At 44.0% G+C, this 72,089-nt stretch overlaps 3 protein-coding genes across 8 annotated transcripts in view; 2 read left to right on the plus strand and 1 right to left on the minus strand.

Moving 5' to 3' along the window:
* LOC106569802 (cysteine/serine-rich nuclear protein 1) overlaps nucleotides 1-1,330 on the minus strand; it is a 14,125-nt gene extending 12,795 nt beyond the window's left edge. Inside the window, exon 1 of the mRNA XM_014141426.3 lies at nucleotides 1,148-1,330. The gene's annotated coding sequence lies outside the window, so the exon portion shown is untranslated. The remainder of the gene's footprint in view (nucleotides 1-1,147) is intronic.
* Nucleotides 1,331-31,078: 29,748 nt separating this feature from the next.
* xirp1 (xin actin binding repeat containing 1) lies at nucleotides 31,079-59,077 on the plus strand. Of its 6 annotated transcripts, none has more exons than XM_014141428.3 (9): nucleotides 31,079-31,504; nucleotides 35,451-35,698; nucleotides 36,032-36,095; nucleotides 36,277-36,657; nucleotides 36,774-36,855; nucleotides 44,487-44,638; nucleotides 45,071-45,112; nucleotides 45,653-50,188; nucleotides 50,688-50,970. In XM_014141428.3, the coding sequence occupies exons 2-9, from the start codon at nucleotides 35,562-35,564 to the stop codon at nucleotides 50,688-50,690; spliced, it is 5,397 nt and encodes a 1,798-aa protein (XP_013996903.1). In that variant the 5' UTR covers nucleotides 31,079-31,504; nucleotides 35,451-35,561; the 3' UTR covers nucleotides 50,691-50,970. The 6 variants fall into 6 exon arrangements, with proteins under 6 accessions (XP_013996903.1, XP_013996902.1, XP_013996904.1 ...); XM_014141427.3 differs by having other exon boundaries at nucleotides 35,472-35,698; XM_014141429.3 differs by having other exon boundaries at nucleotides 35,527-35,698.
* LOC106569804 (xin actin-binding repeat-containing protein 1) lies at nucleotides 50,969-53,228 on the plus strand. Its single transcript, XM_014141431.3, has one exon. The coding sequence runs from the start codon at nucleotides 50,969-50,971 to the stop codon at nucleotides 52,925-52,927; it is 1,959 nt and encodes a 652-aa protein (XP_013996906.1). The 3' UTR covers nucleotides 52,928-53,228.
* Nucleotides 59,078-72,089: the final 13,012 nt, after the last annotated feature.

Genomic DNA, 72,089 nt, shown 5'->3' on the forward strand with positions numbered 1-72,089 from the left:
TGGTAACCAGTTTACAATAGCAATAAGGCACCTCTGGGGTGGTGGTATCTGACCAATATACCATGGCTAAGGGCTGTATCCAGGCACACCGCGTTGCATTGTGCATAAGAACCATCCTTAGCTGTGGTATATTTGCCATATACCACACCTCCTCGGGCCTTATTGCTTAAATACAATGTGTGTGTTGTTTCAGAATAAGTTATGGTTTTCTTCTGCAATTTTATGAAAATGTCTCCAAGAGACATTCTGTTCCTTGACATCCCCTCTCACTCAGGTCAAATTTAATGGTGAGTGTACAGGGGGGGGGGGGTGTGTGTGTGTGTGTGTGTGTGTGTGTGTGTGTGTGTGTGTGTGTGTGTGTGTGTGTGTGTGTGTGTGTGTGTGTATGTGTGTATATGTGTGTGTGTGTGGGGGGGGGGGGGGGTGACTAATATAAATAATTCAATGACTCACAGCAGCAGAAATACCTGAATTGCAGTGTTGCATAGCACTGTGCAACACACACACACACACACACACACACACACACACACACACACACACACACACACACACACACACACACACACACCAACCAATATTTGACTCAAATTGCCACTACTACTAAGTACCCACTGCCTCACTATTTGGCTTCCATCCCGTTATAAACGCGACCCAACTTCCGCCGCTGACCTCGTCACTCCGCGAACTTCATGTGGTCGGTAATTAGGCCTTTACAATGAAAACATTGTGCTGGTCAACCCAGCAGCTAGTCTCACTCAGCTGTTGCTGTTTGGGGTCTCTATTACAAGACCCAACTAGGCTACAGCAAGCAAAACAACTACTGGAGAACACTATCAAAAGGTTTTTTGTCGATATAAATAGCTTTCATACAACCAAAACCAAACTTAAAGCCTAAAAACAATATATTATTCTGCTTATCTTTTTTGACATTCGTGTAGTCTAATAAAATATATATATAAAAACATGAAATAGTTGTCCGCTTTTTGTTACTTCTTATATAACTTTAAGACAACTTTCCCTCACACAAAGAGGCTTATCAAACACTCAGCATTAATGACTGGTTACAAAACCGCTGATGTTGAAATATGTTTTCGCTTTGCCACTAAACAGATCAAAAGACGAGGTCATTAGTTAGTCTACTCACCAAGAATATGAGATCACCATCTTCTAAATTCAATAGATCAGTTATTAACTTGACCGTTTTATAAAAGCTTGAAGGTTTTGTTTCTCCGTGGCACTGGCTCGCTGACGGTGTCCTCTCGTTCCTCCTCTATCCGTCTCTCTGGACTAGCCTACTGTAGCGTAGTGCGCACATCAACCGTGTATTCGTCAGCGGAAAACTCCCACTGCGCGACGCTGACGCAGGCGGTCACACAGGAAAGGGGAGCGACACACAATTCTTCCTGCTGCTGTTCACGTTCTGCTACTGCCTACAGCTTCCTGCATTACCTTATCGGTCCAGATAGATTATAATGGACTATTCTGCCACTGCCTATGTCTTCATGCCTTGCCAATGACACACAGAGAGATATAATAAGTAGCCTACTGTTCTGTTTAATGATGTGTGTGTTACCTTCTCAGATGTAGACGTTGTGATTTCAAAGCTCCATATTCAGCTCATTGTGGACTGGTCATAGAGCAGAAAACAGTTGTGGTAGCTAATGGATTGGGTTAGAGAAAGCCATGGGGTACACTCTACCCCAAACCCATAGTGTGGAAAAAGGTACAACACAAAATGTCTCTCTCTCTCTCTCTCTCATTGTCATGATATTAAATAAACTCATACTATTACAATGTAAGTGATACATGTTATTATGAAACCATTGCCCAAGATTATGTTGACAGTGTGGTTGATTAGTCAGCTTGTTGCTAGGTCGTTTTTCTACTCCCATACTCTGCAGACAGTCCTCTCCTGAGGGGTAAGGAGGGGAGGGGTCTGCTGTCTCTGAGTTCAAAGGTCACTAACCCTGTGCCTCAGCATGTTTACAAACCAGTTTCAGCTGGTGCTGTCAGCATATTGCCTTGAGAAAGAGAGAGAGAGATTTGTGACCTGTTGCCACAAGAAAAGGGCAACCAGTGAAGAACAAACACCATTGTAAATACAATCCATATTTATGTCTATTTATTTTCCCTTTTGTACTTTAACCATTTGCACATTGCTACAACACTGTATATATACATATTATGACATTTGAAATGTCTTTATTCTTTTGGAACTTCTGTGAGTGTAATGTTTACTGTTCATTTTTATTGTTCATTTCACTTTTGTTTATTACCTACTTCACTTAAAGCCTAAAAACAATATATTATTCTGCTTATCTTTTTGACATTCGTGTAGTCTAATAATATTTAAAAAAAACATGAAATAGTTGTCCCCTTCTACTGCCGGTACGGGGCACGGAACCCCGCCGATCTTCTACGACTGGAATACCGACATAATCTGCCCGAGGATTCCAACAGGCCCCTCTGGCGCGGCGTCCGCTGAAGGCCCATTCTGCTAACCGCGGCCTACTAGCTACCTAGAGCTACTTGGAACCCTACTAATTCCACGACTGGTCTATCGACGTCACCGCACGAAGAGGCAAAAACAGACTTACCCCCATCGCGACGTCCCCCAAAGGCTAACTTGCTAGCCCCGGTCTGTTAACTGCTAGCTTGCTTGCCCCGGTCTGCTAACTGCTAGCTTACCTGCCCCAGTCTGCTAACTGCTAGCCCCGGTCTGCCAACTGCTTGCTTGCTAACCCGGTCTGCTAACTGCTAGCTTGCCAGCCCCGGTCTGCTAACTGCTAGCTTGTTTAGCCCCGGCCTACTAACTGTTAGCTTGTTAGCATCGGCCTGCTAACTGTCTGAATCGCCGTGTCCCCAGTCAGCTCAACCACTCACTGGACCCATATGTTCACTTGGCTACGCATGCCTCTCTTTAATATCAATATGCCTCGTCCATTACTATCCTGGTTAGTGATTACTGTCTTATTTCACTGTAGAGCCTCTAGCCCTGCTCAATATGCCTTAACCAACCATGTTGTTCCACCTCCTACATATGCAATGACATCACCTGGTTTAAATGTCTCTAGAAACTATATCTCTCTCATCATTACTCAATGCCTAGGTTTACCTCCAATGTACTCACATCCTACCTGACCTTTGTCTGTGCACTATGCCTTGAATCTATGCTATCGTGCCCAGAAACCTGCTCCTTTTACTCTTTCTTCCGGACGTCATAGACGGCCAGTTCGTATAGCCTTTAGCCGTACCCTTATCCTACTTCTCCTCTGTTCCTCTGGTGATGTGGAGGTTAATCCAGGTCCTGCAGTGCCTAGCTCCACTCCCACTCCCCAGGTGCTCTCAAATGTATAAGAAAAAAGTGATTGAGAAAGTGAAACTATCTCAGAAAGTGGTGGATATAACCAAAACGTCACCACAATGTTTTAGTCTACCACTGTGTAATGAAGCTATTGTACACAAACAAGCTAAACTAAGTACATAACCAAAGTTGTCCATAACAGACATGACAATGGAGTAAAAATTAGATCATGGAAAATTAAGTAAAACTGTTTTCTGTAGAACTACAAACGGAAACTATAACAGGATTTCCATTTGTCAGTCCCCTGTCTTTCTGCCTCTCTGCCTCCCTCTCTGCCTCTCTGCCTCCCTCTCGGTCTCCCTGCCTCTCTGCCTTCCTCTCGTTCTCCCTGCCTCTCTGCCTCCCTCTCGGTCTCTGTGCCTCTCTGCCTCCCTCTCGTTCTCCCTGCCTCTCTGCCTCCCTCCCTCCCTCCCTCCCTGACTCCCTCTCTCCCTGCCTCTCTGCCTCCCTCCCCCCTGCCTCCCTCCCTGCCTCTCTGCATCCTTCCCTGTCTCCCTCCCTGCCTCTCGTCCTCCCTCTCTCTCTGCCTCCCTCCCTGCCTCTCTGCCTACCTCCCTCTCTCTCTGCCTCCCTCCCTGCCTCTCTGCCTACCTCTCTCCCTCTCTGCCTACCTCCCTGCCTCTCTTTCTCCGTCCCTGCCTCTCATCCTCCCTCTCTGCCTCCCTCCCTGCCTCTCTGCCTACCTACCTCCCTCCCTCTCTGCCTACCTCCCTGCCTCTCTTTCTCCCTCCCTGCCTCTCATCCTCCCGCTCTGCCTCACTCTCTCTCTGCCTCTCCCTCCCTCCCTGCCTCCCTCCCTGCCTCTCTGCATCCTTCCCTGTCTCCCTCCCTGCCTCTCGTCCTCCCTCTCTCTCTGCCTACCTCCCTCTCTGCCTCACCCTTTCTCTGCCTACCTCCCTCTCTCTCTGCCTCCCTCCCTGCCTCTCTGCCAACCTCCCTCCCTCTCTGCCTACCTCCCTGCCTCTCTTTCTCCCTCCCTGCCTCTCATCCTCCCTCTCTGCCTCCCTCCCTGCCTCTCTGCCTACCTCCCTCCCTCTCTGCCTACCTCCCTGCCTCTCTTTCTCCCTCCCTGCCTCTCATCCTCCCTCTCTGCCTCACTCTCTCTCTCTGCCTCTCTCTCCCTCCCTGCCTCTCGTCCTCCCTCTCTGCCTCCCTCCCTCTCTCCCTCTCTGCCTACCTCCCTCTCTGCCTACCTCCCTCTCTGCCTACCTCCCTCCCTCCCTCCCTCCCTGCTCACTGAGCTTTTTAAGGATAATCGTACAACATGTTCCTGTTTTGACTGCAGAGAGGAGTGAGCTGAGCCCCATGTCCAAGCAGCCGACCATAGAGGTCACATGTAAGGCAGAGATACAAAGACAGAGGATGCCTCCCAAATGGTAGCCTATTAAGTATATAGTGCACTACTTTTGACTAGAGCCCTATGAGCCTATGGACCCTGGTCAAAAGTAATGCACTATATAGGGAATAGGGTGCAATTTGGTACGCTGGAATAGAATGTTCCTCCAGCTGCTTGACAAAGTAACAGCTCACGCTGCTCACGAGGATTGCAGGCGTGATATTATGACATCATCAACTTTACTAAAAGGTGTGATTATAAACTGCTTACCTACCTGGTGGGGAGAGAGAGGGAGGGAAAGAAAGGAGGGAGAGAGAGAGGGGGCGGGAGAGAGAGAAGATGGGAAAGAGAGAAGGTGGGAGAGAGAGAGAGAGGGTGGGAGAGAGAAAAGGTGGGAAAGAGAGAAAGTGGGAGAGAGATAGAGGGTGGGAGAGAGAGAGGGTGGGAAAGAGAGAAGGTGGGAGAGAGAGAGGGTGGGAAAGCGAGAAGGTGGGAGAGAGAGATGGTGAGGAGAGAGAGGGAGAGAGGGTGGGGAGAGAGAGAGGGTGGGAAAGTGAGAGGGGGAAAGAGAGAAGGTGGGAAAGAGAGAGAGGGTGGGAGAGAGAGTGTGGAGAGAGAGAGGGTGGGAGAGAGAGAAGGAGAGAAAGAGGGTGGAAAAGACAGGGTGGGAGAGAGAGAGGGTGGGAAAGAGAGAAGGTGGGAGAGAGAGAGGGTGGGAAAGAGAGCATGTGGGAGAGAGAGAGAGGGTGGGAGAGAGAGGGAGGGAGAGAGAGAGGGTGGGGGAGAGAGGGTGGGAAAGAGAGAAGGTGGGAAAGAGAGCAGGTGGGAGAGAGAGAGAGGGTGGGAGAGAGAGGGAGGGAGAGAGAGAGGGTGGGAGAGAGAGAGGGTGGGAGAGAGAGAGGGTGGGAGAGAGAGACGGTGGGAAAGAGAAAGGGTGGGAGAGAGAGACGGTGGGAGAGAGAGACTGTGGGAGAGAGAGGGTGGGAGAGAGAGAGGGTGGGAAAGAGAGAAGGTGGGAGAGAGAGGGAGAGAGAGAGGGTGGGGGAGAGAGAGAGGGTGGGAAAGAGAGAAGGTGGGAAAGTGAGAGGGGGAAAGAGAGAAGGTGGGAAAGAGAGAGAGGGTGGGAGAGAGAGTGTGGAGAGAGAGAGGGTGGGAGAGAGAGAAGGAGAGAAAGAGGGTGGAAAAGACAGGGTGGGAGAGAGAGAGGGTGGGAAAGAGAGAAGGTGGGAGAGAGAGAGGGTGGGAAAGAGAGAAGGTGGGAAAGAGAGCATGTGGGAGAGAGAGAGAGGGTGGGAGAGAGAGGGAGGGAGAGAGAGAGGGTGGGAGAGAGAGAGGGTGGGAGAGAGAGAGGGAGGGAGAGAGAGAGGGTGGGAAAGAGAAAGGGTGGGAGAGAGAGACGGTGGGAGAGAGAGACGGTGTGAGAGAGAGGGTGGGAGAGAGAGAGGGTGGGAAAGAGAGGTTGGGAAAGAGGGATGGTGGGAGAGAGAGAGGGTTGGAGTGAGTGAGAGAGGGTGGGAAAGAGAGGTTGGGAAAGAGGGATGGTGGGAGAGAGAGAGGGTTGGAGTGAGTGAGAGAGGGTGGGAAAGAGAGAGAGGGTGGGAGTGAGTGAGTGAGAGAGGGTGGGAGAGAGAGGGTGGGAAAGAGAGAGGGTGGGAGAGAGAGAGAAGGTGGGAGAGAGGGTGTGAGAGAGAGACGGTGGGAGAGAGAGGGAGAGAGAGAGGGTGGGAAAGAGAGAGAGGGTGGGAAAGAGAGAGAGGGTGGGAAAGAGAGACGTTGGGAAAGAGAGAAGGTGGGAGAGAGAGAGAAGGTGGGAGAGAGAGGGTGGGAGTGAGTGAGTGAGAGAGAGAGGGTGGGAGAGAGAGGGTGGGAAAGAGAGAGGGTGGGAGAGAGAGAGGGTGGGAGAGTGAGAGAGGGTGGGAAAGAGAGAAGGTGGGAGAGAGAGAGGGTGGGAGAGAGAGAGAGGGTGGGAGAGAGAGAGGGTGGGAGAGAGAGAGGGTGGGAGAGAGAGAGAAGGTGGGAGAGAGAGGGTGGGAGTGAGTGAGTGAGAGAGGGTGGGAGAGAGAGGGTGGGAAAGAGAGAGGGTGGGAGAGAGAGAGGGTGGGAGAGAGAGAGAAGGTGGGAGAGAGAGGGTGGGAGTGAGTGAGTGAGAGAGGGTGGGAGAGAGAGGGTGGGAAAGAGAGAGGGTGGGAGAGAGAGAGGGTGGGAGAGAGAGAGAAGGTGGGAGAGAGAGAAGGTGGGAGAGAGAGAGGGTGGGGAGAGAGAGAGGGTGGGAAAGAGAGAAGGTGGGAGAGAGAGGGTGGGAGAGAGAGCAGGTGGGAGAGAGAGAGAGGGTGGGAGAGAGAGGGAGGGAGAGAGAGAGGGTGGGGGAGAGAGAGAGGGTGGGAAAGAGAAAGGGTGGGAGAGAGAGAGGGTGGGGAAGAGAGAAGGTGAGAGAGAGAGAGAGAGAGGGTGGGAGAGAGAGGGAGGGAGAGAGAGAGGGTGGGGAAGAGAGAAGGTGAGAGAGAGAGAGGGTGGGAAAGAGAGAAGGTGGGAAAGAGAGCAGGTGGGAGAGAGAGAAAGGGTGGGAGAGAGAGGGAGGGAGAGAGAGAGGGTGGGGGAGAGAGAGAGGGTGGGAAAGAGAAAGGGTGGGAGAGAGAGACGGTGGGAGAGAGAGGGTGGGAGAGAGAGAGAGGGTGGGAAAGAGAGAGGGTGGGAGAGAGAGAGGGTTGGAGAGAGAGAGGGTGGGAGAGAGAGAGGGTGGGAGAGAGAGACGGTGGGAAAGAGAGGGTGGGAGAGAGAGAGAGGGTGGGGGAGAGAGAGGGTGGGAAAGAGAGAGGGTGGGAGAGAGAGAGGGTGGGAGAGAGAGAGGGTGGGAGAGAGAGAGGGTGGGAGAGAGAGACGGTGGGAAAGAGAGGGTGGGAGAGAGAGAGAGGGTGGGAAAGAGAGAGGGTGGGAGAGAGAGAGGGTTGGAGTGAGTGAGAGAGGGTGGGAAAGAGAGAGGGTGGGAAAGAGGGATGGTGGGAGAGAGAGAGGGTTGGAGTGAGTGAGAGAGGGTGGGAAAGAGAGAGGGTGGGAGAGAGAGAGGGTTGGAGTGAGTGAGAGAGGGTGGGAAAGAGAGAGAGGGTGGGAAAGAGGGATGTGGGAGAGAGAGAGGATGGGAGAGAGAGAGGGTGGGAGTGAGTGAGTGAGAGAGGGTGGGAGTGAGAGGGAGGGTGGGAGAGAGAGAGGGTGGGGGAAAGAGAGAGAGAGGGAGAGAGAGAGAGAGGGAGACAGAGAGAGAGACAGAGAGAGAGACAGTCAGAGAGAGAGAGTTAGAGATGGAGAGATAGAGAGAGAGACAGAGAGCGAGAGAGAGACATCCACCCCCACTCTAGGTGACAATAGGACTATTGAGACAGGAGGGAGCAGAGGAAAATCTGCAGACTAAAGTCTGCCCGGCAACCCCCCAAAACAAGAGACTGCCTAGTGCCTGGAGGGTGTTGTGTGTGTATGCGTCTGTGCGTGTGTGTGTCTGTGTGTATGTGTGTGTGTATGTGTGTGTGTGTGTGTGTGTGTGTGTGTGTGTGTGTGTGTGTGTGTGTGTGTGTGTGTGTGTGTGTGGTGTGTGTGTGTGTGTGTCTTCACCTCACGGTATAGGTGTCCTGTTGTGACAGGAGCATATAGACTATAAGTCTACACCATTAAGGAAATCTCCTGCAGATCCAAATCCTGTGGTTCTCATTGGAAACATTACTGTTCCTGACCTCAAGGCAAAATGAGAGAGAGAGACAGATATGGTTTAGCCATATTCAGTTGGTCCCCTTCTTTACTGATAACTACTGTGACTACAGTATTAGGTCACTCAGAGGGTACTACTGTGACTACAGTATTAGGTCACTCAGAGGGTTATATGAGGATAACTACTGTGACTACAGTATTAGGTCACTCAGAGGGTTATATGAGGATAACTACTGTGACTACAGTATTAGGTCACTCAGAGGGTTATATGAGGATAACTACTGTGACTACAGTATTAGGTCACTCAGAGGGTTATATGAGGATAACTACTGTGACTACAGCATTAGGTCACTCAGAGGGTTATATGAGGATAACTACTGTGACTACAGCATTAGGTCACTCAGAGGGTTATATGAGGATAACTACTGTGACTACAGTATTAGGTCACTGAGAGGGTTATATGAGGATAACTACTGTGACTACAGTATTAGGTCACTCAGAGGGTTATATGAGGATAACTACTGTGACTACAGTATCAGGTCACTCAGAGGGTTATATGAGGATAACTACTGTGACTACAGTATCAGGTCACTCAGAGGGTTAAATTAGGATAACTACTGTGACTACAGTATCAGGTCACTCAGAGGGTTATATGAGGATAACTACTGTGACTACAGTATTAGGTCACTCAGAGGGTTATATGAGGATAACTACTGTGACTACAGTATTAGGTCACTCAGAGGGTTATATGAGGATAACTACTGTGACTACAGTATTAGGTCACTCAGAGGGTTATATGAGGATAACTACTGTGACTACAGTATTAGGTCACTCAGAGGGTTATATGAGGATAACTACTGTGACTACAGCATTAGGTCACTCAGAGGGTTATATGAGGATAACTACTGTGACTACAGCATTAGGTCACTCAGAGGGTTATATGAGGATAACTACTGTGACTACAGTATTAGGTCACTCAGAGGGTTATATGAGGATAACTACTGTGACTACAGTATTAGGTCACTCAGAGGGTTATATGAGGATAACTACTGTGACTACAGTATCAGGTCACTCAGAGGGTTATATGAGGATAACTACTGTGACTACAGTATCAGGTCACTCAGAGGGTTAAATTAGGATAACTACTGTGACTACAGTATCAGGTCACTCAGAGGGTTATATGAGGATAACTACTGTGACTACAGTATTAGGTCACTCAGAGGGTTATATGAGGATAACTACTGTGACTACAGCATTAGGTCACTCAGAGGGTTATATGAGGATAACTACTGTGACTATAGTATTAGGTCACTCAGAGGGTTATATGAGGATAACTACTGTGACTACAGTATCAGGTCACTCAGAGGGTTATATGAGGATAACTACTGTGACTACAGTATTAGGTCACTCAGAGGGTTATATGAGGATAACTACTGTGACTACAGTATTAGGTCACTCAGAGGGTTATATGAGGATAACTACTGTGACTACAGTATTAGGTCACTCAGAGGGTTATATGAGGATAACTACTGTGACTACAGTATCAGGTCACTCAGAGGGTTAAATTAGGATAACTACTGTGACTACAGTATTAGGTCACTCAGAGGGTTATATGAGGATAACTACTGTGACTACAGCATTAGGTCACTCAGATGGTTATATGAGGATAACTACTGTGACTACAGCATTAGGTCACTCAGAGGGTTATATGAGGATAACTACTGTGACTATAGTATTAGGTCACTCAGATGGTTATATGAGGATAACTACTGTGACTACAGCATTAGGTCACTCAGAGGGTTATATGAGGACAACTACTGTGACTACAGTATTAGGTCACTCAGAGGGTTATATGAGGATAACTACTGTGACTACAGTATTAGGTCACTCAGAGGGTTTTTTGAGGATAACTACTGTGACTACAGTATTAGGTCACTCAGAGGGTTATATGAGGATAACTACTGTGACTACAGCATTAGGTCACTCAGAGGGTTATATGAGGGTAACTACTGTGACTACAGCATTAGGTCACTCAGAGGGTTATATGAGGATAACTACTGTGACTACAGTATTAGGTCACTCAGAGGGTTTTTTGAGGATAACTACTGTGACTACAGTATTAGGTCACTCAGAGGGTTATATGAGGATAACTACTGTGACTACAGCATTAGGTCACTCAGATGGTTATATGAGGGTAACTACTGTGACTACAGCATTAGGTCACTCAGAGGGTTATATGAGGATAACTACTGTGACTACAGTATTAGGTCCCTCAGAGGGTTATATGAGGATAACTACTGTGACTACAGCATTAGGTCACTCAGAGAGTTATATGAGGATAACTACTGTGACTACAGTATTAGGTCACTCAGAGGGTTATATGAGGATAACTACTGTGACTACAGTATTAGGTCACTCAGAGGGTTATATGAGGATAACTACTGTGACTACAGTATTAGGTCACTCAGAGGGTTATATGAGGATAACTACTGTGACTACAGTATTAGGTCACTCAGAGGGTTATATGAGGATAACTACTGTGACTACAGCATTAGGTCACTCAGAGGGTTATATGAGGGTAACTACTGTGAATACAGTATTAGGTCACTCAGAGGGTTATATGAGGATAACTACTGTGACTACAGTATTAGGTCACTCAGAGGGTTATATGAGGATAACTACTGTGACTACAGTATTAGGTCACTCAGAGGGTTATATGAGGATAACTACTGTGACTACAGTATTAGGTCACTCAGAGGGTTATATGAGGATAACTACTGTGACTACAGTATTAGGTCACTCAGAGGGTTATATGAGGATAACTACTGTGACTACAGTATTAGGTCACTCAGAGGGTTATATGAGGATAACTACTGTGACTACAGCATTAGGTCACTCAGAGGGTTATATGAGGATAACTACTGTGACTACAGTATTAGGTCACTCAGAGAGTTATATGAGGATAACTACTGTGACTACAGTATTAGGTCACTCAGAGGGTTATATGAGGATAACTACTGTGACTACAGTATTAGGTCACTCAGAGGATTATATGAGGATAACTAATGTGACTACAGTATTAGGTCACTCAGAGGGCTATATGAGGATAAGTACTGTGACTACAGTATTAGGTCACTCAGAGAGTTATATGAGGATAACTACTGTGACTATAGTATTAGGTCACTCAAAGGGTTATATGAGGATAACTAAATTAGGATAACTACTTTCCTATTTGCAGTTCCCCCTACTGTATTTATCCTTTCGTTTACTGATGCTGCTTCATACCTATCTCATTTTGTAGAAATACAGTTTATGCAGTACTTTTTTCAATATTTCCTTTTTCTGAATTTGTTTTCCTCTTTTATACAGTACACCACAGTATAGTACAGTACAGTACAGTACACCACAGTACACTACGGCACAGTACAGTCCACATCAGTACAGTCCAGCACAGTACAGTCCACCACAGTACAGTACAGAACAGTACAGTCCACCACAGTACAGTACACCACAGTACAGTACAGTACACCACAGTACAGTACACCCCAGTACAGTACAGCACAGTACAGTACAGTCCACCACAGTACAGTACACCACAGTACAGTACACCCCGGTACAGTACAGCACACAACAGTACAGTACAGTACACCACAGTACAGTCCACCACAGTACAGTACACCACAGTACAGCACAGTACAGTACACCACAGTACAGTACACTACAGTACAGCACAGTACAGTACACCACAGTACAGTACAGCACAGTACAGCACAGTACAGTACACCACAGTACAGTACACCATAGTACAGCACAGTACAGTACACCACAGTACAGTACAGCACAGTACAGTCCACCACAGTACAGTACAGTACACCACAGTACAGCACAGTACAGTACACCACAGTACAGTCCACCACAGTACAGTACAGTACACCACTGTACAGCACAGTACAGTACACCACAGTACACCACAGTACAGTACACCACAGTACAGCACAGTACAGTACACCACATTACAGTCCACCACAGTACAGCACAGTACAGTACACCACATTACAGTCCACCACAGTACAGTACACCACAGTACAGCACAGTACAGTACACCACAGTACACTACACCACAGTACAGCACAGTACACCACAGTACAGTCCACCACAGTACAGCCCAGTACACCACAGTACAGCACAGTACACCACAGTACAGTCCACCACAGTACAGTACAGTACACCACAGTACAGCACAGTACAGTACACCACAGTACAGTCCATCACAGTACAGTACAGTACACCACAGTACAGTACACCACAGTACAGTACAGTACAGTACAGTACAGTCCACCACAGTACACTACAGTACAGTACAGCACAGTTTAGTACAATACAGTGCAGTACACCACAGTACAGCACAGCACACTGTAGTATGTATGTATGTCTCATACTTAGCTGCAGGGCAATTACAGTGAGGAGCCTTTTCTGCTTCAGATTTCCCCTTAGTCAGAGAGTATCTTAGCCCAGGAGGCCACAGAGAGAGGGAGGTGCGGAAGGAGTAGGTGGAGAGCAGTGGGGGGGAGAGAGGGAGAAGGAGATGACTCATAGCAGAGGAGCCTCCAGATGCCCATGTAATATGATCTGCTATAGACTCTTATAACACGACATAGGGGCCATTACTTCAAACACGACATAGGGGCCATTTCTACTTCAAACACGACACAAAACTAATTACGAGCTGCCTTTCAGAAACCGTAGATGGAAAGAGAAAGAAAGAGAGTAATTTCTCTCTCTCCTTCATCTCACTTCTGTGCAAAGGCCGACTGTCTTTTTATAGCTAATCACAGTTATGTTGCATATGGTCTGTCTGACTGACTGCCAGCCGATGGCCCGCCAAGCCTACACACTGTAATGTGTATTCTTTACAGTGCAACACAAAGACATGTTGTGACTGCTAACAAATAGCCCACATAGTGTATGAATACTTTAGCGACCTTTTAACCCAACACCTAGTGACCTCATCAAGAGGTTAGGGGTCTAATAGCAATAAGGTAGTGGGTTAACAACAGGTTATGAATCCCGGTCAGGGCTAGCCACTGAATTTTCTAGAATACTAATGTGTTTAACAGTACATTTCTCAAAATGATCATCAAGTGATTTTCAAAAGCTATTTTCTTCCCTAATATCACATCATTTCTCAACAATCAATGAACATATAGACTAATTAATCTTGAACTGCAGTGTTGGTTAAGGGCTTGTATGTAAACATTTCACAATAAGGTCTACACTTGTTGTATTCAGCATTTCACAGTAAGGTCTACACTTGTTGTATTCGGCGCATGTGACAAATAACATTTGATTTGATTTGATTAACCCTCGCTAGTTAACTCTCGTCCAGTCATACTCTCCTGTGCTCCAGCCAGCTACTCTATCCAGCTCTATCCAACTACTCCAAGCAGGTACTCTATCCAGCTACTCTATCCAGCTATTCCAGGTAGATACTCTATCCTGCTACTCTATCCTCTATCCTGCTACTATCCAGCTACTCCAGGTAGATACTCTATCCAGCTACTGTATAGAGCTACTCTATCCTCTATCCTGCTACTATCCAGCTACTCCAGGTAGATACTCTATCCTGCTACTCTATAGAGCTACTCTATCCTCTATCCTGCTACTATCCAGCTACTCCAGGTATATACTCTATCCAGCTACTCTGGACAGCTACTCTAGCCAGACAGCCAGTATCTTGGAGTCCAGATCGTTGCTCTCGAATGCTGTCACGGCTATAACCATGTTGCATAACTCATAGTTAAGCTACATTCAGTGGCAGCCGGGCACCCGTCTCTCTCCAGTTCTCTCAGGTTGCTGCCTAGCTGCCTAGCTGCCTAGCTGCCTAGCTGCCTAGCTGCCTAGCTGCCTAGCTGCCTAGCTGCCTAGCTGCCTAGCTGCCTAGCTGGCTGCCACAGTCTCTTGTACCCCACTTTCCTTCCTCTCGTCAAGCTGGGCCAACCGTGGCCTAGATACAGCGCCACACAGTCACAGCACAGGGAGATGCTCACTAAGTTTTTTTTACAAAGCTGCTAGAGGCATGTGTGTGAAACTATACTGCCCCAGTTCCTGTTGCTGCCTCAACACAAACGAGAGAGAGAGAGAGAGAGAGAGAGAGAGAGAGAGAGAGAGAGAGAGAGAGAGAGAGAGACAGAGAGAGAGACAGAGAGAGAGAGAGAGAGACAGAGAGAGAGACAGAGAGAGAGACAGAGAGAGAGAGACAGAGAGAGAGAGAGAGAGAGAAAGACAGAGAGAGACAGAGAGAGAGAGAGAGACAGAGAGAGACAGAGAGAGAGAGAGAGAGAGAGAGAGAGAGAGTCAAAATTAATTCAATTCAATATACTTTATTGACATGGAAAGTAAAACACTTCCGTTGTCAAAGTAAACGTATAACAAGGATGGCCAAAGACAGGAATAGACTAGACTGTTGGTGATGAAGCAATAATCACACTACTTCTCATTGGCTGTCCCCTCAGGTTGAATAATCACACTCTACTTCTCATTGGCTGTCCCCTCAGGTTGAATAATCACACTCTACTTCTCACTGGCTGTCCCCTCAGGTTGAATAATCACACTGTACTTCTCATTGGCTGTCCCCTCAGGTTGAATAATCACACTCTACTTCTCATTGGCTGTCCCCTCAGGTTGAATATTCACACTCTACTTCTCACTGGCTGTCCCCTCAGGTTGAATAATTACACTGTACTTCTCATTGGCTGTCCCCTCAGGTTGAATAATCACACTGTACTTCTCATTGGCTGTCCCCTCAGGTTGAATAAGCACACTCTACATTTTTTATTTATTTTAACCTTTATTTAACTAGGCAAGTCAGTTAAGAAGAAATTCTTATTTTCAATGACGGCCTAGGAACAGTGGGTTAACTGTCTTGTTCAGGGGGCAGAACAACAGATTTTTACCTTGTCAGCTCAGGGATTCGATCTTGCAACCTTTCGGTTACTAGTCCAAAATACAGCTGTCTCTGTGTCTTCATGGGGGCAGAATGAGCACACCCTGTCCTCTCTGAACAGCAAGGTTTGTCTGTGACGACCGGTCGCCATGGCCAGGCTGTGCTCCCTGAGTCTGTACCTAGTCAGTGTTTTCCTCAGTTTTCTTTTAGTCACAGTGGTCAGATAGTCTGCCACCAAGTACTGTCTGTTTAGAGCCAAATAGCATTGGCTCTAATGCTGTGGTGTCTTTCCAATAGGTGATATATTTTTATTTTAGCTTTGTGATGATTTGGTTGGGCCAGATTTTCTGAGTGCTGTCCTGAGGCTTTGTTGGGTTGGTAGTGGTTAGTGAATTGAGCCTCAGGACCAGCTGTCTTAGAGGACTCCTTTTTATGGTCAAATCTTGGCATTTGAGGGCTTTGTAATAGTAGGAGTGGGGTCACTTGTTTTTAAATTATTATAACATTTGGTGGATATTTTTTGGGGGATATTAATCGGAAGAGAGAATTGGCCTAAGTCTGCTCTGCATGCGTTGTTTTGAGTTTTTTTCTGTACTCTGAGGATGCTCTTACAGAATTCCACATGCAGGATTTCAATTGGATGTTTGTCCCATTTGGAAAATTCTTGTTTTGTAAGTGGATCCCAAACTTCACTGCCACATAGTGGACCCCACACTTCACTGTCATATAGTGGACCCCACACTTCACTGCCGTATAGTGGACCCCACACTTCACTGCCATATAGTGGACCCCACACTTCACCGTCATATAGTGGACCCCACACTTCACTGCCATATAGTGGACCCCACACTTCACTGCCATATAGTGGACCCCACACTTCACTGCCATATAGTGGAACCCACACTTCACTGTTGTTAAACGGCATAGAAAGCCCTTCCTGCTTTGTCTTTCAGTTAATTCACGGCTAGGTTGAAGTTCCCTGTGGAGCTGCAGGTTGAAGTTCCCCGTGGAGCTGCAGGTTGAAGTTCCCCGTGGAGCTGCAGGTTGAAGTTCCCCGTGGAGCTGCAGGTTGAAGTTCCCCGTGGAGCTGCAGGTTGAAGTTCCCTGTGGAGCTGCAGGTTGAAGTTCCCCGTGGAGCTGCAGATTGAAGTTCCCCGTGGAGCTGCAGGTTGAAGTTCCCCGTGGAGCTGCAGGTTGAAGTTCCCCGTGGAGCTGCAGGTTGAAGTTCCCCGTGGAGCTGCAGGTTGAAGTTCCCTGTGGAGCTGCAGGTTGAAGTTCCCCGTGGAGCTGCAGGTTGAAGTTCCCCGTGGAGCTGATTTTTGGTGCCCTTATGTGAAGGTGTGTTCTATATCATGAGAGCCCAGTAAACAGGTATATCGGTTTCCCTGACATCTGGACCTTTTCTGGAATATCAGAATGTTATTGTTTTTGAGACTGACTGTCAGTGCCCAGGTCTGACAGAACTATTGCAGATGATCTAATTGTAGCTGTAGCCCCCCCCCTTTTGTGGAGGACAGCAGCACCAGGTCATCTGCATACAGGAAGCATTTTATTTCTATGTCGTTAAGTGAGACCGGGGGCTGTTGATTGTTCTAGTGTTTTTTTGCCAATTCAGTCATGTATATATTAAATAGACTTGAACTCAAGTTGTTCCCCTGTTTTATTCCATGCCCCTTGGGAATAGAAATGTGTATGTTTATCTCACATTTTGACTGCACATTTGTTATTTGTGTACATTGATTTGATGACATCATATGTTTTTCTACCCACACCATTTTCAATTAATTTGAAAAAAATGCCTTTGTTCCCAATTGAATCAAACTTTTTGGAAATCCACAAATCAGTAGAATGTTTTTGTTTTGATTCACGTTTATCAATTAGGGTCTGTAGGCTATAAACGTGGTCTTATGTTTGATAAGTTGGTAGAAATCCAAAGTGACTTTTGCTCAGGTGATTGTGTTCACTGAGAAAGGGCAGTAAGCTGCTGTTCATGACGGTGTAGAATATTTTCCCCCAGGTTGCTGTTGACACAAATGCCATGGTAATTGTTTAGGTCAAAATTTGTCTCCATTTAAAAAAAAATTAAACATATTTGGTGTTATTAGTGGTTGGTTCCTGATGTCAGCGAAATAGCCTACACTCAAAAGTGTAGCAGTACAACATACTGTGATCTGTGATCGTTAATATTCCGTCAGCACCACAGGCCTTTCTGGGTTGCAGAGCTTGTATTTTTTTTGGAATCCCTTTTTTCTGTAATTGGTGGAATCCAAAGGGTTCTAAGTGTCTCTAACGGCTGATTCAAGAATTATATATATTTTTTTATGTACAGTTGTGGCCAAAAGTTTTGAGAATGACACAAACATTAATTTTCACAAACTCTGCTGCCTCAGTTTGTATGATGGCAATTTGCATATACTCCAGAATGTTATGAAGAGTGATCAGATGAATTGCAATTAATTGCAAAGTCCCTCTTTGCCATGCAAATGAACTGAATCCCCCAAAAACATTTCCACTGCATTTCAGCCCTGCCACAAAAGGACCAGCTGACATCATGTCAGTGATTCTCTCGTTAATGCAGGTGTGAGTGTTGACGAGGAAAAGGCTGGAGATCACTCTGTCATGCTGATTGAGTTCGAATAACAGACTGGTATCTTCAAAAGGAGGGTAGTGCTTGGAATCATTGTTCTTCCTCTGTCAACTGTGGTTGCCTGCAAGGAAACACGTGCCATCATCATTACTTTGCACAAAAAGGGCTTCACAGGCAAGGATATTGCTGCCAGTAAGATTGCACCTTAATCAACCATTTATCGGCTCATCAAGAACTTCAAGGAAAGCGGTTTAATTGTTGTGAAGAAGGCTTCAGGGTGCCCAAGAAAGTCCAGCAAGCGCCAGGACAGTCTCCTAAAGTTGATTCAGCTGCAGGATCGGGGCACCACAAGTACAGAGCTTGCTCAGGAATGGCAGCAGGCAGGTGTGAGTGCATCTGCACGCACAGTGAGGCGAAGACTTTTGGAGGATGGCCTGGTGTCAAGAAGGGCAGCAAAGAAGCCACTTCTCTCCAGGAAAAACATCAGGGACAGACTGATATTCTGCAAAAGGTACAGGGATTGGACTGCTGAGGACTGGGGTAAAGTCATTTTCTCTGATGAATCCCCTTTCCGATTGTTTGGGGCAACCGGAAAAAGCTTGTCCGGAGAAGACAAGGTGAGCGCTACCATCATTCCTGTGTCATGCCAACAGTAAAGCATCCTGAGACCATTCATGCGTGGGGTTGCTTCTCAGCCAAGGGAGTGGGCTCACTCACAATTTTGCCTAAGAACAGAGCCATGAATAAAGAATGGTACCAACACATCCTCCGAGAGCAACTTCTCCCAACCATCCAGGAACAGTTTGGTGACGAACAATGCCTTTTCCAGCATGATGGAGCACCTTGCCATAAGGCAAAAGTGATAACTAAGTGGCTCGGGGAACAAAACATCGATATTTTGGGTCCATGGCCAGGAAACTCCCCAGACCTTAATCCCATTGAGAACTTGTGGTCAATCCTCAAGAGGCGGGTGGACAAACAAAAACCCACAAATTCTGACAAACTCCAAGCATTGATTATGCAAGAATGGGCTGCCATCAGTCAGGATGTGGCCCAGAAGTTAATTGACAGCATGCCAGGGCGGATTGCAGAGGTCTTGAAAAAGAAGGGTCAACACTGCAAATATTGACTCTTTGCATCAACTTCATGTGATTGTCAATAAAAGCCATTGACACTTATGAAATGCTTGTAATTATACTTCAGTATTCCATAGTAACATCTGACAAAAATATCTAAAGACACTGAAGCAGCACACTTTGTGAAAATGTATATTTGTGTCATTCTCAAAACTTTTGGCCACGACTGTATATATTTATTTTTGTTCTGAATTCATTGTAATATTTCTATATAGTTCCTCAAAGTGAATCAAAGCCACTATTTTGGATAGCCAATTCTTCGCTGTGTGTTTTTTTATTTTTTTAGGGAGTTCCAATTTTATGTGTTTGGGAGAGATTTTATTTTTAGATTGCCAATTGCTTTTTGGTAGTTTTCCATACTTTTCTTAGTTAATCCATAGCAGCGTTTCCCAAACTGGGGCCACGTTTTGGTTTTTCCCTCTAGCACTACACAGCTGATTCAAATAATCAAAGCTTGATGATTAGTTTGTTATTTGAATCAGCTGTGTAGTGCTTAGGCAAAAAAACTAAAAGTGCACCCAGGGAGAGCCCCAGGACCGAGTTTGGGAAACTCTGATCTATAGGACTGATTGGTCTTGTGTAATTTACTGGATTCTTCTCCCTTGTGGTTTCTTTCTGCCCTTTTTAGATATGCTGTAATTTTTTTTTCTATAGTCTGGTTAGTGGAGTCTCTCTCTCTCTCTCTCTCTCTCTCTCTCTCTCTCTCTCTCTCTCTCTCTCTCTCTCTCTCTCTCTCTCTCTCTCTCTCTCTCTCTCTCTCTCAAATATAGGTCAGCCATCATAGCTTAACTATATCTGCAGCCAGCTGGAGCAGCTAGCCAGCACTGTCTTCCATTAATCAACTATAAATACACGCGTTCAAACACTGTAGCAGGAAGTTTAAAAGCGTTTGGCTGAAAGAAAGCTTCTGCCAAACTGTTTTATTTTTTTAGTCCATCTATAGGACTGATTAGTAATTTCTGGGTTCTTCTCCGTTGGGGTTTGGGCTGTTCTTACCTCAGGCCAAGACGGGCTAATCGATACAAGTACGGATAGCTGCAGCCCAACATGGCGACCGAAGTATGGGCAAGTGGGTGTGTCGAAAGGAGAGAGGGTATGGAAGGCGAATCAGCTAATTGGACAGATTCATTGCCACTCAAGACATTTTGCAAATGCTGATTGGGCTGCATGACAAGTTGATAAAACCGACGACCAGCTCCGATGTTGAGGTGCCTGCTGACCCCTGAGGTATATATGCTGCCGACCTGAGGTGCATCCCACTGGGCAGCTGTATCACGGTCATGTCGACGGTAGTAGCTAATGTGTCAAATGTTTTCCTTCCCAGGACAGCAGCCTACACAATAAATAACTAATATAACAATTTAGATCTGGCCTTGATATGTATACAGTCTACTCAATGGGTAGGGGATGAATGGCAACAACACTGGGGCATATGGTCTTTTACTCCCATTTGCCAAGCACTGTTTACTGTCCCGCAACGGCGTGGGAAGTATCTAACAGTATGTAATAGAGCGCATTCCGCACACCCATTCCTTTCTACACGCCCACTACATTCCTTTTGACACACCCACTCCTTTCTACACGCCCACTACATTCCTTTCTACACGCCCATTCCTTTCTACACGCCGATTCCTTTCTACACGCCCATTCCTTTCTACACGCCCACTACATTCCTTTCTACACGCCCACTACATTCCTTTCTACACGCCCATTCCTTTCTACACGCCCACTACATTCCTTTCTACACGCCCATTCCTTTCTACACGCCCACTACATTCCTTTTGACACACCCACTCCTTTCTACACGCCCACTACATTCCTTTTGACACACCCACTCCTTTCTACATGCCCACTACATTCCTTTTGACACACCCACTCGCCCATACTCCAGTTTCCATATTGTGCTGCAGCTACCCCCTTCTCAATTGACAACCCACTCCACTGGTAAAATCAAATGGGGCCTACAGTATCAGAGTCTTGAGATCATTGGTTTACTGGAGCAGAGATGTGTTAACTACTAGGGTCCCAACTAGATCTGGGGCAAGAGTTTCTCCTGGTCAGGTTTCGTGATGAGGAAAAACTCCTGGCCTTAATTATAGTGTATAATCTATAGTGTATACAGTGGTGATTCTAACATATAAATGTTGGTGGGGCAAAGTGTCCCAATTTTTTTTTTATTCATGCCAGCAAAGCCACTACACAACACAACACTAAACAATACATTAACTGCCCTATAACGGTGACCACAAACTGTTAGGGCCTACATAAAGCTGTCCCAACAGCAGAGCTTTGTTTTCAGCACCATGGAGTGAATCACCCCTGCTACACCTGGCTATCAGAGGAGCCTTGTCTGGCAGCGAACAGTTCATTCAGCCTCATTTACTGACTTAAAAAAAAAACATAGCTAATATGGCTGACTTGCTTAAACACATGTGGTTTCTACTGACAATTGAGATGTACGAACTATGGCATGAGGGGACGACGAGCGGATAAGAGGCAATCCGTAATTTCTATTAAGACATTAATGAGCGAGCTAGGACGGACTTAGTCAATATAACTATTTGTTCAGCACTTTTGAAATGTACAGCGACATAATTCATAATATGGGCCGTTCTTACAGTATTCTCCCTGTACACCAAGTCTGGCCCATGGGTTTGCATGTGAATGTTTATCTTTTTAAGCTTGGAAAAGAGACCCTTAAACCCAGACTTGGACCACACATCCACTCCACTGAATAGCAGGCTAGTGATTGCTTTGCAATGGTTGCAGTTAGCCCCTGATTCCTTCCAAACCAGTCATTGTTGAATTTGCGATTTCCAACTTGTTGTGTAATGTTTATGTCCAATGGCCGATGAGCACCGATACATTGCATTTAGAATTTATCTTCATTTGACAAGGTTTGAAAAGGATTTGCCAGTAGGTGGTTGACGTGATTCATGATGATGACTGCTTGAAAGTATGATGCTGACATGATCAGTCCAATAAAAGCTACGGTGGATAATAACGAATGATGGGTCACCACTGAGTGTGTAGTGTGTAGTGTGTAATGTGTAGTGTATAGTGTGTAGTGTGTAATGTGTAGTGTACAGTGCAGAGTTCCCCAACCAGCGGCCTGCAGGGCAAATGTGGAAATCTGTTCCCAAGTATTCCCACGCATAATAAGGAGATATACACCGAGTGTACAAAACATTTAATTACATAGACTGACCAGGTAAATTCAGGTGAACGCAACTGTAGCTGTTTGTCCTTGCAGTCAATTTGCAGTCTACAAATGTTTTGCAATTATTTTCCAGTCTCCTGACCATCTGCTCAAGAACAAATCTTCATGCGGCTGAATCTAGTTGATGATCCTTGTTATAGTGTATATCAAACTAATTGTCCAATTAGGGGACACTACAGATGAACTGATATTGCTGTGAATTATCATTCCAAACATTAGTCCACTATTAGCCTATAGTCACCACAATACAGTGCAGGCTGGAACTGAAGTCAAGTCAACATCATGTCAATGTACAGCTCTGTAGACTTAACTAGGTTATGCAATCACCTGTTTCCTCTCCCCTCCTCTCCTCCCCTCCCCTCCCCTCCCACTCCTCTGCTCTTGTCTCCTCTCTCCCCTCCCCCTCTCTTCTCCCCTCCTCTCCTCTCCTCTCCTCTCCCCTCTTTTCTGTTCTTGTCTTCTCTTCCTTGCTCTGTTCTACAAGAGTGATCTTAGAGAATGAAAGAAAGGGCAGCAACCAACTGTTGGGTTAGTATGGTATGACTGCTGTATTTAAGAGTAACTTTTTTCTTTGAACAATGAGCCTATTGTTGTTGATACATAGCCACAGTTGCAGCTGGGACTATTCTACTTAACATCAACCTTTACTAAGGGCTCGATTCAGACTTGAGATAAGTAGACTTAACATGGACTTCAGTCCACATTTTTGACTTAAGTCCATGTTAAGTCAACTTATCTCAAGTCTGAATCGGGGCCCTAAGTGCATTGATTCGATGTGATTGCCAAAAGGAAGGCATTTTGTGAAATTAAAAAGTGCAGAGAGAAAGAAAGAGAGAGAGTACATGTGTATGTTTGTTTGTGTGGTAGTTTAAAATATATCTTCTTTAAAATCTCTCCATTGATTCAGGATAGCACATGAGCAATCCTGCTGTCTGTCTGCCTGCTTGCCTGTCTGCCTGTCTGTCTGCAGCACAGTCAGTTCTTTCTGTTAGAGACAGCAGCATCACATGTTTCTCCATGTGAGGCACTGCAGAGGCAGCAGTTAGCCAGCAGGCAGCGGAGGGAGAGGAGAGGGAGGAAAGCCTGCTTGTTCAGTCCAGCACTGACTGTTCTCTGTGGCTGTGTAGACAACGAGAGAGAGAGAGAGAGAGAGAGAGAGAGAGAGGAGAGGAGAGAGAGAGAGAGAGAGAGAGAGAGAGAGAGAGAGAGAGAGAGAGAGAGAGAGAAAGTTCAGTCCAGTACTGTCTGTTCTTTGTGGCTGTGTGGCGCCCAGTTCCCCCTCCATCCCTCCCTCCCTCCTTCCCTCCCTCCCTCCCACCCGCCCTCCTTCCCTCTCTCCCATTGCAGCTGGCAAAACACGAGCAACAGAGAGCTCCCAACACAGCAGCTGGAACAGAGTAGCCTCTCACCCACCAGGCAGCTACTACATGTCCCATGGCAGTACACGGGGTTGGAGAAATATATAACACCTTTTTCCATTGGGCTTTATAGCCTTTACACTGTAATTCACCTCATCCACTACCAATGCATAACATTGCATTACCCACAGTGCTGAATTGTAGAGAATAAGGAAGAACTAACCCATTAGAGTATCCTCTGTTTGGCTTCTCTAGGGACATTACAGTGCAGGAGTTACACATTACAGCTTAATTTATTAATGTAAAGGGGGAAACTCCCCTCATTCACTACCAATGTGTAGCATTGCATTACCCACAATGCTGAACTGCTGAGACTAAGGAAGAAATAGACATAGCAGCAATGGATTAGGTTATATCTCCTCCAGGAACTTTAGAATACAGGAAGTGTTACACATGAATAAATGAAGCCTAGCAAGCAGCTTGTTTGATCTGATGAGGTAGAAGAGGGGTGGCAGGTAGTCTAGTGGTTAGAGCGTTGGGCCAGTAACTGAAAGGTTGCTGAATCGAATCCCAGAGCAGACAAGGTAAAAAAAAATCTGTCGTTCTGCCCCTGAACAAGGCAGTTAACCCACTGTTCCTCGGTAGACCGTCATTGTAAATAAGAATTTGTTCTTAACTGACTTGCATAGTTAAATAAAGAAAGAGCTCTATGGAGTTTCAAATGACAAGGCAGTGACAGTATAAACTACAACACATCTTAACCAGTGAAAATGATCATGCACAAATGCTTGCTCATATAAATATTTAAGCAATGTAATAATAATTATATTTCTATGTGCTTGGTATTATCCATGCTTATACCATGTTCTTACTATATAACATAATGGCTGAACTTTGATATACTGAGTTCTCAAACTGGCATGTATGTTTATGAGGAAACGGTTGTTATTGTTATTGACCAGGCATTCCAGTCTACCACCAAACCACTGAAACAAGTGCAGAGCCCAAACAATGTTTCTCTGGACACAGTTCAAGAGAAGGTTAGTGGTTAATATGTTACTCTTCTGACATCTACTGGTGGATAGTGGTATTGTCAACAGATTGAATAACAGATGTGTGGTTATACAGTATTTGGGTCCGTGCAATCCGGGATCCTTGGAACGTTTTATGTTCTGGAACAAATAACAAATTATACTGAAACGGTGCTGTACTAAACGACCAGTTAAAACACCGAGAGGGGTTGGGGAACGCTGTCAGCAGCTTGGCCACTGCCCTTTAAAAATGTCACTCATTGCTTGAAGTCACATCTCACCACACCCACCAAACGGGAGCAAACATACCTCAAGGTCTGTTCAAGAACGTTTTGGTGGAAATCTATCGTTCAGTACAAACCGTTCTCAAAAAATAGCAAACGTTCAAGCGAATTGAACGCACCTAATTTATCCCTCATGAAACAGAGGCGCACTCAATTGTTTCAGACGGAACTCTCTCCCAACTATTCCAAAGAGAAAGTTATGTATTTTTTAGTTCGGTGCTGCGATATAACGCTGTTTGAACTAAGGCTAAGCTATCAACAAAAAAAGAGCGACACAGTTAATGTTTACTTGAATTTCTTCATGTCCGTGGAAAACACTCATTTCTTTTGGCAAATCATTAAAACCTTGTCATATAAATTTCACCCTTGACACTGTTTTATTGTATGAAAATCATGTGCCACCATCTTTGAAATGTTGAGTACATCTCAACTAGTGTCCTGTCCCATTTTATTCCCACACAAATCTCCACACTGAAAACCCTTACAAAAATGTACCATGGTACTACTGTGGTCTGAATCATGAAAATGTACCATGGTTTTAGCCTTGAAGTATGATGATACTACCGTGGTACTGTCATGGCACCTACATTTTTATTTTATTTATTTATTTCACCTTTATTTAACCAGGTAGGCCAGTTGATAACAAGTTCTCATTTACAACTGCGACCTGGCCAAGATAAAGCAAAGCAATGCGACAAAAACAACAACACAGTTACACATAAACAAACGTACAGTCAATAACATAAAAGAAAAGAAAAATAGAAAAATCTATGTACAGTGTGTGCAAATGTAGAAGAGTGCGGAGGGAGGCAATAAATAGGCCCTAGAGGCGAAAATAATTACAATTTAGCATTAATACTGGAGTGATAGATGTGCAGATGATGATGTGCAAGTAGAGACACTGGGTTACAAAAGAGCAAGAGGGTAAGTAATAATATGGGGATGAGGTAGTTGGGTGTGCTATTTACAGATGGGCTGTGTACAGGTACAGTGGTCGGTAAGCTGCTCAGACAGCTGATGCTTGAAGTTAGAGAGGGAGGTATAAGACTCCAGCTTCAGAGATTTTAGCAATTCGTTCCAGTCATTGGCAGCACAGAACTGGAAGGAAAGGTGGCCAAAGGAGGTGTTGGCTTTGGGGATGACCAGTGCAATATACCTGCTGGAGCGTGTGCTACGGGTGGATGTTGCTATGGTGACCAGTGAGTTGAGATTATTTATTTATTTTTTATTTCACCTTTATTTTACCAGGTAGGCAAGTTGAGAACAAGTTCTCATTTACAATTGCGACCTGGCCAAGATAAAGCAAAGCAGTTCGACACACACAACAACACAGAGTTACACATGGAGTAAAACAAACATACAGTCAATAATACAATAGAAAAATAAGTCTATATACAATGTGAGCAAATGAGGTGAGATAAGGCAGGTAAAGATAAGGCGGGGCTTTACCTAGCAAAGACTTATAGATGACCTGGAGCCAGTGGGTTTGGCGATGGATATGTAGTGAGGGCCAGCCAACGAGAGCATACAGGTCGTAGTGGTGGGTAGTATATGGGGCTTTGGTGATAAAACGGATGGCACTGTGATAGACTGCATCCAGTTTGCTCAATAGAGTGTTGGGGGCTATTTTGTAAATGTTTCTTATTACCATTGTATGATTAACCAGTAAGGCACAAGGGGTTTTTGGTTTATGGTTAATATACCACGGCTAAGGGCTGTTCTTATGCACAATGCAACGCAAAGTGCCTGGATACAGCCCTTAGCCGTGGTATATTGGCGATATACCACAAATCCCTGAGGTGCCTTATTGCTATTATAAACTGGTTACCAACGTAATTAGAGCCGTAAAAATACATGTTTTGTCATACCCGTGGTATACGGTGTGATATGATTGGCTGCATTCAGGCCTCGAACCAACCAGTTTTTAACATAATTTATACCATGGTATAGATCTGAATCACGGAAATATACAATGGTTTTAACCTGCATTATAGATTCTAAGATGGTAACGAAATAATTATGATAAATGGTAGCAAAAATGATCAGAGAGGGATCCACACGCTCTAGATGTTTCTTCCCGTGCACTTCCTCTACAGTGGCTCTCACTCGCTAGCCTGCCTAGTCGGCGTGTCAGTTGAATGAGAGAGCTAAGCCAACTGAAAAATGAAGAGAGAAGCACAAGATAAAGTAAATATTTTAAAATGTTATCATCACGGTGGGCGAGTTATAAAGCATATGATACGAAACACCAAGTTAAGTGGAGCGCAAGGATATAATTGTTGTTATTTTTTTTATTGTGTCTTGATAGGTTAATTAATTTCTAAAAGTCCTTTAATATAGAAGCTAATGTAAGTCCAGTCAAACTAGCCTGTCGTAGTCATGGCGACAGGACCAATGAACATTCAAACAGAGTGTAAACTAAGGGAAACATTGTTAAACTTGCTGTTTTTAGGGATATTCTGAGAATTACATGATGAAAATGTATCTATGAGATAAGATGATAATTAATACATTTTTACAAACAATTATTTTTGCATGTTGACCATCTAGAATTGTAGAAGAGTAGCCAAATCAGTTGAATGGGAGAGAGCCAACTGAAAACTGTAGTGTGGAAAGACGCACCAGATAAACTATTTTAAATCTTTCAGGGTTTCAGACTCCCTTCAGCTCCCAAGGTTTAAAAAGGTACACTGCACTACTAGTCCATGTGTGTTGTGGTTTCACTATGAGCTTAAGGGGTTTAAGAAGGTACTAGGCCTACACTTTGCCATTGCAGAGCGAGTAGTCAACGTTTAATTATGTGAGTACCATAAATTACTGTTTTTGGTTTTTGGTCATTTTACCTGAAAAACGGTGGGACTCAGACCATCATAATACCTTGTAAACAACTAGCTACCATGCTTTCATGTTTCACTACATGCTGCTAGTACAAAGCCATGGTCATTTTTTTTCATTGTACTACCATGGTTAATTTGTGTACCATGGTAACTATTACAATGAAACAAATATCATGTTTTTTTTGGTCACTATAATGACAGGAAAATACCATGGTACTGGTGGAAATACCATGGTCTTTCCCCCACCATTGTACTACCATGGTACATTTTTGTAAGAGAATGCATTTCACAAAGGACATACTGTACTTTGAGAGCACTCATAAAATACAGGTTTTGGGAGGACTCTCATTTGAATGTGTGAAGTGATATTGCAGAAACTGACTTAAAGTGATGCCCCCGGAACATTTGTATAATTCAACCAGTAGTTTTGAGCCAAAACGGGTCCCTGTTTTTTGTGTACTACGTAAAGCCCTGAACAGGCATGCATTTTAAGACCTAGCCCTACTCAGGCCCAATTGCTTCTGCCAAATTTAAGGCCGGCCCTGCCCAAAACTCGAAATCAGAAAATCCATTTGCTGCTCCTCTCTGTCTATCACTCGATCCCTGTGTGCAGGCAGCTCACTCTGCATGCACTCTAATCATGATGACTCTGAGTCTGTGAGTAACCATAGCAACAGCTCCACTTGGGCTGCTCTGCTCAATGACGAGACATGAGAGAGCCGTTAGCTACTTTCCGTCACTCTAAACTCAAGGAACATTACTATTTTCTGTGAAATAGTCTCTCCTGTCTTATATTTGACAAGGTTGAAGCACTTCTGACACCATGTTATGATCTTAGTCAGTCAGATAAGACCATACTGCACAGCAGAGCATGAGAAAATGGCTCCGCTTCAAAATGTTAATGATCAGTTTAGTGATACCCTGCCAGTACCCTAGTTATTGATGACAAAAATAACCCTACCCATCCCTAACCCGATCTACCCGTCCCTAACCCGATCTACCCGTCCCTAACCCGATCTACCCATCCCTAACACGATCTACCCGTCCCTAACCCGATCTACCCGTCCCTAACCCGATCTACCCGTCCCTAACCCGATCTACCCATCCCTAACCCGATCTACCCATCCCTAACCCGATCTACCCGTCCCTAACCCGATCTACCCGTCCCTAACCCGATCTACCCATCCCTAACCCGATCTAACCGTCCCTAACCCGAACTACCGGTCTCTAACCCGATCTACCGGTCCCTAACCCGATCTACCCGTCCCTAACCCGATCTACCCGTCCCTAACCCGATCTACCGGTCCCTAACCCGATCTACCCGTCCCTAACCCGATCTACCCTTCCCTAACCCGATCTACCCGTCCCTAACCCGATCTACCCGTCCCTAACCCGATCTACCGGTCCCTAACCCGATCTACCCATCCGATCTACACGTCCCTAACCCGATCTACCCGTCCCTAACCCGATCTACCCATCCCTAACCCGATCTACCCGTCCCTAACCCGATCTACCCGTCCCTAACCCGATCTACCCATCCCTAACCCGATCTACCCGTCCCTAACCCGATCTACCCATCCCTAACCCGATCTACCCGTCCCTAACCCGATCTACCCATCCGATCTACACGTCCCTAACCCGATCTACCCATCCCTAACCCGATCTACCCGTCCCTAACCCGATCTACCCGTCCCTAACCCAATCTACCCGTCCCTAACCCGATCTACCCGTCCCTAACCCGATCTACCGGTCCCTAACCCGATCTACCGGTCCCTAACCCGATCTACCGGTCCCTAACCCGATCTACCGGTCCCTAACCCGATCTACCTGTCCCTAACCCGATCTACCTGTCCCTAACCCGATCTACCCGTCCCTAACCCGATCTACCGGTCCCTAACCCGATCTACCCGTCCCTAACCCGATCTACCCGTCCCTAACCCGATCTACCCGTCCCTAACCCGATCTACCCGTCCCTAACCCGATCTACCCGTACCTAACCCGATCTACCGGTCCCTAACCCGATCTACCGGTCCCTAACCCAATCTACCCGTCCCTAACCCGATCTACCGGTCCCTAACCCGAGGTATAATGTCGGGGCCCATCAGGATCGTCATCATCTGATTGTGTTCTAAGGCATCCATTTTGTATGATATGTTGCGTCCTGCAAAAAATTTAAAATAATACAAATAAACATTGTGCAATTCGTATGATATATGTTTTGATTCCAATTCGTACAATATGTTAACGTATTTCTTGTTCTTAAGATCCCGGACTGCATAGATCTTGTCAACTGAGCAAACACTTATTTACAGATCAGCGAATAAAACTGCTGTTCGTTTATCACATTGGTTCCCATAGCAACAACACAACATGCCTTAACATAAGAAACAGAAATAACTGTAACAGCTGTAATGGATCGCTGTATTGACCCTGGGTGGCCGGCATTATTACATCGATAATGATGACTATCTAACAACACAGGCCATATTAATCACTTACTAAAGCGACAGCAGGGTTTATAAAGGGGATTTCTGCTATGGTGAAAAAGTCAGTATGATAAACTATGTGGAGAGAGAGATAAATGTTGTTGTTTGAATAGCACCCTATTCGCTATATGGTGCGTTACCTTTGACCAGAATCATATGGGTCATGGTCTAAATTAGTGCACTATATAGGGAATAGGGTGCTATTTGGGACACATATGTGGTATGAGGTAGTGTAATATCAAGGCTGTGCTAGGCATTCCAGCTGGCTAGATCAGAGGGAAGGGACTAGACCAGCTGCACTGGTTCACATGGAGAGAGAGAGAGAGAGAGAGAGAGAGAGAGAAAGAGAGAGAGAGAGGGGAGAGAGGGGAGGGGGAGAGGGGAGGGGAGAGAGAGAGGGGAGGGGGGAAGAGAGGGAGAGAAAGAGCGAGGGGGAAGAGGGAGAGGGAGGGGTAGAGAGAGAGGAAGAGGGCGGAAGAGGGAGAGAGAGAGAGAGGGGAGGGGGAAGAGAGGGAGAGAAAGAGCGAGGGGGAAGAGGGGAAGAGGGAGAGGGAGGGGGAGAGGGGGGAAGAGAGGGAGAGAGAGAGGGGAGAGGGGAAAGAGAGGGAGAGAGAGGGGAGAGGGAGGAAAGAGAAGGAGAGAGAGGGGAGGGGGGAAAGAGAAGGAGGGAGAGAGGGAAGGGGGGAAAGAGAGGGAGAGCAAGAGTGAGAGGGGGGAGAGGGGGGAAAGAGACTGGGTTCAAACTCAGGTATCCTGCATGGCACAAGGCTATTATCCCCCTGAGCTTAAGCCAGGTATCCTGCATGGCACAAGGCTATTATCCCATTGAGCTAAAATCTAGGCATTAGGCTCAGTGAGCAAATGCAAGTCTTCATGTCTCAGTCAAGATTACTGATCAAAATTTTACAGAACCACCTCCATTACACCTGCAAAGCCTTAATCTTTACTGCACAGCATAAGGCACGGTTAAGCAAGGACTGATTGAAACAAGACTATGCACTTTGTTTTATGACACCAATTATGACGTAATCAGAGAGGATTCATTATGAGTTCCATTGAGGAGCTGTATCTGTCCCACGATTCCGGAAGACTGGAATCGCAGTGTGTAAAATAAGGGACTTTGGCCAAAGGGAATTGCTGTGTCTTGTGAGTGACGGATGCTTCTAAAACAGCACTGGACTGAATAGCACAGACGGGAATGCACAGAAGACATCCCCACTCAGGTAAGGATATTAATGAATATATCTCTGTATAGCGAACGGTTAATTGTTAATGCTGGTCCCGTGTCGCTCAGTTGGTAGAGCATGGGGTTGTGGGTTCGAATCCCACAGGGGACCAGTATGAAAATGTATGCACTCACTACTGTAAGTTGCTCCGGATAAGAGCGTCTGCTCAACGACTGAAATGTAAATGATACCTTCATGTTTATCTGATTTCGGTAAGATCTTACTAACTCAGATTGAGTCACAGACAGTCTTGCTAAGTGTAGGGATGGAGTATGTGTTAACTTTTGCTACTTTCATTTGGCAACTCTTAAATACAATATGCAAACTTAGGATTGCATAGCAAAGGACTTCACAAATTGTATACGTAGAAGATGATGTACCAGAATATAAACAGTATACCTGTAACCCTTTAGTATGTTTGTATGGGTGTAGCCAGTGGTAAACAGGTGTAGTCAGTGGTAAACAGGGGCAGTCAGTGGGTAAACAGGTGTAGTCAGTGGTAAACAGGTGTAGTCAGTAGTAAACAGGTGCAGTCAGTGGTGGTAGCCTGTAACTGTTCAGTCAAAGCACTGAGGACCATTAAACATTAACAGGATCAGATGACAGACAGTGTGACAGGCTGTGAAATCACACACTTAGGTTAACAGTCCCTCTACTTTTAGATGATGTACCAGGATATTAACAGTATACCTGTAACCCTTTAGTATGTGGTGTACGGGTGTTCCAGTAGTAAACAGGTGTAGTCAGTGGTAAACAGGTGTAGTCAGTTGTAAACAGGTGTTCCAGTAGTAAACATGTATAGTCAGTAGTAAACAGGTGTAGTTAGTGGTAAACAGGTGAAGTCAGGGGTAAACAGGTGTTCCAGTGGTAAACATGTGTAGTCAGTAGTAAACAGGTGTAGTTAGTGGTAAACAGGTGTTCCAGTAGTAAACATGTGTAGTCAGTGGTAAACAGGTGAAGTCAGCGGTAAACAGGTGAAGTTAATGGTAAACAGGTGTAGTCAGCAGTAAACAGGTATTCCAGTGGTAAACAGGTGTAGTCAGTGGTAAACAGGTGTTCCAGTGGTATACAGGTGTAGTCAGTGGTAAACAGGTGTAGTCAATGGTAAACAGGTGTAGTCAGTGGTAAACAGGTGTAGTCAGTGGTAAACAGGTGTAGTCAGTGGTAAACAGGTGTAGTCAGTGATAAACAGGTGTTCCAGTGGTAAACAGGTGTTCCAGTGGTAAACAGGTGTAGTCAGTGGTAAAAAGGTGTAGTGAGTAAGGTGTAGACAGGGGTGAACAGGTGAAGTCAGTGGTAAACAGGCGTAGTAAGTGGTAAACAGGTGTAGTCAGTGGTAAACAGGTGTTCCAGTGGTAAACAGGTGTAGTCAGTAAGGTGTAGTCAGGGGTGAACAGGTGAAGTCAGTGGTAAACAGGCGTAGTCAGTGGTAAACAGGTGTAGTCAGTGGTAAACAGGTGTAGTCAGTGGTAAACAGGTGTTCCAGTGGTAAACAGGTGAAGTCAGCGGTAAACAGGTGTTCCAGTAGTAAACATGTGTAGTCAGTAGTAAACAGTTGTAGTTAGTGGTAAACAGGTGAAGTCAGCGGTAAACAGGTGTTTCAGTGGTAAACATGTGTAGTCAGTAGTAAACAGGTGTAGTTAGTGGTAAACAGGTGTTCCAGTGGTAACATGTGTAGTCAGTGGTAAACAGGTGAAGTCAACGGTAAACAGGTGAAGTTAATGGTAAACAGGTGTAGTCAGCAGTAAACAGGCATTCCAGTGGTAAACAGGTGTAGTCAGTGGTAAACAGGTGTTCCAGTGGTATACAGGTGTAGCCAGTGGTAAACAGGTGTAGTCAATGGTAAACAGGTGTAGTTAGTGGTAAACAGGTGTAGTCAGTGGTTAAAAGGTGTAGTCAGTGGTAAACAGGTGTAGTCAGTAAGGTGTACTCAGTGGTAAACAGGTGTAGTCAGTGGTAAACAGGTGTTCCAGTGGTAAACAGGCGTTCCAGTGGTAAACAGGTGTAGTCAGTGGTAAACAGGTGTAGTCAGTAAGGTGTACTCAGGGGTGAACAGGTGTAGTCAGTGGTAAACAGGCATAGTCAGTGGTAAACAGGTGTAGTCAGTGGTAAACAGGTGTAGTCAGTGGTAAACAGGTGTTCCAGTGGTAAACAAGTGTAGTCAGTGGTAAACAGGTGTAGTCAGTAAGGTGTAGTCAGGGGTGAACAGGTGAAGTCAGTGGTAAACAGGCGTAGTCAGTGGTAACTAGGTGTAGTCAGTGGTAGACAGGTGTAGTCAGTGGTAAACAGGTGTTCCAGTGGTAAACAGGTGTAGTCAGTCGTAAACAGGTGTAGTCAGTAGTAAACAGGTGTAGTCAGTGGTAAACAGGTGTTCCAGTGGTAAACAGGTGTTCCAGTGGTAAACAGGTGTAGTCAGTGGTAAACAGGTGAAGTCAGCGGTAAACAGGTGAAGTTAATGGTAAACAGGTGTAGTCAGCAGTAAACAGGTATTCCAGTGGTAAACAGGTGTAGTCAGTGGTAAACAGGTGTTCCAGTGGTATACAGGTGTAGTCAGTGGTAAACAGGTGTAGTCAATGGTAAACAGGTGTAGTTAGTGGTAAACAGGTGTAGTCAGTGGTAAACAGGTGTAGTCAGAAACTTGTCTAAATTAGAGCTGAAAGTAGCCAGTAGTAAAGTAATTATAGTAGGCTAAATTATTATGGAATTATTATGGTGGATAGAACTGGGCAGGAAACCACTTATTGAAGTGATTTTGTTTGACAATCAGATGAAAACATCCTCACACAACACCCATGATATGTGAAACTGAGCCTGTTCATACTGCAAAAACAACAGTAAACAGGATAAAGATGTTAACATGCCAAGGTATCCTGTTTTCAATCAGCATATCACAGGAATCTTATCTGGGTTTCATATAAAAGGATGGAAGCTTTTTCAGGCTTATCGTAAATGGGATATGATGTTTATATGCATCAACTCAAAAACACAATACTTGAGTCTCCCGAATAATAACCGGCTAGATAAACGTAGTCAGTGGTAAACAGGTGTAGTCAGTGGTAAACAGGTGTCCCAGTGGTAAACAGGTGTAGTCAGTGGTAAACAGGTGCAGTCAGTGGTAAACAGGTGCAGTCAGTGGTAAACAGGTGCAGTCAGTGGTAAACAGGTGTAGTCAGTGGTAAACAGGTGTAGTCAGTGGTAAACAGGTGTAGTCAGTGGTAAACAGGTGCAGTCAGTGGTAAACAGGTGCAGTCAGTGGTAAACAGGTGTCCCAGTGGTAAACAGGTGCAGTCAGTGGTAAACAGGTGTAGTCAGTGGTAAACAGGTGGTCCAGTGGTAAACAGGTGTCCCAGTGGTAAACAGGTGTAGTCAGTAGTAAACAGGTGTAGTCAGTGGTAAACAGGTGTCCCAGTGGTAAACAGGTGTAGTCAGTGGTAAACAGGTGTAGTCAGTAGTAAACAGGTGTAGTCAGTAGTAAACAGGTGTAGTCAGTGGTAAACAGGTGTAGTCAGTAGTAAACATGTGTAGTCAGTGGTAAACAGGTGTAGTCAGTAGTAAACAGGTGTAGTCAGTGGTAAACAGGTGTTCCAGTGGTAAACAGGTGTAGTCAGTAGTAAACAGGTGTAGTCAGTGGTAAACAGGTGTAGTCAGTGGGTAAACAGGTGTAGTCAGTGGTGGTAGCCTGTAACTGTTCTGTCAAAGCACTGAGGACCATTAAACATTAATAGGATCAGATGACAGACAGTGTGACAGGCTGTGGAATCACACCCCCTAGTATAACAGTACCTTCTCCCTCTACTTTTAGTGGAACTATGGGCCTACTGTCAGCTTTAATATATTTCTGGTCAAGAAATTCTCTTCAAATACACTTTCATTTTATTAATTTAGCCCGAGGAGGAGCCAATAACTTTTCTTGTGTGTTTGTTTGTTATAATGTAACTCACAGATATTAATGTGTTTACGCCAGTGGAAACATTCAAATAAAGAACTCCGTCTTTGATGTCACCTGACTTTACTGCCAGTCCAATCAGATGCGGAGGTTGCCTAAGGTATCGCCATGGAGACGATGAACACCCTGAGGAAGAGCCAATCACTGAGGAGCCTGTCTGGATCTGGGGTTCAGGAGAGGTCATGGGAAACATCAAAGTCCTCTCTCTGGGATAACAAGAAGTCTGTTTCTCAGCTCGTACAACAGTAAGTTTAAAGTTTTACTCATGAACAACAACATACTCACACTGACAGATCTAATAAGTTCATATATTATATTATATGTTGTAACACAGGTGCATATGTAATAACATATACTTTGAACCAAGTTGATGGAACAGAGATGTCTTGGTGAACTATGTTTGCCTGAGCCCTGAACACCAAACTTTAGCTCAGTGAGCTAACATGGTCTTGAGTCATGCAAGTTACCTGGATTCAATACTGTTGGTGTTTTGAGGCCAGACCACTTGACCTGAGTAGGAAAAACTCATGACCGTAAATATATTTTAGGCTTTATTAACCCTGTTTCTTTATCCCCAGGTACCAGAGCTGTGTGGAACTAAGCACTTCTGAAACCAATGAAGAAAAGCTAAAGGTTTATAATGTGAGTTGAGATTTTCAAAGAAACTTTAGAAAGAAGCTTTTAATTGTTGTTTAAATAAAATAATATGTTTTTAATGGTGAGCGATGGTTGTTGCCTTTTCCTTTTCAATAAATCAACTTTAGATAAAGTTTTCTTGGATTTGATTACTTACTGATCAATGGTATAACCACCTCTCTCCCAGGCCTCCCTGTCATTCAGTTCCTCCAGAGAAGAGATGTCAGTAGGCCTTGTTTCTCCTTGGAGGAGGTTAGAGAGCCGGGGGGACCAGGTGGACCGTCTGGGTACTGACTCTGGTTCTTTCCTGCTGTCTCGGAGTCGCTCCATGGACCATCTTCCCCAGCGGGACCGAGCTCCGGAGGGGACCAGTGCCCTACGAGCCCTGTTCGAGTCCAAGGCCACCCTGCAAGAGGACTTCTACAGTTCCCCCAGGCTGAATGTAGCCTCTCCAGCCAGCAGAGTGGTGGCAGGGATTCAGTCTAGTGAGAAGGAGAAAGATCACCCTCTGGGGGCTAGGAGGGGTTACAGCGCTGAAGGGACTCATGGGAGGAAGGACAACACTCAGGTGTGTGATTAGTGTAAATTCAACCATTTGTTTCATAAGCTACTGTCTCTTGAAAAAATGTATCTGAATAAAGTAAATTCCCCTTTTCTTAGTCTCAATGTTAATGTTTTTTCCAGCGTGCTGTTCAGAGCGAGAGGAGGAAGACCATTAGCGGTGTGCCAGAGTCCTCCGTCAGGGGTTCCAGAATTACAACACCGGGTGAGTAGTAGGACCAAATTCACACACACACACACACACACACACACACACACACACACACACACACACACACACACACACACACACACACACACACACACACACACACACACACACACACACACACACACACACACACACACACACACATTTTACCATGGGGCAGAGAAAATAATGTGTAGTTTTAATAGCTAATCTAATGCTATTCTACACATTTTGCCATGGGGCAGAGAGAATAATGTGTAGTTTTAATAGCTAATCTAATGCTATTCTACACATTTTGCCATGGGGCAGAGAGAATAATGTGTAGTTTTAATAGCTAATCTAATGCTATTCTACACGTTTTGCCATGAGGCAGAGAGAAAGATTTACAGTTTTAAAGCTAATTTCCTGTAATAATAAAATCATGGCTTTATGACACCGTCTATTTTTGAGAGGGTTGAGTCCCCCGAAGCTCGTGGGGGGGGGACGGGGACGGGGGACGTCAGGGAGACACACACACATTACTACAGTCAGTGTGCAATATACTGGCAATGACAGAGGGGTGAGTATTAAAGACGCTAATACATTACTGCAGTCACTGGGTTATTATAACAGTCAGCATGACATGCAATTGGCTACGTATGACGGAGGAGGAACCCCGCCAAAATTAGGTCATCTCCTTCCAACGGGGGAACTGTTCACTGCCTAGGTGCCGTGTGACTGAAGGACTATTAAAAACACCTTGGAATCAAACCCTTGTCCCCCCCCTGATGATTCCCGCTATATATGCAACACTGACGTCAATATTGGTGTTTGTGTAAGTTAACGATCCAGAGGTCCCGTTTTACGGCACATATAATTGTATATCTCATAAAGAGTGAATGATACTGACAGAATGTCCATTGGTCTGGGGGTGGAGGGCATCCAAAGTCACTGACAACCACACACAATCACAACCACACACACACACCTCCCACACACACCTCCCACACACACACACACACACACACACACACACACACACTTTCACATCTCCCACACACACAATCACAACCACACACCTCCCACACACACACCTCCCACACACACAGCTCCCACACACACACTTACACACACTTACACACACACACTTACACACACACACACACACACACACACACACACACACACACACACACACACACACACACACACACACACACACACACACACACACACACACACACACACACACACACACACACACACACACACACCCCCTCATACACTAGTCATCTAGTGAGTGAATCAGTCTTAAGTTGCCACCGAGTCAGAATGCCAGGGCCACAGCATGGTGGCCCTGTTATAAATATCTCTCTGGAATCCCGACGTGTCACAGCCTCAGCATGCCTCCAGAAAACAGAAACCCCATTAGGTAAACAACAGCCCCATGGTTCCAAGACCCACACCAGGGTTCAAACACTATTCGTAAACGTTCAAAGACTTTGAGAGGTTTACTTTAACCTGCTTGGAGTGCCAGATAGGCAGGGGTTTGCAGTTATGGGACTATTCTATTGGTTGATTAAGCCAGGCTAACTCAATCAAGAACACATAAGGTATTTGAAAAGATTTCAAATAGTGTTTGAACCAAGGTGTGCCTGGGCCCTGGAAGCTCTACGAAGCTATATACAGAGTAAGATGTGGATGTGTGGACACATAACTATGTAGCTCCGCACACATGCTCAAAACAGGGGGTGTCGCAGTGCTTGCTGGTATGACCATGACACAGCCGGTAGGGTCGCGAACCTCCGTAGAGGTGACATATTTCCAGGATATCGTCTGTGACTCTGTGACCTGGTGATGTGTCTGGGATCACCCTGTGACAGAGAATCTGATAGGAATGTGATTGACAGAAAGATCCTCAGAGATCCTAAAACCTAAAAATCTAGGAATGAGTCAATCCTCTGTTAGTCACTGAGAGACTGGACTAGGGCACCCCCTCCGCACACTGTCACCCCTCATCCTCACCCCTCCTCCCATCGCCATAGAGATACCGTCACCCCCCCCCCCCCCCATCCCATTCCCATAGCTACCCCCATAATTAGGCACTGCATGGAGAAGGATTGCTATCAGGTGCTCAGTGGGCGCTGGGCAAGACAATACAGAAACAAAACTGTTAACTGCTGTGCTACTACTGTGCAACTGCTATTTTGGTCAAGTGGCACACTGATAATGTAGACTGAAATACGATTTGCTCTCAGGGGCTGATAATGTAGACTGAAATACGATTAGCTCTCAGGGGCTGATAATGTAGACTGAAATACAATTAGCTCTCAGGGGCTGATAATGTAGACTGAAATACGATTAGCTCTCAGGGGCTGATAATGTAGACTGAAATACGATTAGCTCTCAGGGGCTGATAATGTAGACTGAAATACAATTAGCTCTCAGGGGCTGATAATGTAGACTGAAATACGATTAGCTCTCAGGGGCTGATAATGTAAACTGAAATACGATTAGCTCGCAGGTGCTTTATTGCTGTATTTGCTCATAAAAACTAAAAGAGGAGATTATGAAGAGTAGAGAATCTGAGGTGATTCATATGCTTGAGGAATGGAGATATCTTTATCAGAGAAAGTATTGTCTAAGTATTGGTGTCCTAACATGATCCTGACATTTTGTAGGGGTGATGTTATGTTGCCCAAGATCACTTGGGACCCCACATCTACTTTGTTTTCTTTTGTCTCCAGTATAGGGGCTGATTAGGAGGGTAGTTATGGGAATGGGATGGGATGGGAGTGTTAGCTATGGCAATGGGAGGAGGGGGTGAGGAGGGGTGAGGATGGGGATGACAGTGTGAGGAAGGGGTGCCCTAGTCCAGTATCTCAGTGACTAACAGAGAGAATTGACTCAGTCCTAAATAATAATAGTGACTGTCCAACCCACTGCCCCAACACACCGCCACCCACCCTCCCAAAATAGACCCAACGTTCCCAGCGGGGGCAGCAGTCCTGATAAAAATCAGCTGTCACTAGAGCCCCAGGACTAGAGACTAAAGAGAGGCACAGTGACACACAGTGCCACGACAGGCAGACAGAGAGCCACAGAGAGAGGGAGAGAGAGAGGGGAATAGCCAAAGTCTAAAAGACTAACACTACAGAAAAACACAGACTATCCTAGAGCCATCACAGGAACTGTATCAGCCAACAACCAACGGTTTGATCTGTATTCAGAGAGACAACCACAGTAGGAGAATAACAACTACACTGGCTGTACTGTTTGTAAGTATTATGGATTCAGTTACAGAGGTGTTTATTTTAGACTAAACACGTTTATTCTAAATGAATGGTGCTGTAGATAAAAAAAAAAATAGTTCCAGTCGACGAGGAGACTTTGTAGTACCATGTCAATAAGACAAAAGCTGGTGTTTTAGCTTGATAAAAGATGACAGTGAGTAAAATGAGGATTGGGATTTGGGGATATGGAGATATGGGCATATGGGAATGTTTGGATATGGGCATATGGGAATGTTTGGATATGGGGATATGGGGATATGGGAATATGTGGATATGGGAATATTTTGATATGTGGATATGGGAATATTTTGATATGGGAATATTTTGATTTGTGGATATGGGAATATTTTGATATGTGGATATGGAGATATGTGGATATGGGAATATTTTGATATGTGGATATGGATAATATGTGGATATGGGAATATTTTGATATGGGAATATGGGAATATTTGGATATGTGGATATGTGGATATGGGAATATTTTGATATGGGGATATGGAACTATGTGGATATGGAGATATGTGGATATGGGAATATGTGGATATGTGGATATGGAGATATGGGGATTTTTGGCTAAGGAAATAACTAATCAGTAATGCTTTGAGTTTAGCTTGAAGTGATTTACTGTCATCAAAAATATGAATAATTTAGCCTAGCATACATTGCCTGTCCATTTAATGTTGTCCGCATCAAAGTTAAGTCTGCAGAGTTTAGTGTAATTAATTATTCTAAATATCTTTTATTTAATAGCAAATATTAATATAAAAAAGGAAAAAAAGTGACAACTTAATCTTAACTGATGGGTCATAGTCACGTTTGATGGATCAAATCCTGCCCCTTGACCACCCTGTCTTTGTCACACACTGATATCTTAAGTGTGTGTGTGTGTCTGCACACACTTGGGAGTCATATTAAGAAGGCTATATGCAGCCAGCCACCCAAGGTCATGGAACCAAGTGTCTTAGAGTTTTTCCCATGGGCCATTTTTGCAATTTCTTAAGTGAGTGGCTATCGTCTCTCAGACCCTAATCCTTAGATATGACAAGAATGGAGGATCAGAGATCATGATTGACCAATTACAGACCTCCTCTCTGGAAACCTAAACGCATCGTGATAGAGTTGAATCAGCACAGTAAGAGCAATAGTAATAACATCATAATGTATTTTATTAAAATCCCCCCCCCGTTTTAGTTTGGATGACAGTTGGTATCGATTCCATTTAAAAATCAGCACATTTTTAAGGTCTGGTGGCATTCTTTTTGGAATTTTCCTAGACAACCATTTTGTAAACCGGTAGTAGTTTTATGACCTGTCTGTGAATCTGTAGCTACAATCGAAAGCAGCTGAGCTGGTTGGTTGGGAACAAATAACTACTGCATTTAGCCATCATTTGGACAGCTGTCAGTAGTGCAAAATCCCCACATTTCTGATCTGCTAATAGCTTCTCTCTCCATTCCTGTGCAGATTGAGAAGGGGATAGCTAGACTGGAAGAGCCAGGCCCCTTGGAGGTGTCTGACTGTGTGAAATAACTCAACGATGTGCTGGCTTGGCTAAATGTGCGCTTTGCCAGACAGCTAGCGAGCGAACATATTAAAGAATACTTCAGTTGAGATTCATAGAATTGTCCATAGTTGGATTTTTAAGTTTCCTCCTCTGAACAGCGGTAAAAGTCAGCTCTGCTCTTTGAAAAGGGAAATCCTCAGGAAACACTTGTTGATTACATGAATGGTTGTCACTAGTTACCACAGCCACAAAATCAAAATGGGTTATGTCGTAAAAATTAATGAAAACTACAATTTAAGGTTATGGTTAGCCATAAGGTTAAAAGTGTGGTTAAGGTTAGGTTAAAAATCTGATTTTAAGAAGAGAAATTGCAGAAATAGGTGGGGGTTTGTGACTTAGTGGCTGTGGTAACTAGTGACGACAGAAATACCGTTTCTGTTTCCCCCCCAATCACCTCTCATCTTCAACTTAACTTATTAATAACACTTGATCAATAAACATCAAACGTTAATTGTTACCATATTCCCAGGAAGTGTTCAATTTAAAGTGTGAGTTATCAATTAGCATGGGTCAAAGGACATAATCAATAGTGGCCAACAACTTTATCAATAGCTGATCAATAAGCATCAATAGCATTAATATTGTGTTCCCAGTAAGTGTTCAGCTTGACCCAGGCACTTCTCTGGGGTTATGACCTCAGTCACAGCTCGTATGACAGTATGTTGTCTCATTCCATCTGCTCACCCAGCTATGAAAATGCTCTAAGTCCCGACTCGTGAGTGGCGCCAGTTAGCTGACACATCCTTTTGTCCGGCAAGAGCTTACTGCGTGAAAACGGACAGAGGTATGTTCGAATCTGGACATTAGTTACAGATGATGGGTCTATCCAGCAGGGCCCAGGCTAATGCTGACCCCTTAAAAGCAGGCCTGCAGGGGCTTAGCTTCTGTTGTTTGGACTGACAGAACAGTGTGAAAATACTCAGAGGCTATGGGCTCTGGCCTATACACACTGGGGCTCGTGGTGTTCAGTGGTTGGGGCTGCTATTGTTTCAATGTTTATTTCGAATTTGGATGATGTTTTGTATTAGATGCTAGTGTAGATATTTGCCTCAATATATGTTAAGTGTGCCTCTAATGAATAGGGCATCTTGTGGCACACAACGCTGCCGACATAGATGCAGGCTAGTAGCTGTGAAACACCACTCAACCCCTTTGTGTTTCAATGTGGAAAACTTGGCTGACCAAATAGAATTGCGAGCATTCTAACGTTGTAGTATTGTGCCACAGTCACACAGCGACAGCCAGAGGGATTCCATTCAGGCATTCTTCTGACCTGTTGTGTTTTGGTCAGGTATGGATGTCTGTAATGGAGGTGAGTCACACCAACAATGTGCTTAAAACAAATCAGGGGTCGCTCCAACTGAGCTAGCAGTTGTTGTTGTTTTTTGTTTCTTCGTCCAAGTCGTGATGGTCAGCCAATGGGATGGTGTTTGTTGAGTGTCTAAGGCAACTGGTGGCAGGTTGTAGCTGTGTGTGAGGTAGGAAATTTGGTTTGTCATCCAGAACAACCAGAACATCCATCAAACTCTAGTTTTTGCTAATGTATAGGTCCTTTCTCTGGTGCTGGTTAGGTCTAGCCATTCATTAAACAGAAATTACTAATATTTCATGTTAAAGGCATGTTTTGTAAGTGTATATTTTCCATTATTTTAGCAACAATATTTCTTTTTTTTCCTGTAACAACTGATGATGCAACAACACTTGATAATGAAGTTATTACATTATTGCAAGTTACATTATTTATTTTGTTTTTGTTCTAAAGGTCAATTATTTTGCAGAGTCAGTCCTAATGGCATATAAAGGCTCATGTCTAAGAGGGAATGGTTCCTACAGTGTAACAATAGCAAACAGATAGGATACCCACACATACCAACACCACCCAGCTATATATACACTCCATTATCAGCCAACCTCAGCATAGCCAACAACAGAGACACAGTTTATTAATGCTGTGTGGTGCATACCATACCATGGGGCACAGAAATATCACTGTCCTTATGTGGGTCACTGCACTTTTACACTGACTGTTAGTGTACTGTATGTAAATCAACAAAGTGTCTACAATATTAAATTATATATTAAATATTAAAGTACCTAGTACCTTACTGTGATTGTTTTCAATAAAAAAATGGTTAAAAAAAACAAAATAGCTTCTTAGCAAAGAGAAATTTCTCTAGCAAACATTTTGCTTGGACTAGCTGGGAGTGGCCTGACTGAGGAGGAGAAAAATGAAAACTAGGGGTTTGGAACTCTCTTTCTTATTGGTCTAAAACTCCATCCTACCAAAACAGGCTGAAATTTCAGGCAGTCTTTTCAAACCACTCTTACACTAATAGGGAATTATAATAATTTTCACATTATTATTCCAACCTCAAAGTGTCGAAATATATATAAAACAAAGGACAATCACGTTTTTGACTGCACTGGACCTTACATTTCATTCCTTTCAATCATGTGCCAATTTTACAATTTTGTGTCTTTTAATAATTTAAAGTTATTCTTAAGCAATAAGCCCCGAGGTGGTGTGGTATATGGCCTATATACCACGGCTAAGGGCTGTTCTTAGTTAGGCACCACGCAACGTGGCGTATACGGTCTGATATACCATGGCTGTCAGCCAATCAGCATTCAGGGATCGAACCACCCAGTTTATAATAGACTACAAACACCTATTTTATGTTACTGGAGCTGTAGCTACGGTATAGGCTAGGATACAAGCTGAGACCCAGATGACATTGATCAACATTATCAGAAGCTTTCATGAAATCAATTCCTAATCAATCAATCTATCTATGTCTGTGTTGTAGATGACAAGAGGCGTCTCCAGCTGAGTTATAGAGACACCCCGTCAAGACAAGGTCGAGACAGAGAGAGGACCTCCAGCTCAGTGAGAGACAGATCAGCTCTATACCTGTCAAGAGTAGCAGCTGCCGAATCCCCGGGAAGCTCCACACACACGGTGAGTGCCTGGCATTCCTCCCATTCCTCCACACACCACAAAGACGGACATAGGGACGGACACACATACATGCACAAAATTACACACACACACACACACACACACACACACACACACACACACACACACACACACACACACACACACACACACACACACACACACACACACACACACACACACACACATACACACACACACACACACACACACACACACACACACACACACACACACACACACACACACACACACACACACACACACACACACACACACACACACACACACACACTGGGATCAAATGCCAGGCAGACCGGGGAATAGCCATCATTCTCAGGATTCAAAATGAGTTGCATTACTTTTCAAGGATACATTTGAAACGAAACGATTATCCATCTATCTATAAATTGCTTTGTTTTCATTCAACAGAAATACAGCTGTTCCTCAGGAAAGAAGACTACAGCCAGCAAGGTATAATATGTTAATCTAACACAATGTGTGAGTGCTGTGAAATTAATATAGAAAACCATCCAACTCAGAGCTGATGGGCAATGGGTTTTGCATAACAATGGTGATGTGGTGGTCACATTAACAATCATTATTATTACCCAAACTTGGTCAAATACATACGGTAAATACTTTTAATATACTTACATCTGTACACATTTTAACATGGCAGTTATCCTACTTGGTAAATGTATAATATTGATTTGAAAAGCAAACAAGGCAATAACAGAAACTGAAAGAAAGACCTTGCGTCAAACACTACTCAGTGACTTTAAGACAGGCATTAGTGCTGCTCTACTAACTGGTGTGAAGTTTGGCTAACCTTAGCTTGAGTGAAGATGGTTTGCTGTGAAAGACATCGAACAAGTACAGAGAAAGGTAAAGTATGGCTTCAATTGCTACAGGCATTGCTACCTAACATTCTCTCGTACCTAACTAATACTTCTCTCTAACCGACTGAATACTGACAATAACACAAAGAACCTTTTCTCTTTTCATTCCAAGATGGCCGAGATAGCCCCAAAAAACACCATTTCAGAAGCATGTCAGAAGGAAGATGACCTGCCTCTGCCTCCACCTCCCCCTATCCCACCCAGACCTCAGAACTATGAAGAGTCCCCATCCGCAGGTGGCCCCAACCAAGCCTTCATCCCCGTGCCCCCACCAAAGGAAACCTTCTCGACATTCTACCAACAGCGACAGAAGAATGAGCTGAAAAGACTCTTCAAACACATTCACCCAGACCTGAGGGAAAACATCAACGATGTAGTCGACGATGAGCTGGTTGCGGCGATGCAATCTGGAGGTGCCCAGACTGCAGCCGATGCGGGGTACCAGGGCGAGGTCCAGTCCATGAGGTGGATCTTTGAGAACTGGACCCTGGACAACATCGGGGACCACCCCCACATGACCAAGAAGCTTCTGGAAGATGAGACTCTTCAAGGTGGTGATGTCAGAGGAACATCCTCCATGTTCGAGCACTGCATGGTGGACGGAACCCAACAGATTGTCCAAAGGCAGAGTTCAGTCCGAGGGGATGTCCGGACATCGACGTGGCTGTTTGAGACCCAGCCCATGGATACACTCAACAAACTCAAGCCAGAGGAGGGCGAGCTGGTTGAGGCTGTTCTCAAGGAACCGATCCAGATCGGAGACGTGAGAGGAGCTCGGCTGCTCTTCGAATCCAAGCCACTGGACGCCTTAGGCCGTTGTAGCTCTGTTGAGGACCAAAGTTTCCTCAAGCTGAAGTCAGAGCTCCAGGAGCAGAAAGGAGATGTGAGGAAGACAGTCAAGCTCTTCCAGGCCGATCCTTGCTGCGCCCTCAGAGACGCAAGCGGCAACATCCACAAGATCAAGTCCATCTGCAGAGAGGAGATATGTAGCAGCGACATTAGTACGGCACGCTGGCTCTTCGAAACTAAGCCTCTGGACATCATCAACAAGGGGACATCCGGGATGCAGATCATCCGGGGGATATCGCTGGAGGAAGGACAGAAAGGAGGGGTGGACAGGAAGAGGTGGATGTTTGAGACTCAGCCGTTCAACACCATCCGGGAGGAGGGCATAGAAGACCGGTTTCAGGGGACAGTGGTCGAAGTTGTGCCTGACGCTGATGTTGGGAACAAACTAAAGATGTTTGAAACCCAGCCCTTGGCAGCACTGAAAGGAGACTCCACAGAAGTAGCTCTGGAGAAGGAGGAGATACTTGGAGGAGATGTCAAATCCTCTCTCTGGCTCTTCGAAACACAACCCATGGAAACATTGAAGGAATGCTATGAAGTCGGGCATTTGAAGAAAGTGATCCTCTCTACTGATGAACAAGGAGAAGTCAAAGGCAAAAAGCACATGTTCGAGAACTACAACATTAGAAAAGAGACCTTAGTTGGAGCAGAAATCCCAAGTAAAGATCATGAGATTGAGAAGGGTGACGTTAAATCATACAAGCATCTCTTCGAAACAATTCCCCTTTGCAATATCACCCAATCTCAGGAGGAAGTGCTGAACGGAAATACAGAAAACGACATCACGGCAGGAGATGTGAAAAGAAACAGAACGCTCTTCGAGACAACACCATTATATGCGATCAAAGACTGCTCTGGGAATTTCCACGAGGTCACAACTGTCAACAGAGAGGAGTCCATCAAAGGAAGTGTCCAAAATTACAAGTGGATGTTCGAGACCAAGCCCATTGACCAGTTTGAGGAGGGAAAGAAGAATGTTGAGGTTATCAAAGGAATCACTAGGCAGGAGGATAGGTCAGGAGATGTCAAGATGGCCAAGTGGCTCTTTGAGACACAGACCATTGATGGCATCCATTCCAAGTTCAACCAGTCAGAGCAGCAGCAGAATTCAACAGAGCAACAGAAGGAGACTAGGAAAGGTGATGTCAAGACCTGCAAGTGGCTGTTCGAGACTCAGCCTATGGACATTTTGTACGACAAATCAGAAAAGATCCCAGATAAAGAAGAAGAGATTGAGAATACCAATGTGAAGTCTGTCACTTGGCTTTTTGAATCACAGGCTCTGGATAGCATTAAAGACAGTGAGGAGCAAAGTTTTAAATTATGCAGTACCATTCAGGATGGTGTCAAGGCTGAGGTTGGTGTGAAAACAGTGAAGCACCTTTTCGAGACAGAGACTTTAGATAGGATAAGGAAGGACACAGACACAGAGCAAGATGTTAGATATGTCAGCGAGTTGCATGTCCAGTCTGGTGATGTCTCTAGGGTCAAGGAGATCTTTGAGTCCAAGTCCTTAGATGAAATAGGTTCAGAGTCTATAAAAGTGTGTGATGAAGACGAAAGCATTCAGAAAGGATCCGTGCGTAAATGCACCTGGCTTTTTGAGAACCGTCCCATCAACACGATAAACGACAAGGAGGAAAATGGCCCAGACATGCATTGTGTCAACGACATGGAGGTTGGTGATGTCCATAACAAGAAGTTCATCTTCGAAACGTTCTCTCTGGACAAGATCCATGATAAAGATCAGTTTATGGAACACAAGTCGGAATCCGTGGAAAAGCCAGTGAGCAATGTCGATGTCAAGTCCAGCACCATGCTATTTGAGTCCCAGCCACTGTACGCCATTAGAGACAAGGAAGGCCAGTTCCACGAGGTTACCACAGTCCAGAAGGAGGAAGTGATGAGTGGTGATGTGAGAGGAGCTCGGTGGATGTTCGAGACGAAGCCTCTCGATGCCATCAAGGCGGAAAAGGAGATCTACGTGATTCGAGCTGTCACCCAGGAAGATGTAAAAAAGGGTGATGTCAAATCAGCCAGGTGGAAGTTCGAGACCCAGCCTCTGGACTCCCTAACAGCTAAGGAGGAAGACGAGGAAGCCACTGTCAAGGTTGTGGAAGACTTCGGAAACCGAAATGTGAAGCTCAACAAACAGCTCTTCGAGTCTGACCAATCAGCCAGTAAGAAGTATGTGAGGATGGTTAGTGTGACAGATGTTCAGCAAGGCGATGTCAGGACGTCCACCTGGCTCTTTGAGAACCAGCCCATCGACAGGCTGAAGGGAGAGCCAGAGGAGCAGGGCCCTGTCCAGACGGTCCACAGAGAAGACAACCAGAAAGGAGAGGTGAAACGCTGCACGTGGCTGTTTGAATCCCAGACGCTGGACAAGATCAAGGATGCTGAATCCAATATAAATGCAGCACAGGTCGTTGAGGAGGAGATCCCAAAAGCAGATGTGAAGAGCACAACCTGGCTGTTCGAGACCACACCCTTAGACAAAATTGTCACAGTTGAAAGTGTGATTGACACGCTGTCTCGTCTACATCAGCTTGAATTCATCCACTCAAGTGGAATCTTAATAGAGGCAAAAGAGATCACAAACGTCAACATGGTGAAATACCAATTTATTAAAACCGAGGGAGCACAGATTCAGAAGGAGGAGATAGTTGAAGGGAACATCAGAAACATCATGCTACAGTTATTGTCCAGATCGACTCTGAAGCCCCAGATCACTCTTCTAAAAGAGGTAGAACAGGGTAAAGTTCAGACAACAGTATTGGAAGTCCCAGTCAATCAGCCAGCATCAACGAACCAAGACAAAGATCAAAGTATACAGAAACTCATCGAAAACTTGCTTGTTCAAGATAAGCTGATGAAGAAGGGGATCGTCATGCAGGAATCTGAGGGAGGACATGCAGAGATGACTGTTTACTCCCTTCTCTGTCAAACCAAAATGGATAGTCAAGACATTACAAGGGGAGATGTGAAGTCAACTATAGGCAACCTGTTAGCTACTGCTAACAATCAGAGGACAACCGTTTCATGTAGACTAGATGAAAATGAAAAGGGAAATGTCGACTTATACAGGAGTTGCATCGAGAAAGGAGATCTCCAAAAACTGAAGAGTCTTCAAATACAGCAATCAGAATTGGATGAACTTGACCTCATGGCAAAGGAACAGATTGAGATTGTGCAAGGCGATGTGAAGGAGGCGAAGAAAAATCTTCAGAAACAGAAGGATCAAGTGGAACGTACCATTTCAGACGTCTTACCAGGGGATGTGAAGAATGCCAAAAGAGTATTTTCTACAGAGGGCTCCATTGACCTTAGTGTTGAAAACTGCATTTCTAAAGAAGAGATCATCCGTGGTGATATCTCCTCAGCTAAGCAGCAACTTGCTTTAAAACAGACTATCTCTATGGAAAAGGAGGAAATCGTGGCCGGTGACATCAAATCTACTCTGCAGTCTTTAGAAAGAGCAAAGCAACAGAGTATGCACTTGGAGCGCGATGTCATAACCCCGGGAACTATCTATGACATGGATCTAGCAACACAGGGGCCGGAATCAGAGGGAAACCAGACACAGAAAGAGGAAATTGTATCGGGAGATGTGAAGGCAGCGAAGCAGTCCCTTGAGCTGGCAAAGAACCAGAGTCTATGTGTGGAGCGTGACATCCTCGTGCCAGGCAAAATATACAATGTCAACATCTCATCTCAAGAACAGAGCTCCACGACAGTGAGGCAGTCTGCGTCTTCGTCAACCTCCAGGAGCCAGCGGATCACGACGACTTTCCGAAAGGTCAGTGACGCAGAGAGAGATCAGGAGACAATTGAGGCTTGCCAACAGGGCTACGTGTCAAGGAGTTCAGATGTAATACATGTTAGCGCAGTGGATTCACAACCAGCAGTCTCCGGCAGCATACAAGCACAAACCCACCCTTATGTAAACTCAGAGTTTGATGATGTTGAGAGGACAGGGACAGAAGAGGCAGAAGCAGAAGTGGTGAGAGGAGATATAAAAGCTGCTATTAGGTCTCTGCACAGTGCTGCGACAGAGCAGAGACCGCTAGTAGACAAACAGGAAATTGTAAGAGGTAATATGCAGATGGCGCTGCAATATCTTGAAAAGTCTAGTATAAATGTGTCCAAAGGAGACTATAAAGCTGCCATGCTATACAGGAACTCAGGTAAAGCTTATGCAGGGAGCAGAAAGGAAAGGGATGCAGAGACTGTGAAAAAGCAGTGTGTTGTAGTATCTATGCCTCCATCTGACACTGAATTATCTCCTTCGGTTTCAGTAACTCTTGGTGAACCGCCAGCCATCGCAGCACAGACTTCAGCAACTGTCACTTTTACAAATCTTGATGAAAACCCTAAAACACCCTCCACTGAAGCCCTAAGGCCACCTCCACTTCCTCCCAAAGCAAATGAAAAAACACAATACCAGAAGCCGGCTCTACCACCAAAACCACAACGCTCAAAACAAACACCCAGCGACGCAACAGAGAATACCACCCCTTCTCCAAAAACACCTAGCCCGATTAAAGGTAACCAGCAAAGCCCAGTCATTCCCCCAAAAATGAAACCAGGGAACCCATCTCCCTCTCCTCTGCCTCAGAAACCTTCATCAAATAGACAACAAACCACAAAGGACTCACAACCCGAACTGGCCTCCAATGAAACAGGCAATAGGAAAGCAAATCAATACTCACCTCAGGCCAGTGCTACCAATAACATCCCAGCCGAGTACAAAAAGTCAGTTCAGCTTAAGCAAAAGAGGGAACAGAAAAACATTGGAACAACATTGGCAGTTGATCATCGTTTGGCCATGTCAAATGGCACTGAAAATGAGATGGACAGAAACGTAATACAGAAAATCAATGCAGCAAAAGAGATCCGAATGTGCATGCAGAGCTACACAGAAGATGGTAATGCACAACAGGAAATAAACACAGACTTTCAGGTCGCAATCCAAAACTTCAGGGGGAAGGAGAAGAATGCTGTGGCCCCTGTGCTGCCAAATAAGATCAAAATAATTCGGGAAAAGGTCAGCCAAGAAAAACAGGTCACCAAAACCACCAACATGCAACAGGAGATAAACCCCTCTACTGTGCAGCAGGGGAGAACAGATATTCACAATCAGGGCTGCAATACAGATCTCCAAGAACCCTACTCCCCAACTACGACAGATAGACTTTCAGTGAGCCAACATAACAGTGACAAGCTGCCAGGAGGAGCATCCATAACAGTGACGAGCTGCCAGGAGGAGCATCACCAGAGACCTGAGGACAAAGTAGTTCTGAGGAAGAAGAAAGAAAAGAAAGAGACCGAGGACCAGCGACGTCAGAGGCTGTCTGTTCACAAAGATGACATTATGAGAGGGAACGTGAAGGCAGCGATGGAAATATTCGAGAATCTGAGGAAACGAGAGGAACTCAAGACGATCCTGTCTCAAGTTCAAGAGATAGAAGGAGAGACCAGGGAAGTGGATGTCAGTTCATTAAAGAGCTTATTCGAGAATGTACCTGCTTGGATAGTCATGCCTTGTAAACATACAAAGCAAAGTCACACAAAAGGGGAAAAGAAAGTTGAAATAGAGTTAGTGAGCAATGATATGGAAAGTGGATCTTCGGTAGAGACTGTATTCGGAGACCTAGAAAAGGCAAGCAAAGATATAATGCATTTGAAAGAGCAGACGTTAGCAAAACTTATTGACATAGAGGAGGCGATCAGAAAGGCTTTGTATTCTGTATCCAATTTAAAATCTGAGGCTGATATCGCAGGTTTATCAGGACTCTTTAACGAATCCTTGCAGACCAAGCAAAGCCTTCAACCCACCAACAACATAAGAAAAATCAGTATCGCATCCACCAAGGCCACTAAGGCCAAAACAGAACAAGCATGGGAGACATCTGAGGGGAAAACGACAGGTGTATCAGGATCGTCAAAAATATCAGAGTCAGCCTCACTCTCTCCGATACTTGACAAGCCCCAAATCAAACAATGCTCTACCTCCCCATCCTCTCCATCATTCATCTCCATTCACTCTGCTGCCAGGAAGCCTGCAGAACAGCCAAAGTCAGCACAGCCACAGTTCTCATCATTCAAGCCTAAACCAGAGCGGTGTCCTTCCCCAAGCGCCCATGGAGCCAATGGTGACCTGGGTCAACGATCTGCCTCTGATTCCCCAAACCACTTCTACAGTCCTGCTAGTCCAAGACGAAAGGTCAGCATACTGGAGGTGCAAACTGTCCCTGAGACTGTTCCTGCCGGAATCATTGGCACAAAGACTGTCAGTGAGAAATACGAGGAGATGGACTGCTTTGGCAACACATTTGTCTCGTCAAAGACTTCGACGTTTGTCACGAAGCACTCTGAGAAGTTTGGAGTAGTCACCAGTCCAACCAGGTATGAAGTCGTGACATCCCCTATCATGCAAAGGTCCGGTCATCCCTTTTCAGAAAATGCTCAGTCCAACACCAAAGAGGGTGGTACGGTTTTTGTAACATTTGGTCAACCAAAACCTGGAAAACTTTGAAATGACACTTTTAATGTTGCATGGTTTCCAAAATAATTTCCTTGATGTATTATTGTAACCCACATGTATCCAGTATGACCCATTTAGTTAATTATGTCATATAAATATTTCTTCTTAGCTGCAGATGATGTTATCATAATTATTAAAAGATTTGTAATAGACAGTATTGGTGTTAAATTGTGTCTCATGGACTTTTTGAACTGTAACCATAGTCAAATGTTTAGTCCTTTTATCAAATAATTGCAATATGTTTGATATATTTTCTGTTGTGTAAATTATCAATAAATATTGTATTAAATAATTATATTTACATTTGACATTTACATTTTAGTCATTTAGTAGACGCTCTCATGTCCAGAGCGACTTTTTTACTCTAAGTGTGGATATTTCTCATACTTTCTTCTGTCCAGATATTTTTTAATGGAACATTGTTTGCACCATTTTGGGAACGATCGCCAACATCATCACAACATTGCCGAAGTCAATTAAAAACAGCATAACTCTGATTACATGCTCATAGTCCACTTTCAGTACAGCAAATTATGAACACCAACAGTATCTATGCATTTAGTGAAAGAACTGTGTAAATATATGGTATAACAGTACAATCATCATCACATTGTTACTATCGTCATAGTTTCAGTCGCCTGAGAAGGAGATATGCTCCGCCTGCCTGACCCCTGTCTACCCCATGGAGAAAATGGTGGCCAATAAACTGGTGCTTCACAACAACTGCTTCTGCTGCAAACATTGTAAAAAGAAGCTCAGGTGAGATATTTCCTGTGATACCGGTATAGCCAATGCAAATCAATCAATCAATCAATCAATCAATCAATCAATCAATCAATCAATCAATCAATCAATCAATCAATCAATCAATCAACATATATAGAATGAACCATTACATGAGATATGCAACCACCCATGATCTTTAGTGTGTGAATTCTCAAAATCTATTTCTAACTGAAGTCATTCAAAAGCATTTTAAAAGGAATGAGAAACTAAATCAAGCAAACAAAATACAATTCATTAATTTCTAATAGGCCTACAACATGACTATATATGTTTGACTTCATTGCAGCATTCGAAACTATTCATCTCTTTATGGAGAGTTCTACTGCATTTCCCACTACGACCAGCTTTTTAAAAGGAAGGGAAATTATGATGAGGGGTTTGGGCACAAACAACACAAAGATCGCTGGCTTCCAAAGCCCCAAGAACCTGAACCAGATAACAAGAATGACAAGAAGATCCCCAAAGGCTCTACAAGATCTAAAGGCCCTAAAGCTAACATGACAGTTGGTGATTTTGTTGATGGTTTAGCAGGGCCCTCTGCAGATGTCAGTCAGGGAAAGTCAGTCAGGGAACCTATTATTAACAGTAGTCCTGATAGCAGGAACAAGCTGAAGCATAGTTGGCCACCAGAGAAGAAATGGACAGGGGTTAGTCGTCCAAGTGCACAGCAGGTTAACACTCCGAGACCAAACGTGCCAGTTACTGACACACCAACTCAGGAAAGGTCATTGATTAATCATCGATCAGAAAACCTAGCAGGGAAAAATACACCAAAGAGAAATCAGGTTGAAGTAAGGAAAGAGGTGCTTTCAGAACAGGACAAGATACACCCTACTGCTACAGCTTCAGGAAGGAGGGAAATATCAAAAACAGATGTGATTGACTCACCTGAGGCACCTCGTACAGAGAAGACCAGACCATGGAGTGTTTCATCCAAAAGAGCCCTCTTTCAACAGGAAACAGTGACCACGGTGAAAACCGTTGTCTCTTCATCTCGTACAGTGCCAGGAAGCTCGGTCACCACCACAAAACATAAAACAGAGCAGGTTAAGTCAACGCTATCAGCAGTAAAGAAATACAATTCGATTTCTGATGAGAAGACTGATTCTGTGGGCAAAACTAAAAAGTCTGTTCGGTTTTCACCAAGCCTTGATGATGATCTTGACAAAGAGGACAGTCCATCTGCCTCTGAGTTGAATTCAGATAGAGAAAATGAGAATCAAAATGATCACCCAGGTTATGCTTCTGTTGAGGAGATAGATAACAATATCACAATGAAGCAAGATCATTTGTCAGTTGAGGCAGAGGAAATAGAAGTACAAAGTGAGGCGATTTATAATCCATATCAATATAATTCCCATGAAAATATTACAGATCCCTATGAATACAATTCCCATGAGAAAATGGAAGGACTCAATGGTGAACATGTTGACAGTCCTCAAGTATCTGTTGCAGAGCATACAGGTATTGGTGTCAGCCAGGAGAACACACAGTTCGAGGTTCCAGTGGCTGTCAACACAAACAGCGAGAGTCTAAATGGACTATTACTGACCTCTGATATTGTTGATGAACCACATGTTGTCCAAGTAAACGATCATTCAACTCCTGAGGCGAAAACAGTGAATCTCCCAGAACCTGCAGGGAAGATGGACATTGGAGCAGAACAATTGGAACAATCTGATTCCGTGGATCAAAAGATCAGGGAAAGCGAGCCGAACCTTGAGGAGAAGAATCGTACAAATAATGAAAATCAACTTGACGGCAGTGATGAAGTACAACAGCAGGAGACGACGGTTGACCAGTCGAAGGGTGTAGGGAGATCCAACTCTTCGAAGAGCTCTGTTAACAAACAGAATGAGAAGACACCTATGAAAAAGGGAGGATCCTGGTCTAATCGAAAAAGTCCTTTGTCCAAACTTTTCACGTCAGGTGGAAATGAAAAGACCAACAAGGCTGAAACTACAGATAAGAAGAAACCTGACGCCAAACCCAGGAGCATCTTGGGAAAACTGTTCCAATCATCACCAGATAAAGGACAGGCCTTGAAGAAAACCCAAGAGACCAAAGCAGACACAGAAGTTGAAAGGAGAGAAACAGTCAATGTTCAGACAGAAGAGAAACATGTTGAAGGTATGAAGAATGAGGTATTTGATACAGAAAAAGGAACACCTTCGGAACAACCAGAGGGTGTAAGTAATGTCATTGAAAACTCCCTTTCTGAAGACCTCAATCCATTTAACAGTGTTCTAATTGAAAGTAATACCACGGACACCCTCCCATCACTTGAGTCTACGGTTCCTTTGACTGTCCCTGATTTCACAGGTGACATTCTATCTCCTGTAGAGCCTAATCTGCTTGCCTCTGGATACATCAGCTCTGTGATGGATGCTGAGGATATGAATCCATTCAGTGATCCCGAGCCAACGTCACAGGGAAGCGAAGTTGAAAGCCTGTCAATTTTCGACACTGTTATGCCTGTCTCCAGTGATCTCAATTCTAGTTCCACTGTTATGAACGAAAGTAATACCACGGACACCCTCCCATCACTTGAGTCTACGGTTCCTTTGACTGTCCCTGATTTCACAGGTGACATTCTATCTCCTGTAGAGCCTAATCTGCTTGCCTCTGGATACATCAGCTCTGTGATGGATGCTGAGGATATGAATCCATTCAGTGATCCCGAGCCAACGTCACAGGGAAGCGAAGTTGAAAGCCTGTCAATTTTCGACACTGTTATGCCTGTCTCCAGTGATCTCAATTCTAGTTCCACTGTTATGAACGAAAGTAATACCACGGACACCCTCCCATCACTTGAGTCTACGGTTCCTTTGACTGTCCCTGATTTCACAGGTGACATTCTATCTCCTGTAGAGCCTAATCTGCTTGCCTCTGGATACATCAGCTCTGTGATGGATGCTGAGGATATGAATCCATTCAGTGACCCCGAGCCAACGTCACAGGGAAGCGAAGTTGAAAGCCTGTCAATTTTCGACACTGTGATGCCTGTCTCCAGTGATCTCAATTCTAGTTCCACTGTTGTGAACGATACAGAGATGACAGTTGCTGATAAAATATTAGAGACCTCAACCGATCAGACTTTAACTTCTAAGAGTGGTGACGACGTATCCTGTCCAGCTCCTGGACCACTTTGGGACACAATTGACGACCCTTTTGGAAATGGTGTAAATTCTAGACCAGCTGTCCCACTGTCCACTCAGACAAACCCAGACGCATCTCTAAACCTCATGAATCAAACGTTTGGCGAAGTGGGGGTAGAAGAAAATAATCTCAGCGAAGGAGGGCTTTTTAATCTGGGTGGAGAGGTTTTTCAAGAATCTCCCAATCCTTTTGATCCACCACAACCTCAAGAGGAGATATTCATCAAGGTCTCAGGAGACACATCATCATCATCAACAGTATCTCTGAGCCATGATTTTCTCTCTTCCAGTGCTCCTGCTGCCGATTCCTTCAGCATATTAGGGTCTCAAATGAAATCTACAGAGAATCAAGATATATTCGGGATTGGTAACGAGTTTATAGTCCCTGACCAAGCAAGGCAGGGTGAAACCAATACCACTGAACAAGATCACACTGAGATGCAGAGCCAAAATCTATTTGACTTGAGTATATCCACACCAATAGAGGCAGTGTCGAACGACGTTGGTTTTGACATATTCGGCACAGAGTGTAGTATTAGTATCCCTGCTCAATCACCTGCTTCCATTGTGTTCGGCCAAGATGGAACAGACCCCTTTGCGGATCCTTACACATTTTCTGATGACATCTTTGGGATGAGTAATAATTCAGTCAGTGGAGACACTGTGACAGAGAAGCCCAGTCAAACCAATTCCAACTCTAGCACCTTTGAAGATTTCCTAGGGTTAGAGACTCCAGAAATTGCCATCACCCCTGTTGCTCCTGCACAAAGCCAGAGTTTATTTACTGATGATAACTTCTCTTCGGAGCCTGTAATGCAGCCATCTTCTGCACCAAGCAATCCCGATATGTTCATGGATGGATTTCTGGATCCTATCGGTGGAAACACTGCAACATCGACAGTGACAGCAACGTCTGCTTCTGACAATAGCTGGATGGATGACTTTTTAGGATAATTAAACACAAAAACTACGTTTTAAGTCAGAAGTAGGCATTGGTCTGAAGCCGAAAAAGAAAGGAAATTCACATGAGCATCGCCAGGCCTACTTCACCTATGCACTACTGAGGTTTTACTACTACAGTAGCTATGTTGGTCTATTGTACTTCAAACAATGTGTATGCAGGTTGTTTATGATGCAAAGCTTCTCAAACAGCCTAATTCATACTCAGAGGTGCTCCCACAATGTGATTTGTACTGCATGTAACCTCCACTAGTTAGCCACTAGATAGTATGCCTTGATCTGAGAGTAATGCTATATACAGTGAGGTCCTAACTTATTGACACCCTTGATAAAGAGGAGCAATAATGACAGTGTAAATAAATAATTAAAATACCTAAATACCCGCTATATCGTATGCTCCAAAAATATATTTTATACTAATACAATTGCTCAGCAAAAGAATGTATGGGTCAAAATTATTGACACCCCTAAAGATTCTTAGAAATAAAGTGGTCAAAAGTTTAGTATTTGGTCCCATATTCTTAGCATGCAATGACTACATCAAGCTTGTGACTCTACAAACTTGTTGGATGCATTTGAGAATGTATGTGAGAAAGTTACAGAGGGTCAAAGATCATACCCCCAAGATGCTACACCCTCACCATTACCAATAACAGGGGAGGTTAGCATGTCTTAGGGGTTATGATCTTTGATCCTCTGTAACTTTCTCACTCATCATTATTCACGATTCATTCAGGATAATCCGTAATCATGGTAGCGTCCATATTAATGTAGAAGTGTTTAGAAACATATTCTATTCTTATTTACAATAAATGTGACTTTAAAATGACAATACAATACATTAATTTACCATTAATTTATATTGGGCACATAATAATCTGAAAAACAACCAAAACAAACTGCAAATGCATCCAACAATGTATAACATGAATGTGAAAACACTTTAATTAAATATAAAATCCTTTTCTTGCGTAGTTACGATTTAGTAGCTTGAAAAAGCATTGATCTAGTGATGCATAAGTATATACTGTCTTAATCTAAACTGCATTTTAGAATGTGATCGAAAACTATTCTGTTTCTTGTGTTGTCATTAATAACATTGAATTATGATAAATGTGTAATAAAATACTGCTTCTAACAGATTTCCCATAAAATGCATCATATTGCACTTCATAATGCAAATTATATCCTAAGCGCTGACAAAACTTTTATTAAAGACATGATGTAATGAACAGAATGCCACAGTTTTCTGTCCAATCATCTTTAATGATTGTGCATACGGTATAGCCCATCTTCTTTTCAGATTATTTATAGTGAATTAATCTTCATTACAGTCTGTTTGAAGGCATGACAGCATTTAAAAAAAAAAATCTAATTGTCTTTATTGACTTTATGTTGTATATATTACAACCTGTTTCATATTATTTACTGCAATGCAGTCTTGCAGTTTGTCCAAAAGTAGAAAGTCAAAAATATTTGAATGAATCTGAAGTGCATGAACCTTTAAACTGATATTGTAAATGTTGCATTTGTTCTTCAGATGTTTCTAATTGAATGTTCCTCAATGATTGAGATTTTTTTGTATAGTGCCTTAAAAACATTTAAACAATCAAAAATATAAATAATATACAGTGCATTCGGAAAGTATTCAGACCCCTTCACTTTTTTTCACATCTTGTTATATTACAGCCTTATTCTAAAATTGATTAAATTGTTTGCCATCTACATACAATACCACATAATGACAAAGCAAAATATTTTTTTTGACATTTTTGCTAATTTATTTTTAAAAAAGCAAACAGAAATATCACATTTACATAACTTTTCAGACCCTTTACTCAGTACTTTGTTGAAGCACCTTTGGCAGCGATTACAGCGATACCCAAGAGTCTTCTTGGGTATGACGCTACAAGTTTGGCACACCTGTATTTGGGGAGTTTCTCCCATTCTTCTCTGCAGATCCTCTAAAGCTCTGTCAGGTTGGATGGGGAGCATCACTGCACAGCTATTTTCAGGTCTCTCCAGAGACGTTCGATTAGGTTCAAGTCGGGGCTCTGGCTGGGCCACTCAAGGACATTCAGAGACTTGTCATGAAGCCACTCCTGCGTTGTCTTGGCTGTGTGCTTAAGGTCGTTGTTCTGTTGGAAGGTGAACCTTCGCCCCAGTCTGAGGTCCTGAGTGCTCTGGAGCAAGGTTTTCATCAAGGATCTCTCTGTACTTTGCTCCTTTCATCTTTCCCTCAATCCTGACTAGTGTCTCAGTCGCTGCCGCTGAAAAACATCCCCACAGCATGATGCTGCCACCATCCTGCTTCACCGTAGGGATGGTGTCAGGTTTCCTCCAGACGTGACGCTTGGCATTCATACCAAAGTGTTCACTTTTGGTTTCATCAGACCAGATAATCTTGCTTCTCATGTTCTGAGAGTCTTTAGGTGCCCATTGACAAACTCCAAGTGGGCTGTCATGTGCATTTTACTGAGGAGTGGCTTCTGTCTGGCCACTCTAACATAAAGGCCTGATTGGTGGAGTGCTGCAGAGATGGTTGTCCTTCTGGAAGGTTCTCCCATCTCCACAGAGGAACTCTAGAGCTCTGTTCTGCGTTCTTCTGTTCTTTCAAGTGTGATTTTCCAAGAACACCTGAGAGAGTATACTGTCTAGTATGGGACAAGGCAGAGCACTTAAAATCCGCTAAATTTGAAACATACTTCAAGGTGACCTCTAACCTAAACAGGAAACCGCATCATCAGCCAGCGTCAACAAAGCTATCTTTTATGCTAGCTAGCTACATCTGTTTACATTATAGACAATTTAGCACCGTGAGCAACTAGTGCTTGCAATTCAGTGAACGGAGATATTTAACACAAATAACAAGTATCAGAATACATTTTATCAGTACCTGTTAGTGAATTAAGCTGACACACACCAGAATAATTTTTTGTGGGGTCCTCCTCTCACAAATTGCTTGATCTGCTGCTACATCGTTGTGGACCTTTTCATTTTATTTAACTAGGCAAGTCAGTTAACAAATTCTTATTTACAATGATGGCCTACCCCGGCCAAACCCTAACGACGCTGGACCAATTGTGCACCGCCCTCTATGAGATTCCCAATCAAGGCTGGTTGTGATACAGCCTGGAATCGAACCAGGGCCTGTAGTGATGCTTCTCACACTGAGATGCAGTGCCTTAAACCGCTGCGCCACTTGGCAGCCCCCTAACAGGAAAGCTTTCATGCAATCTACAGAGGCTGAAGCCAAAAAAAATATGATATAGTAAAATAAGCTATTTTACTTACTGTTTAAGAGTGATAACTAAATATTTTCTGTAAATATTTTCTTAACTCTTCTTGAACTGCACTGTTGGTTAAGGGCTTGTAAGTAAGCATTTCACGGTAAAGTCTACACTTGTTGTATTCAGCGCATGTGACAAATAAAGTTTGATTTGATTTGATAACTAGCCCGAATAGTGGTGTTTCACTGTGAAGCCAATATTTCATTGCATCAGGACTGCTGGTGTTTCATTTCCAGTTAGCAGGCATTGTAATACATTCATACAACTATAACAGCCATGCCTATTATTAAAACGACACCGACGTTGAAGATAGCGTGGTTTTATATTCACCTTGATGCATTGATAACTAATATTGCTAGGTGATATGATGTAATACAACTAGAATAAAAGGCCTAGGCTACTTCCTCCTAATGTAAGCTAAATGCTTTGGATACAAAACAAAATCACTGGCATGTTATGAAAGACAATGTCCAATTTAATTATATACGTTCATATCAAATAGGAATATATATTACATTTAATGAATAGACCATTGTAATATTATTAAGGCCTTTATCGCTCCCTACAGGGGACAAGACAGATAAACTGCAGTCCCCTAGATATTCACGGCTCTAAACTCAGAACTGTGTGGAGACATCAACACTTGTCATGTTTAATTAATATTAACCCTTTTATTGGTTCACCTTCATCTGCATGAATCCTTAAAACACGGTCCATTGTACAAAAGTTGTATTGGTCGTATGTACAGGATAAACATGGTTCAATTAAATGCTTACTTGCAGGTTCCTTCTCGACAATGCAACAACAATAAGAAATAAAAGATAATATGAACATGAAGTAAATGGCTCAGTAGAATAGAAAACATTTTAACATCCCCAAGTGAGGGACATCAAAGAGACTAACAATCAAAAAGGCTTGTTCAGTATACCTAATTCAACTAACTGTGGTCGAAATTGTAGACGATAAATAGTTGAAGATGGTGGGCAGGAATAAAAACTTGCACACGGTGCAGTCCATTGTACAAAATAAGAAAATTTTCAAGTTTGGTCACCTCCCTGACCAAGGCCCGTCTCCCCTCCCAGATTGAGGGGGACGTTCAAATCCAATCAAATGTTATTTGTCACATGCACTGAATACAAAAGGTGAAATGCTTACTTTACAAGCCCTTAACCAACAATACAGTTCAACAAATATACTTAATAATAAAATATTTACTAAATAATCTCAAGTAAAAAAAAAATCGAATCAATCACATGGTAACACACAAGAAATGTACATAACAATAATGAGGCTATATACAGGGGGTACCGGTACCGAGTCAATGTGCGGGGGGGGGGGGGGCTACGGCTTGGGGGCTGTTAAGGTCTAGACTTGGCGCTCCGGTACTGCTTGCCGTGCGGTGGCAGAGAGAACAGTCTATGACTTGGGTGACTGGAGTCTTTCACAATTTTTTGGGCCTTCCTATGACACGCCTAGTATATAGGTCCTGGATGTCAGGAAGTTTTGCCCCAGTGATGTACAGGGCCGTACGTACTACCCTCTGTAGCACCTTCCGGTCAGATGTTGAACAGTTACCATACCAGGCGATAATGCAACCGGTCAGGATGCTCTCGATGGTGCAGCTGTATAACTTTTTGAAGATTTTTTCAGTCTCCTGAGGGGGAAAAGGTGTTGTTATGCTCTCTTCACAACTGTGTTCGTGTGTTTGGACCATGATAGTTTGTTGATGATGTGGACACCAAGGAACATGAAACTCTCGACCCGCTCCACTTCAGTCCCGTCGATGTTAATGTGGGTCTGTTAGCCCTCCTTTTCCTGTAGTCCACGATCAGCTCCTTTGTCTTGCTCACATTGAGAGATTGTTGTCCTGGCACTACACTGCCAGTTCTCTGACCTCCTCCCTAAAAGCGGTCTCGTCGTTGTTGGTGATCAGACCTACCACTGTTGTGTCGTCAGCAAACTTAATGATGGGGTTGGAGTCGTGCTTGGCCACAAGGAGTCGTGTGTGAACAGGGAGTACAGGAGGAGGCTAAGCACGCACCCCTGAGTGGCCAGTGTTGAGGAACAGTGTGGCAGATGTGTTGTTGCTTACCCTTACTGCCTGAGGGCGGCCCGTCAGGAAGTCCAGGATCCTGTTGCAGACAGGTGTTCAGTCCCAGGGTCCTTAGCTTAGTCATGAGCTATGTGGGCATTATGGTGTTGAACGCTGAGCTGTAGTCAGTGAACAGCATTCTCACATAGGTGTTCCTTTTGTCCAGGTGGGAAAGGGAAATGTGGAGAGTGATTGAGATTGCGTCATCTGTGGATCTGTTTGGGCGGTATACGAATTGGAGTGGGTCTAGGGTTTCTGGCATGATGGTGTTGATGTGAGCCATGACCAGCATTTCAAGGCACTTCATGGCTACAGACGTGAGTGCTATGGGGCGGTAATCATTTAGGCAGGTTACCTTCTCTGTCTTGGGCACAGGGATTATGGTGGTCTGTTTGGAACATGTGGGTATTACAAACTCGGCCAGGGAGAGGTTGAAAATGTCAGTGAAGACACTTGCCAGTTGGTCCGCGCATGCTTTGAGTACATGTCCTGGTAATCCGTCTGGCCCGTGGCTTTGTGAATGTTGACCTGTTTAAAGGTCTTGATCACATCGGCTACGGAGAGCGTGGTCACACAGTCATCCGGAACAGCTGGTGTTCTCATGAATGCTGCAGTGTTTCTTGCCTCAAAGCGAGTATAAAAAGGCATTTAGCTTGTCTGGTAGGCTCGCGATACTGGGCAGCTCGCAGTTGGGTTTCCCTTAGTAGTCCGCTCTGACGAGCATCAGAGACGGCTTAGTAGGATTCAATCTTAGTCTTGTACTGATGTTTTGACTGTTTGATGGTTCATCTGAGGGCAAAGAAGGATTTCTTATAAGCGTCCAGATTAGTGTCCCGCTCCTTGAAAGCGGAAGCTCTAGCCTTTAGCTCGGTGCAGATGTTGCCTGTAATCCATGGCGTCTGGTTGAGAAATGTACGTACGGTCACTGTGGGGACGACGTCATCGATGCACTTGCTGATGAAACACATTTTCCAGTCTGTGCTAGCAAAACAGTCCTGTAGCGTAGCATCCACGTCATCTGACCACTTCTGTATTGAGCGAGTCACTGGTAATTCCTGCTTTAGTATTACTTGTTATTGTACTTGTACTTTTACTTGTTATTGTTATTATGGTCAGATTTGCCAAATGGAGGGTGCGGGAGAGCTTTGTATACATCTCTGTGTGTGGAGTAAAGGTTGTCTAGAGGTTTCTTTCCTCTGGTTGCACATCTGACATGCTGGTAGAAATGAGGTAAAATGGATTTATGTTTGCCTGCATTAAAGTCCCCGGCCACTAGGAGCGCTGCTTCTGGATGAGCATTTTCTTGTTTGCTTATGGCCTTATACAGCTCGTTGAATGCAGTCCCAGTGCCGGCATCGGTTTGTGGTGGTAAATAGACAGCTACGAATAATATAGATGTGAACTCTCTTGTTAGATAGTGTGGTCTACAGCTTATCATGAGTTATTCTACCTCAGGCGAGCAATACCTTGAGGCTTCTTTAATATTAGACATCGCGGACCAGCTGTTATTGACAAATAGACACACACCCCCGCCCCTTGTCTTACCAGACGTAGCTACTCTGTCCTGACGAAAAATGGAAAATCCAGCCAGCGCTATATAATCCGTGTCATTGTTCAGCCAAGTCTCGGTGAAACATAAGATATTACAGTTTTTAATGTCCCGTTGGTAGGATATTCTTAAATTGTAGATCGTCCAGTTTATTTTCCAATGATTGCACGTTGTCCAATAATACAGAGGGTAGTGGTGGTTTACTCACTCGCCGACTAATTCTCACAAGGCACCCAGGCCTCCGCCCCCTGTATTTCCATCTTTTCTTTATGCGAATGACGGGGTCGAGGGCCTTGTCTCCGGGAAGCAGTACATCTTTTGCGTTGGACTCATTAAAGACAAAAACTTTGTCCAGTTCGAGGTGAGTAATCACTGTTCTGATGTCCAGAAACTCTTTTCAGTCATAAGAGATGGTAGCAGCAACATTATGTACAAAATTAGTTACAAAAAAAATCGAAAAAACAAACAAAATAGCAAAGTTGTTTAGGAGCCAGTAAACCGGCAGCCATCCCCTCCATTGTTCAATGCTGCAGGTGGACTCCAATCAAGTTGTTGAAACATCTCAAGGATGATCAATGGAAACAGGATGCAACTGAGCTCAATTTCCAATCTCATAGCAAAGGGTCTGAATACTTATGTAAATTAGGTATATATATATATATTTTTTTATACATTTAAAAAAAAATCTAAAAACCTATTTACGCTTTGTCATTATGGGGTATTGTATGTAGATTGCTGAGAATTGTTTTTATTTAATACATTTTAGTATTAGGCTGTAACGTAACAAAATGTGGAAAAAGTCAAGGGGTCTGAATACTTTCCGAAGGCATCAATAGAAGTGACCACGTCTGTTGGTGCCGGCCATGACAAACTGGGCAAGTCTTCAGTCTATGAAGAAGACTATCATGCCAGCAAGGATGCACTGGCCAAATCCACCTAGTGTCTGACTCAAACAAGATGCATAAGAACGTCTTGTCACTCCGACCCATTCAGTTGCTGTGTGGAAGGAACATGTAATAATGTTAAACAACTTAATATGACCGGCTGACTGACAAATCATTGACTAAGTTTTGTTATCTCATGTTTATTCCTTTAGAAGGTAGGTTTGTTTGGAATGGAAATGATTTGACCTAGTATCACCCACCATATGCGATCCCTACTAAAAACTGGGATGCCATATACAAATAAAAGTTTGGAGACAAGCCTGTCGTTACAGTAAAAATGAGCATAATAACCATGGGTATCTGAGTTGCTCGTTGGCGACCAAATCTGGAAGAGAAAAGGGGAGAAAACCATGTTGGTTAAAACTGTTTTAAACCTCCTTTTGAAGGTTTGATGAATGTTCCTCTGAAAAAAACTTTTTTATGTTTGGTTGCATTTTTACAGAGTGACAGAAGACCAGAAGTAAAAGATGTCATTCAAAATGTACATTTATGAATATAACTACTGATCCCTGAAGGAGGTATAACAGACTATATTTTTTCTACCTTTACTTAGCTAGGCAAGTCAGTTAAGAACAAATTCTTATTTTCAATGACGGCCTAGGAATGATAGCCTAGGAGTAGGTTAACTGCCTTGCTTAGGGGTAGAACAGATTTGTTTACCTTGTCAACTCAAGGATTTGATATTGTAACCTTTTGGTTACTAATCTAACACTCTAACCATTAGGCTACCTGCCGCCAATGGGGCAGAAGAACCAATCATATTCACTTGAAGAAAACTAAAATCACGCCCAACAGGCCAATGGATGCCGAGCCCGCCCTCGGAAGCCACTCCTTCCTGCCTATAATAACAGGGCTCGTATTAATTTCCTCAATTCAGTACTGCTCTTTAGTGAGCCCAAATCACCTGACGACGCTGGGCCAAAATATGCTATACCTCGTTTGCTCCTTCAGGGAACAGTGTTATTTTCAAAACTGTACTTTCCCTTTCAGTCGGTCACTCGGTATAGCATACTATAGGGACATACAATCCCACCTCAAGCTGGCTCAGAGGGTACCGAACTAGGAGGCCCACGGCAGCCTAACCACACACAGGTTCCACCGGCAACAAAAATAGGATAAAGAAGCCACTTTTTTCCTTAATATCCGAGAAGCCTGAACTGTCATAGCCTCATGAAGCCTGAACTGTCATAGCCTCATGAAGCCTGAACTGTCACAGCTTCATGAAGCCTGAACTGTCATAGCCTCATGAAGCCTGAACTGTCAGATCACCATATCGGGAACCAGAACCTGCTGCAACTTGGCTATGCGCACTGACACACTGCCACTGCAGTCAAATTCGATAGACCACATGGTTCCAAGAACAATACATACCTTGCAATCCTGAAATCAAACAAGGAACCGTAAGTCCAAAACAACAGAACACCTGTAGTGACTGGTAAAGAGCACACAAGCGCCGACCAGAGTCAATGAACCACGGCAGCCCAAGGCTCAAACCTACAGGAAACTGTGGTAACCCTGATACTGCGCACTTTACGAGTTGCTGTATCCCAAGGCAGCCCAAGGACCAACCCGGATAAATATGCAACTTCCGTTCTGTCTAAAGGCGGCCGAAACAGTTCAGAACCATTCGTGCATACAGTACCAGTCAAAAGTTTGGACACACCTACTCATTCAAGGATTTTTCTTAATTTTTTACGATTTTCTAAATTGTAGAATAATAGTGAAGACATAAAAACTATGAAATGACACATATCGAATCATGTTGTAACCAAAAAAGTTTGAAACAAATCAAAATATATTTTCTATGTGAGATTCTTCAAAGTAGCCTGCCTTTATGACAGCTTTTCACACTCTTGGCATTCTCTCAACCAGCTTCATGAGGTAGTCACCTGGAGTGTGCAAAGCTGTCACACTCTTGGCATTCTCTATAGTAAAATAGTAAAAAATTAAGAAAAACCCTGGAATGAGTAGGTTAACCTTTCTTTTTACTATTTTCCACATTGTAGCCTCGATTCTTCTTGGGTATGATGCTACAAGCTTGGCACACCTGTATTTGGGGAGTTTCTCCCATTCTTCTCTGCCGATCCTCTCAAGCTCTGTCAGGCTGGATGGCGAAAGTCGCTGCACAGCTATTTTCAGGTCTCTCCAGAGATGTTAGATCTGGTTCAAGTCCAGGCTTAATTGATTGATTGAATTTATTTGACAATTTGTAAAATCCATACATAAGGGTGCTCCAGCTGGTGACGCCTCCACATACAATTTAAGAAAACCATCAAGGGTAACATAATGAAGGTTAACAGCTTATTTCTATTTGGCTGGGCCACTCAAGGACATTCAGAGACATGTCCCAAAGTCACTCCTGCGTTGCCTTGGCTGTGTGCTTAGGGTCATTGTCCTGTTGGAAGGTGATCCTTCGCCCCAGTCTGAGGTGCTGGGAGCTCTGGAGCAGGTTTTCATCAAGGTTCTCTCTGTACTTTGCTCCATTCATCTTTCCCTCGAACCTGACTAGTCTCCCAGTCCCTGCCGCTGAAAAACATCTACACAGCATGATGCTGCCACCACTATGCTTCACCATAGGGACGGTGCCAGGTTTCCTCCAGACGTGACGCTTGGCATTCAGACCAAAGAGTTCAATCTTGGTTTCATCAGACCAGAGAATCATGTTTCACATGATTCACATTGTCTGAGAGAACTTTAGGTGTCTTTCGGCAAACTCCAAGTGGGCTGCCATGTGCCTTTTACTGAGGAGTGGCTTCCGTCTGATCACTCTACCATAAAGGCCTGACTGGAGGAGTGCTGCAGAGATGGTTATCCTTCTGGAAGGTTCTCCCATCTCCACAGAGGAACTCTGGAGCTCTGTCAAAGTAGCTTCCCTGTGGCTCAGTTGGTAGAGCATGGTGTTTGCAATGCCAGCATGGTGTGTGCAATGCCAGGGTTGTGGGTTTGATTCCCATGGGGGGCCACTACAAAAAAATGTGTATTAAATGTATGCATTCACTACTGTAAGTCGCTCTGGATAAGAGTGTCTGCTAAATGACTAAAATGTAAAAAAACGTATCCCCTGATTGTTAAGTTTGGCTGAGCGGCCAGCTCTAGGAAGAGTCTCCCATTTAAGAATGATGGAAGCCACTGTGTTCTTGGGGACCTTCAATGCTGCAGAAATGTTCTGGGCCTCCACACAATCCTGTCTTGGATCTCCACAGACAATTCCTTCGACCTCATGGGTTGATGTTTGCTCTGACATGCACTGTCAACTGTGGGACCTTACATACACAGGTGTGTGCCTTTCAAAATCATGTCCAATCAATTGAATTTACCAATCAAGTTGTAGAAACATGTCAAGGATGATCAATGGAAACAAGATGCACCTGAGCAAAAACGTGAGTCTCATAGCAAAGGGTTTGAAAACATATGTAAATAAGGTATTTCTGCTTTATTTATTTTTATTAATTTGCTAAAATGTACAAAAATCTGTTTTTAAACTGTAAAACTGGTAAACCAAAAAACAAAGAAGTAAATATTTTTCCAGCAGTCATAGTCCAAAAGCTTTGATAAAATGGCATTTCTCATAGAGGTGCATACACGTATGCAGTAACAAGGGAAATTAGAAACAGAAAAAGTGAAATTCATTCCAACATTCTATTATCAACATACCTGGATGAAGGCGCAAGATGTTCTCATGTATGGGGAGTGCTGCATCTCCCCGGAAAACATGAGGACTTGGCGTTGTGGTACCTGGCAGGACAGCTGGCAGTGGTAAATCATGGGTTTTCTGAAGCAGTTTGGACCCAAAAAAACTCTCTTGAAACATTCCACCATAGCTCTCTCGACCATATGCCCCTACAACCACCATTGTGAGCCTGTTGCGGGCATCTTCTCTGTCTCCATATCTCACCTATTATACAATATGTGTTGCTAGGTACATCAAATCTAGTAGATACATGGCAATACGCACAACTTCAATTTTCTCGCTATTTTGTTTCTCTGTGTACACTATTTTATTTTCCCACGCGTGTCTTCCATGTTTGGGTGTCGTCATTTCCTTGTTTGGCCGTAGATGGATATTACCAGTTGCTCACTCTCTACTGTCATTTTTCAAGCGAAAGTCTTTTGAGGGATCATGCAAGCACCCTCGTTCGGTTCGCCCAGCCGACTTTCGCTAGCCAGCCGAACTGAAGCATGCTGACACCTTAAAGGAAAACTCCACCCAAAAACTCACTTCCGGTATTTATTTCATTAGTCCATTGTTGACATAGTCCCAAAATCTTTTGCTTGTCATCAATCAAGTTTTCAAGATATGTAACTTTCAAAATACTGAAATCATCTCTGTATCGGGGTGATGATTTCTGCATTTTGAGAGTCACATATCTTGAAAACTTGATAGAGCAGGGCCTTGATATCAAAACTGTAACTTGGCCACTTAGGAACATTCACTGTCTTTTTGGTAATCAACTCCAGTGTAGATTTGGCCTTGTGTTGTAGGTTATTGTCATGTTGAAAGGTGAATTAATCTCCCAGTGTCTATTGCACAGCAGACTGAAGTAGAGGTCTGCATGGGACTGATTTCTTCTTCCTGTCTGTAGCTTTTCATACCACACCCGTCTGTTACTCTAGGCGTATGTGACATAGCTCACTTGCCAGCCAGGGTCCAGGAAATTTTGCGTAATGTAGGCAATATAATAATGCACAAAAATAACCAAAAATATTGCTTAGGTTAAATTACCAGAGATTCTCACATGACCCATTATATTAAGGTATCGATATTACTGAGCTATATCAGCCAATATTCCAGACATAGTCTGAAGACAGCAGAGTCGGAGTGATTAGCATTTTCTCTTGAGATATTTTGTATAGCCTACGATTTTCAGACGAAGACAAATATGGGTGATCAACATTTATTTCCAGGCAATAAATATACAGGCAACTATAGGCTAATCATATTTAATAAGTACATTTTCCTTGGAAAGATACCTGATAGTGATTCTCTGCCCATGCATAGTACATCCAACTAGGATCGGAGATGTAGGCCACTTAACTTGAAGCAGCGAAATGCTGAGAGTGTGTGAATAACGTGACAAAGATGTGCTTTTAATACAATTGGTTAGCCTAGGCAGAAAGATGACCGTTTCCAAATAATCTGCGGTACAAGAAAAATATTTTCATCCCAAAATCGTCTGTCTGACTGCCCTCTCCCACGCCGCAATGATCTCTGTCGGACCCACTTGCATCCCCCCGGAATGCAGCCCTCTAGACTGAAGTAGGTTTTCCGCTAGGATTTTGCCTGTGCTTAGCTCCATTTATTTTTTTTATCCTGAAAAACTCCCCAGTATTTGCCAACGTCAAGCATACCCATACCGTGATGCAGCCACCACCATGCTTGAAAATAAGGAGGCAGTTATTAAGTGATGTGTTAGATTTTCCCCAAACATAAGGCTTTGCATTTAGGCCACAGTGTATTCCTTTGCTGTGTTTTTTTCCAGTATTACTTTGTTGCATACAGGATACATGTTTTGGAGTATTCTGTATATTTATTTTCTTTCACTTTGTCATTTAGGTCATTATTGTGGAGTCACTACAATGTTGTTGATCCAACCTCAGTTTTCTCCCATCACAGCAATTGATCTGTAACTGTTTTAAAATCACCAATGGCCTCTTGGTAACATCCTTGAGCAATTTCATTCCTGTCCTGCAGCTTAGTTCAGAAGGACGACTGTATCTTTGATGTGTCTGGGTGGTTTAATACATAATCCACAGCATAATTATTAACTTGACCATGCTTAAAGAGATTCTCAATGTCTTGATTTGTTATTGTTACCCATCTACCAATCACAGGCCTTTTTCTTGGTTTTTGAAAAGCTCCCTGGTCTTTGTAGTAGAATCTGTGCTTGAAATTCAATACTTGACTGGGGGACCTTACAGATGTTGTATGTATGGGGGACACAGGAAAGGCTAGTAATTCAAAAATCAACGACCATTATTTCAAACAGAATGAGTCCATGTAGCTTATTATGTGATTTGCTAAGCCAAATGTTACTTGTGAACTAATTTAGGTTTGCCTGAACAAAGGGGCTGAATAATTACTCATCAAATTTGTATGAATCTTGAAAAACTAATATACATTTTTTGAAGACAATACAGAATATTTTTAGTAGATTTTTGACAGAAAAATTACAATGAATTCAGTTTTAATCCCACTTTGTAACACAATAAAATGAGAAGAAATCCAAGGGGTCTGAATACTTTTGCAAGGCACTCTATCTGCGGTCGTGGATGCCAAACGACACAGTACCCTCCTCTCTCAAGACAGGCGCTAGGATCTTACAGTAGAGGATTAATATACATCAGGTTACAGTAGAGGAGGATTAATATACATC

This window comes from Salmo salar, chromosome 14 (genome assembly GCF_965601325.2).
Source record: "Salmo salar chromosome 14, fSalSal1, whole genome shotgun sequence".
In the NCBI taxonomy this organism is placed as follows: Eukaryota; Metazoa; Chordata; class Actinopteri; order Salmoniformes; family Salmonidae; genus Salmo; species Salmo salar.

Coding starts and splice junctions, on each gene's coding strand:
- xirp1 (XM_014141428.3), top strand. CDS start 35,562: ATGGAGACGATGAACACCCTGAGGAAGAGCCAATCACTGAGGAGCCTG. Junction 35,699..36,031: donor GTTTCTCAGCTCGTACAACA/GTAAGTTTAAAG, acceptor CTTTATCCCCAG/GTACCAGAGCTGTGTGGAAC. Junction 45,113..45,652: donor AGAAGACTACAGCCAGCAAG/GTATAATATGTT, acceptor TTTCATTCCAAG/ATGGCCGAGATAGCCCCAAA.
- LOC106569804 (XM_014141431.3), top strand. CDS start 50,969: ATGAAACCAGGGAACCCATCTCCCTCTCCTCTGCCTCAGAAACCTTCA.